General features: G+C 56.3%; 4 protein-coding genes and 1 long non-coding RNA gene across 6 annotated transcripts; 3 read left to right on the top strand and 2 right to left on the bottom strand.

Annotated features, from left to right (window-relative positions):
* The first annotated feature begins 343 nt into the window (after nucleotides 1-343).
* On the top strand, nucleotides 344-3,177 carry LOC130143282 (zinc finger protein 239-like). The gene is made up of 2 exons (XM_056325984.1): nucleotides 344-1,360; nucleotides 1,541-3,177. Exons 1-2 carry the CDS (start codon nucleotides 1,339-1,341, stop codon nucleotides 2,551-2,553), a joined length of 1,035 nt encoding a protein of 344 aa, XP_056181959.1. The 5' UTR covers nucleotides 344-1,338; the 3' UTR covers nucleotides 2,554-3,177.
* Nucleotides 3,178-18,105: 14,928 nt separating this feature from the next.
* LOC130143283 (uncharacterized) lies at nucleotides 18,106-24,249 on the bottom strand. The gene is made up of 3 exons (XR_008819700.1): nucleotides 24,045-24,249; nucleotides 22,334-23,791; nucleotides 18,106-18,185 (listed from the first exon to the last, which is right to left on the bottom strand). It is a non-coding gene; the product is annotated as an uncharacterized LOC130143283 (long non-coding RNA).
* A 1,777-nt stretch (nucleotides 24,250-26,026) lies between these two features.
* On the top strand, nucleotides 26,027-30,001 carry SH3BP5L (SH3 binding domain protein 5 like). Of its 2 annotated transcripts, none has more exons than XM_056325980.1 (6): nucleotides 26,027-26,423; nucleotides 26,554-26,616; nucleotides 28,023-28,154; nucleotides 28,242-28,403; nucleotides 28,481-28,654; nucleotides 29,561-30,001. In XM_056325980.1, the coding sequence occupies exons 1-6, from the start codon at nucleotides 26,112-26,114 to the stop codon at nucleotides 29,975-29,977; spliced, it is 1,260 nt and encodes a 419-aa protein (XP_056181955.1). In that variant the 5' UTR covers nucleotides 26,027-26,111; the 3' UTR covers nucleotides 29,978-30,001. The 2 variants fall into 2 exon arrangements, with proteins under 2 accessions (XP_056181955.1, XP_056181957.1); XM_056325982.1 differs by having other exon boundaries at nucleotides 26,036-26,423; nucleotides 28,026-28,154.
* Nucleotides 30,002-31,527: 1,526 nt separating this feature from the next.
* Nucleotides 31,528-45,387, bottom strand: LOC130143279 (zinc finger protein 850-like). The gene is given in 8 exon segments (XM_056325979.1): nucleotides 31,528-32,411; nucleotides 32,413-32,750; nucleotides 32,753-33,043; nucleotides 34,630-34,798; nucleotides 36,120-36,240; nucleotides 36,377-36,452; nucleotides 42,790-45,121; nucleotides 45,316-45,387. Coding segments are annotated over 7 exon segments (3,951 nt in total). The 5' UTR covers nucleotides 45,101-45,121; nucleotides 45,316-45,387; the 3' UTR covers nucleotides 31,528-31,766.
* A 1,326-nt stretch (nucleotides 45,388-46,713) lies between these two features.
* LOC130143281 (zinc finger protein 572-like) lies at nucleotides 46,714-51,444 on the top strand. Its single transcript, XM_056325983.1, is given in 7 exon segments — nucleotides 46,714-46,832; nucleotides 48,393-48,520; nucleotides 48,789-49,280; nucleotides 49,283-49,573; nucleotides 49,575-49,638; nucleotides 49,641-49,882; nucleotides 49,884-51,444. Coding segments are annotated over 5 exon segments (1,056 nt in total). The 5' UTR covers nucleotides 46,714-46,832; nucleotides 48,393-48,520; nucleotides 48,789-49,028; the 3' UTR covers nucleotides 50,091-51,444.
* Nucleotides 51,445-53,580: the final 2,136 nt, after the last annotated feature.

Below are 53,580 nucleotides of genomic sequence, written 5' to 3'. Positions count from 1 at the left end.
GAAGGGGGGACTTGGAGAGTGAGACCCCCCCCAGGGACGCCCAGAGAGGGGGGAAACCCCCGAGACCCCCAAGAGTGGGACCCCTGAGGCTCCTGAGACCCCAGAGACTGGGACCCCTGAGACCTCCAGGACTCCAGAGCAGGGGGGAGCCTGGAGGGTGGGGGACACCCACGGAGCAGGGGACCCCAGCCCCAGTGCCCCATAGCCCCCCATGGCCCCAGGACAGTGGGGTGAGCAGGAGCATCGCCCCCCCCCCCCCCTCAAACTTTGCCCCCCCAGGTGACGGGGACAGGAGACCCCAGAGCTCTTTCCTTCCCCACCCCTGTGGGACCCCTTTCTGGGGTTGGTGGTCCCTGCCTCAGTTTCCCCCTGTAGAACACAGCGGGGGAAATGCCTTGAGTGGGTGGGTGTTGTCTGGGTGTTGTGTTGGGTGGCTTTTGGGCTGAGAACGAGGGATTTGGGGGCTAAGCCACAGCCAAGGACCTTGCCCTTGCCCTTGTCCTGGTCTGGGGACACGAAGCTGCTCCTTCCCTTCCCGTAACCACGTTCCCCAAGTGGGACAAGCTCCTTCCTTCTCCCCCACCTCCCTTTCGAGGATGCCCCACATCTTGGCTCTGTCTTGATGCTTTGGAGGGTCTTATGGGATCTGTCTTGGGGTTTGGAGGGTCTTATGGGCTGTGTCTTGCGTTTTGGAGGGTTTTGTGGGCTCTGTCTTGGGTTTTGGAGGGTCTTATGGGCTCTGTCTTGGGTTTTGGAGGGTTTTGTGGGCTCTATCTTGGGTTTTGGAGGTTTTATGGGCTCTGTCTTGGGTTTTGGAGGGTTTTGTGGGCTCTATCTCGGGTTTTGGAGGGTTTTATGGGCTCTCTCATGGGTTTTGGAGGGTTTTGTGGGCTATATCTTGGGTTACGGAGTGTTTTGTAGGCTCTGTCTTGGGTTTTGGAGGGTTTTATGGGCTATATCTTGGGTTATGGAGGGTTTTATGGGCTCTGTCTTGGGTTTTGGAGGGTTTTGTGGGCTCTGTCTCGGGTTTTGGAGGGTTTTATGGGATCTGTCTCGGGTTTTGGAGGTTTTATGGGCTCTGTCTTGGGTTTTGGAGCATTTTATGGGCGCTGTCTTAGGTTTTGGAGGTTTTTACAGGCTGTATCTTGAGGGTTTTATGGACACAAGATGGTGCCGGTGTCCTGCCTGTTGATTTCCCGGTAGGGATGGACTCGGGCAGGAGCAACCCACAAGCCGGGAAGGTGCTCACAGCTTGTTTCCCTCCCCCTGCTCCTCAAACCAGGATCTGCCGCTCCCAAACCTTGGCCAGATCACGGAGGAGGCTGCGAGGAAGAGGAGATGCTACGAGATACCCAGGCAGGTGAGGAGGAATTCACTCGACCTTCCATCCTCTCTTCTCCTCCCTCTTCCAGCCGGGCATTGCTCCTGCGTGTAGGACAGCCCCGTTGCTGACGCCGTCCTCCCGGCGACAGATCTGGGAGGATCTCCTTCCCCTTCCCTCTGGCATGGATTCAAATCCCATTCCTGTTCCTTCCTCCAGCCGGCATGGAGGTGGGGATGGAGAACGCGGAGGAGAAACCCCACCGGCAGGACCGTGCGGGAGAAGCCCTTCTGAAGGGCTCCGTGGAGCAGGAGGTCAACGGGGAGGAGAAGCCAAGAAGATGCCCCACGGGAAGAGGTTGCCAACCCACCCCGCGAAGCTCTGAGGAGGAAAGACCCACCATCTGCGAGGAATGCGGCCGGAGCTTCAGCCGGAGCTCGAACCTGGTGGTCCACCAGCGGTTGCACGCAGGCGAGAAGCCCTACAAGTGCTTGGAGTGCGGGAAGAGCTTCAGCCGGAGCTCCCACCTCATCACCCACCAACGTCTACACACCGGGGAGAAACCCTACAAGTGTCCCGAGTGCGGGAAGAGCTTCAGCGACAGCTCCACCCTCATCACCCACCAACGCTTGCACACCGGCGAGAAGCCCTACAAATGCCCCGATTGCGGGAAGGGCTTCAACCAGAGCTCCAACCTCACGTCCCACCAACGCACCCACACCGGGGAAAGACCCTACAAGTGCCCCGAGTGTGGGAAGAGCTTCAGCGTCAGCTCCTACCTGATCCGCCACCAGAAGATCCACACCGGGGAGAGACCCTACAAGTGCGAGGAGTGCGAGAAGACCTTCAGCCAGAGCTCCAGCCTCATCATCCACCAGCGCGTCCACACCGGGGAGAAGCCCTACAGATGCGTTGACTGCGGGAAGTGGTTTCGGAACAGCTCGGACCTCATCAGGCACCAGCGGACACATACGGGGGAGAGACCCTACCGCTGCCCTGACTGTGGCAAGAGCTTCAACCGCAGCTCCAACCTGATGACCCACCAACGCATCCACACCGGGGAGAAGCCCTATGAGTGTCCTGAGTGTGGCAGGAGCTTCACCGTGAGTTCTGCCTTGATTAAACACCAAAGGACCCACCGGGAAGGGAAGCCCTACGAGTGCCCCGACTGCGGGAAGAGCTTTATCCGCTGTTCAAACTTCATCACGCATCGGAGGACCCACGTTGGGTAGAGACTTGGTGACCCACCTTGGGTAAAGACCTGGCGGGTGGTCCCCACATCTTCCCGGCTCCCCACAGGGACCTGGATGGATGCGTTTGCTGGGATGGGCTCTGCTGTGGGATGCAGACCCATGGCAGAAGTTCGGTAGGAGGAGTGGACTCATTGGCTTTAGACTCCAAAAAGTCACGTCGGCTTGGTCCGAGAATTTCTTCTGGTGGCACTGAGCAACACCATACAGACCACAGGCTTCTTCCACTGCCAAATGGTGGATGGATTTGGGCGTAGACCAAGGTTTTAAAGACGCCGCTTGGGACTCAGCATCTTCAGGATGGAAGAAATGGGGTGGAAACGGTCGCACAACCCTGTTGGGACACACCAGGTTGAGTTCTTCCTCGTTTATAGGGTTTTTTTTGGGTTTTTTTTTCGCCTGTGACGTTATTCGGTGGCATCATGCAACCTCTGTCCTGCCCATCTATGGTTCGTCTTTGGAAGATTGAACTCTTGAGTTGGCCAAAGGGCTTCAGAAGAGGCTCCTGCAACATTTTGGGGATGGAGGTGGGCACAGCCCAACTCCGTGTCCTGCTCTCGCTCCCTTCCCGCTGCCAAAAATAAATCAGAATTTCTCCTCCACTCACCTCCGTGGTTGGACCCGAACCCCCTCGTTCTCATCCAGGCTGGGGCTTGGCCATCGCGAGGGTTGAGTTTTCCCAATGGGGCTGGAAGGATGGGACAACTCCAGGAGGGGTGGAGGCGCAGGAGGACACGTGGGATGGTGGCAATCACGTTTTGGAAGGATGCTGCACCCCTACGGCATCACCAGATAAACCTCATCCCTGCTTCGGTTGGTCCTTCATCCTTGTCCGAGCGAAACGGAGGGGGATGGAGAACCTGATCCCAACTCCAGGGTCTCCACCCCAGTCCCACCACCCCTCCAGTTGCTTTCTGGGGGCGGGTTTCACACCCTCCAGGTGCAAAAAATACTCCCAGCCCCCCAAAAGAAGGGATTTTTCCCCAGTTTTCCCCTCCAGAAAAGGTTCTTCCACCCACACAGCCCCTGCTCCGTCACCACCACGGAGATGCTCGCAGGCTGCCAACACGCAGATGATTTTATTTGGGATGTGATTGCCTTCGAATCCGCCTCCACCCTTAAAAAGACCATAAATTGGGGGGAAAATATAAGAAAATGGAACTGGGACATCTGGGAAAAAAAAAATTTTACCAGGAGGCATCACCGGGACGATGTGGGGATGCAGGGATGGACACCCCCCCTGTTGTGGGGGGCTTTGGGGGGGCTCCTCGCTCCTCAGGGGCTGTGAAGGTCTCCCACTGCCCCCCACCAGTGCAGCCTGGATCCGCTCTGGGGGTCCTGGGGGGCTCCCAGGGTCTTGGGGAGCTCCCAGTGGTTGTGGGATTCCCTCTCAGTACAGCCTGGCTGCATTCTGGGGGTCCTGGGGGGCTCCTGGGCATCCTGGGGGGTCGCTAGGGGTCTTGGGGGGCTCCCAGGGGTTGTGGGGTCCCCCCCTCAATGCAGCCTGGCCACAATCTGGGGGTCCTGGGGGGCTCCCAGGGGTTGTGGGGTCCCCTCTCAGTACACCCTGGCTGCATTCTGGGGGTCCTGGGGGGCTCCTGGGCATCCTGGGGGGTCCCTAGGGGCCTTGGGGGGCTTCCAGGGGTTGTGGGGTCCCCCCCTCAATACAGCCTGGCCACACTCTGGGGGTCCGGAGGGACTCCCAGAGGCCTTGGGGGGCTTGCAGGGGTTGTGGGGTCCCCCCCCTCAATGCAGCCTGGCCACACTCTGGGGATCCGGGTGGGCTTCCAGGGGTCTTGGGGGCCTCCCAGGGGTTGTGGGGTCCCCTCTCAGTACAGCCTGGCTGCATTCTGGGGGTCCTGGGGGGCTTCTGGGCATCCTGGGGGGTCCCTAGGGGCCTTGGGGGGCTTCCAGGGGTTGTGGGCTCCCCCCCTCAATGCAGCCTGGCCACACTCTGGGGGTCCGGAGGGGCTCCCAGGGGTCTTGGGGGGCTCCCAGGGGTTGTGGGGTCCCCTCTCAATGCAGCCTGGTTGCATTCTGGGCATCCTGGGGGGTCACTAGGGGTCTTGGGGGGGGCTCCCAGGGGTTGTGGGGTCCCCTCTCAATGCAGCCTGGCTGCATTCTGGGGGTCCTGGGGGGCTCCTGGGCATCCGGGGGGGTCCCTAGGGGCCTTGGGGGCCTCCCAGGGGTTGTGGGGTCCCCTCTCAGTACAGCCTGGCTGCATTCTGGGGCTCCTGGGGGGCTCCTGGGCATCCTGGGGGGGTCTCTAGGGTGCGGCAACTGAAGAGACAGGACGTAGCTTGATGCAAGGAAGATGTCGATTTATCGTACACAATCTCGAGTTTACATATATATATATGTATATATATAAATTAAAAAAAAAATCTATATTTTCAGAAGCCGCGCACTTTAAACAGATGGGTTCTTTAGGCAGGCAATCCCCGATCGGTGGTGAACTACAAAGGACACTTTAAGTAAGTGTTTGAATTAACAGCAAGGTGTTACCTCCCCTTGGCCCATCCGTTCCCCATTCCCTTCTTGGTTTTGAGCCATCGAAATCCCGTTTGTTTTAAACATGCGTTCTCGTTGTAAGCATTGAAGCAAACGAGGAACACGTCGGACGAAACCCAACAATACTTTCAATGCCATCAGTGCTCCTTTGATTACGTTTTGTAACCAGCCCCCTGACCCAAGGCTTGAAAGCGGGGCCGTTAACCCGTTCTCAATCTTTATGGCCTGTACGTTTTTTATTAACTCCACGAGCTGCTTATGAGTAGAGTTGGAGTGATCAGTCACGTTCATAAAACACTTTCTTTAGCGCTGTTCACTACGGGCTGCTCTCTACTGTTCATACCGTTTCCTTATCGTCTAGAGGCGAGATCACGTTCCTCCTTTGTTTCTGTCTCATCCCAGTTCTTCTCATACTCCCTCAAAGTTATTTACCTCTTTGCTGCAGGAGCGCAGCTGCACTTCGTCAAAGCAAGGCCAAAGCTGCACATTATCGATGTCAAAACAACCCACTGTCTCTGTTCCGTACAATTTTACAATTTCCCCTTTTTGTTTTTGAACCGCTAGTACCAGGTTTGCCATGTCCCGCAGGGCCCTTGCAAACACGACGGCAACCAAGGTAACAGCAAACAAACGATACTGCCAACGGAGTGAACGGATGCCAAAAAGGCTGAAATTTTCTCAGATTTTGATAATAAATTGCTGCAATGGGGCGCCTAAAATCCACGCAGCACACACCGTCACAATCCTCACAGCCATGCCCTGGAACCAACAACAAAAAGCAGTGGCAAATTTCGACTCACTTTCTTAACTGCCTACCAAACAAGGTGATTGAACTCTTCAAGGTTTTCCCAAACAAGGTGATTGAACTCTTCAATGTTTTCCCAAACAAGGTGATTTAACTCTTCAATGCTTTCCCAAACAAGGTGATTTAACTCCTCAATGTTTTCCCAAACAAGGTGATTTAACTCTTCAATGCTTTCCCAAACAAGGTGATTTAACTCCTCAATGTTTTCCCAAACAAGGTGATTTAACTCTTCAATGCTTTCCCAAACAAGGTGATTTAACTCCTCAATGTTTTCCCAAACAAGGTGATTTAACTCTTCAATGTTTTCCCAAACAAGGTGATTTAACTCTTCAATGTTTTCCCAAACAAGGTGATTTAACTCTTCAATGTTTTCCCAAACAAGGTGATTTAACTCCTCAATGTTTTCCCAAACAAGGTGATTTAACTCTTCAATGCTTTCCCAAACAAGGTGATTTAACTCCTCAATGTTTTCCCAAACAAGGTGATTTAACTCTTCAATGTTTTCCCAAACAAGGTGATTTAACTCTTCAATGTTTTCCCAAACAAGGTGATTTAACTCTTCAATGTTTTCCCAAACAAGGTGATTTAACTCCTCAATGTTTTCCCAAACAAGGTGATTTAACTCTTCAATGCTTTCCCAAACAAGGTGATTGAACTCTTCAATGCTTTCCCAAACAAGGTGATTGAACTCTTCAATGTTTTCCCAAACAAGGTGATTTAACTCTTCAATGCTTTCCCTTGCTGTCACTCGGATAAGAGAAGAACCGCTGCGTAGCCTCCTACTATGCTAGCGTCTACAGGAAGACAATTACTGACATTCAAAGCGCAAACAATATGGAATTCTTTTGGATTAACATTATACAGAGGTAATCGGTTATCCCAAATATCAAGGCTTTCGGGAAGGTTCTGTCGTTCCCCACAGACATTCACGTTTTTTGCAACAATGTCTGCAAGCCAGTTTCAAGGAAGGGCACGCCAGACCAGGATGGGTTCAGTCAAAAAGTTCAAAACACAGCATGCTTTCTCTGAACGTGCCTCTGGGGTCATTCCCTCTTTTTTTTTTTTTTTTTTTTTTTTTAAATATATATATGCAACCAGAGACACTTTACCGTAACAGAGAAGCCCCTATTTACCCCCCTGAGCCCGCACACAAACCGCAGCTGCATGCACCACCAGGCTCAGGGCAGAAACCATTCAGCAGTTACATGGCTATATATCGCTACACGCATGCAGACACCTCTTCATCACTAGATAACCACGTTTATCTTTCCTACTCTCCTTCACAGTACCCAGCTGTTCTCTCATCTCTTGTCAGGTCAAATGCTCTCCATCTTCCTCTCCTATCTCTCTCTTCAGACATTCTCTGTCCTCCTCTTTTTTGCTTGTTAATTGCGACCAGGCTGTGTGTAGCTGGGTGACCATGACCTGATGTATGTTACAATCAACTAATACAGGAAAAAAAGGCACGGGAGACATAAGGCAAACATCAATAAGGTGGTTAAAGATAATTATAATAAATCCTGTAATACTTTTGAGTCACGGCCCAAAGTTTCCCAGCCGTGAGAAGAGACCAAAGGCATCCCGCCCCTGGCTCTGCTGCAGATCTTTGTTTAAGGCTTTTGAGTTTTATATACTTTTGTAAATTAATTCACAGTGGTCACTCAGATTCCCATAACACATCCTATCAAAGTCTTCACATGCATGTCCCTGTGCTAATAATAAAAATCAATAGCAACTCGGTTCTGTAGCAACATATGACGGACAGAATCAACATCTGTTAATAAGCCAGGAAAAAAAAAAAAATAGTATTTGTAGTATTACTTTGTTTAGCAAGCTAGCAGCCTAATTTACTAAGCGAGTGAAGAGCGCGTACTATTCTTACAGAAGAGATTAGAGAAGCAAAAATAATAAAAAAAAAAGTGTTATGTTGCATTCCAGAACTCGGCCTGAGCGTTAGAGTCGGCTGTGAGTTCTGCGTTACAATCATTTGACGCGTGTCGGGGTGGCGATTGTGAAAGTTGCCCGTTTTACAATTTTCATTGGCATTGTCACAGCCGGTTGTTTTAAAAGCAAACCCTTGAGCTTCCTCATGCTCGACTCGTTGCAAAATATTCTGAAGCCGATCGACAAAGGTAGGATTAAAGCTCGTGACTCTCTAGGACCCTGCAAGACTCATTAAGCCGGATTGCCTTAATAGCCATCTCCTTCATTTGCAAATCGCTGTCCCTGGGATACCTTGCCTGAGTGACGGAATCGGAATCGGCACAATTATTTTCTCCAGCCAACTGCTCATAGTTAAGAGCGATTCCCCGATTAAGGTTTTCAATCAAGGCCGTTACACGTGGCTCACAAAAATCAGATAACCACATCTTAGGCTGTATCGGAGTTAGTACCACACCGAGCAGTGACTTCCAATCGAGCAGTGTGAGCGCATAAAGCTCTGCCATCGCTTCAAGAAAGGGACACAGCAAATGCGTTATGAATCCCCCCTTCCCCCACGGCTTTGCTTAACTCTTTCACAGCCCCATATTGCACAGGCTGCCGCTCTCCAGGTCGATCTGTCTGACAAAATACTGAACATGCCCCAGCGACTCCCAAAACCCATCACTGAAGTGTTTCCCGCTTGCATTCCTGCCACCGATCCCTCAGCCCGCCTTTCACCCTCCCCCAAAATACAGTCAGTGCATCGAGAGAGGCGGGCGGCGGGGACGGGGGAAGGTCTAGCTCCTTTTCCGGATCTATAGGACCTGGATCAAAAGGTTTATCAGGGTCAATGGAATCATTGTCCGAGTTGTCCTGTTCCCGTGCTTGGTCCTGTGCCGTGAGGGTCGCTGCAGTCAGTGACAGGAGCTCTGGGGGGAGAGGTGTGGACAGAATCGCCACGGTGGACGGTGTGTTGAGCAGATCGCGCTGTCGGTGGGATTTACACCCTCCTCTAGTTCAGTGCTTACACTGTCGGCGGAATTTACAGCCTCCCCCTGGTTCAGCACCGTTAGTAGAATTAATCCACACTCGGCAAAGAGTAGTCAGGATTTGCCACCAAGATGGTAAGTGTATTCCCGACACGGAGTCCCCCTCCGCGGCAGCATCATACGATTTTCTACTGACCGCTTTCATTTCTCTCAAAGTCTCTAAATTCTCAACTGCTCGCCTGTCTCAATGAGTACGGGTTTCTACAGCTTCTTAAAACTTCTTCAAATATGTGAAATCTCTAAAGTTTCTTGCCTGCTCGCCTGTCTCGTTGAGCACGGGTTTCTACAGCTTCTTAAAACTTCAAATATTTAAAATTTCTAAAGTTTCTTGCCTGCTCGCCTGTCTCGTTGAGCACGGGTTTCTACAGCTTCTTAAAACTTCTTCAAATATTTGAAATCTCTAAAGTTTTTTGGCTGCTCGCCTGTCTCGATGCACACAGGTGTTAACCTCGGGGTTCAGGTTGTCCGCCTGGTCCAGCAAGACATCTCCTCCGGAACGCAGCCCTCTTCCACGAGCTCTTTTTTATCGACCAGTTCCGTCCTTATTCTTCCAAGGCTTCGGAACACCACCACAGGGGTCTTGGGGGGCTCCCAGGGGTTGTGGGGTCCCCCCCCAGTGCAGCCTGGCCACACTCTGGGGGTCCTGGGGGGCTCCTGGACATCCTGGGGGGTCGCTAGGGGTCTTGAGGGGCTCCCAGGGGTTGTGGGGTCCCCCCCTCAATGCAGCCTGGCCACACTCTGGGGGTCCTGGGGGGTACCTAGGGGTCTTGGGGGGGCTCCCAGCGGTCTTGGGGGGCTCCCAGGGGTCTTGGGGGGGCTCCCAGGGGTCTTGGGGGGCTCCCAGGGGTTGTGGGGTCCCCTCCAATGCAGCCTGGCCACACTCTGGGGGTCCTGGGGGGCTCCTGGACATCCTGGGGGGGCTCCCAGGCGTCTTGGGGGGCTTCCAGGTGTTGTGGGGTTCCCCCCTCAGTGCAGCCTGGCCACAATCTGGGGGTCCTGGGGGGTACCTAGGGGTCTTGGGGGGGCTCCCAGGGGTCTTGGGGGGGCTCCCAGGGGTCTTGGGGGGCTCCCAGGGGTTGTGGGGTCCCCCCCAATGCAGCCTGGCCACACTCTGGGGGTCCTGGGGGGCTCCTGGACATCCTGGGGGGGCTCCCAGGCGTCTTGGGGGGCTTCCAGGTGTTGTGGGGTTCCCCCCTCAGTGCAGCCTGGCCACAATCTGGGGGTCTGGGGGGTACCTAGGGGTCTTGGGGGGGCTCCCAGGGGTCTTGGGGGGCTCCCAGAGGTTGTGGGTTCCCCCCTCAATGCAGCCTGGCCACAATCTGGGGGTCCTGGGGGGCTCCTGGACATCCTGGGGGGGCTCCCAGGTGTCTTGGGGGGCTCCCAGAGGTTGTGGGTTCCCCCCTCAATGCAGCCTGGCCACAATCTGGGGGTCTTGGGGGTCTCCAGGCCTCTCTCAGGGGTTGGGGGGGGGGAGGGGTCCCAGTGGTCTTGGGGTCTCCTGGGAGTTGTGAGGGGCCCCCCCTCAAATGCAGCCTGGCCCAACTCTGGGCTCCCACGGGTTGTGGGGGTCTCCTGGGGGCTGTGGGGGTCTTGGGGGTCTCCTGGGGGCTGTGGGGGTGTCCCAGGGGCTGTGGGTCCCCCCCAGTGCAGCTGCCCCCACTGCTGGGGCTTGACCCCGCCCCTTGTGGGGGCTTCGTGTGTGTGTCCCCCCCCGTGACCTTCACCGGGACCAGGGAACGGGGGAGCCCGAGCCCCCCCCCCAGACCCCCCCCCCCCCCCGGAGCCCCTCCCCCGCGCACCCAAACTGGGGGGGCTGATCCCCCCAAACCCACCGAGAAAACGGGGAGGGGGGGGGGGCATTTATGCCATTTTATTGAGTATATTATTAATATAAAATACCCCGACGTATTCTATATAAATATGTATTATATATTGCATATATATGTTATATACATGTACAAATACATTACATGTATGCGTACAAATATACTACGTATACTGTCACATACATGTACAAATATACTACATATACGCGTACAAATACACTATATATACATACATAAATATTACACATACGCACAAATATATACAATATAAATACATACGCAAATGTACAATACAGAAACACAAATATATATTATATAGAGATATTTATAAAGTTGTATGTTACATATAATGTATAAATACATCATACGTACATATATATCTGTATATTATTTGTATCTAATATACAAATATGCTATATGGTGTGCAAATATATTAAAATATGTACCATATGTAGTACATAAATGCATATAAATATACAATACATAATATATAAAAAATGTAATACATATCATATCATGTACAATATATAATGAATGTTATATAACATATACATATAATATATAATACATAATGTATATTATACCTACATATATAGTGTCTACTTAGATAATACATAATGTATATCGTATCTACATATATACTATATCCACATATGATATATAATACATAATGTATCTCATATCCACATATATAGTATATACGTATAATATATCATTTATGATGTATATCTACATATATTACCATATACATATAATATATGAAATATTATACATGATGTATATTATATCTATGTATATACTATATATGTACAACAGATAATACATAATGTATATTATATTTACAGATATACTACATACATATAATATATGATATATTATACATAATGTATATTTATATCTACACATATACCATATACATATAATCTATGATATACTATACATAATGTATATTATATCTACATACCCACCCCCCCCAAGTCGCTGGGGTCGCCCCAACTGCCTCCCCCCCCCCCCCCCCCCACTTGCGGGGGGTGTCACATTTGGGGGCTGATTTTGGTAAAAAACGGCTTAAAAATGGGCGCATCTATAGGGTGCAGCTATAGGGTCTTGTCCCCCGTATGGACCCGCTGAGCTGCTGCCGAAAGCTTTCCCGCACTCATGGCCATCCATAGGGGAGGCTGTGGGGCGGGGGGACATCCCCCCCCCGGCTTTTGCTTCTGGTGGATACTGGGGTCCCCCTGGGTCTGTAAAAGAAGCTGGAGGGGGCGGGGGGGGGGGATGGTGTCAGGGAAAGGGGAGGGGGGTGTTACCCCCCCTCCCCCCCCAAAACTCACCTGTGGGGGGGTGTCACCCCCTCGCCTCCACGCCCTGGTTTTGGGGGGCTGGGGGGGGTCCCTGCTGGCTCCATCTGTTGGGGGGGGGTGTCACATCAAACCTGCCCTGGGAGGAATTGGGGTGCAAGGTACCCCCTAAAGCTGCGGCCCCCCCCCCCCCCAAGGGTGGGGACTGGGGATTGCCCACCCCCCCAATCATCCTGACCCCAGATTTAGGAGTTGCTCTGGCCCCCCAAAACAGTGGGGTGGGGGGCGCTGGGTGGGATATGGGGGTTACAGGTGGGTGCCGGCGGTCTCGGGGTCCCCCACTGCAGCCCCCCCACCCCCAGGATGAGTTGGGGGGTGTCCGCATTACAGCCCCCCACCCCCAAGATGATTTGGGGGTCCCCCCATCACAACCACCCCCCACCAGGATGATTTTGGGGTCCCCTCCATTGCAGCCCCCCCCCCCCCCCCCCCCCCCCGGGGACGATCTGGGGGTCCCCCCCTCACATTCCCCCCTCCCCCCCCTCCCCCCCCGGGACGATCTGGGGGGTCCCCCCATCGCACCCAGCCCCCGGGACGATTTGGGGTCCCTCCCCCACACCCCCCTCCCCCAACTTGGGGTGCTCGGTGTTACGGGGATAAAGACCCCCCCATCCCCCCCCCCCCCCCGGTACCTGCAGGTGGGGGGGGGGCGATACTCTCACCCACCCCGTGCACCCCGGTCACGCGTGGGGGGGGGCCCGGGAAGGCGGAGCACGATCGTGGGGGGCGGGGGGCAGTGGGGAGGGGGGGGGCGGGGTGGGGAGTTGGGGGGGGGGCGAGTGGGGAGTGGGGGGAGCGGCCGGCTCAGGGAAGGCGGAGCACGATCGCGGAGGGGGCGTGGCGTGGGGTGGCGGGCGTGGCTTCGTGGGCGGGGCCTAGGGGTGGGCGTGGCCGGGTCGGCGGGTTCCGGCGAGGTGATAGACGCGTGTGTCCTGCATAGGTGCAAAGGAGTGTGAGCGCCTATAGGCGGCCATAGGGGTGGCTATAGGCACATATAGGGGCGTCTATAGGCTCATATAGGAGTAGCTATAGGGGTGTCTATATGTGTGTATGGGCGCATCTATAGGGTGCATCTATAGGGTCTCTGCCCCATACGGATGCGGTGGTGCGTCACCAGGTTGGAGCTCTGGCTGAAGCTCCTGCCGCACTGGGTGCATCTATAGGGTGCATCTATAGGGTCTGTCCCCCGTATGGATCCGCCGGTGGGTTAATGAAGCCGAGCTGCTGCCGAAAGCTTTCCCGCACTCATAGCATCCATAGGGGCGGCTGTGGGGCGGGGGAACCCCCACCCCCACCCCCGCTTTGGCTTCTGGTGGATATTGGGGTCCCCCTGGGTCTGTAAAAGAAGCTGGGGGGGGGATGTGTGTGTGTGCATGTATGGGAGTGAATGTATATACGTGTATATAGGTGACTATATATGTGTGTGCATGTATGTGTGCGTATGTATGTGTATGGTGTGAATATAGGTGTATACGTGTGCGCATGTATGTGTGCGTATGTATGTGTATGGTGTGAATATACGTGTACACGTGTATAGGTGAGTATATATGTATGTGCATATGTGTGTGTGCGTGTATGCATGTGAATGTACATATATATATGTGTATAGGTCAGTATATATGGGTGTGCATATGTGTGTGGGGGTGTGCATGTGTATACATGCGTATGGGTGTGTGTACGTGTGCATATGTGGGTGTATATTTGCATATAAAGGTCTATATACGTATATACATGTGTATATATGTGCACATACAGGTCTATATACATATGTAGATATACATGTGTGTGTATATATGCATACATATGTGTATATACAGCTGTATGTATATATATTTGCATATATGTGTGTATGTATACGTATATACACACATAATATATATCCCTGTATGCCCCTATATTCACACCCTTATGGGGTGTATAGATACATATATGTACATACATTTGTGTGTCCATACATGTATATACACACATGTGCACATATACACCCCCCCAAGGGGTGTCTCTGTGTATATGCATGTGCATACATATCTATAGGTGTTTAGATGTATCTCTGTGTGTCTATACATGTGTATATGTGCCTATATGTGTCTATACACACCTATATGTGCATATAGGTGCCTGTATGTATCTATATTTGTATTATACAGGTCTGTATGTATTCATAGATGTGCCTATAGACGTCTGTATGTATCCATAATGTGTTATACGGGTCTATATGCATCCATATATGTGCCTATAGACGTCTGTATGTATCTATGCTGGTTGATACTCATCCATATAAGTGCCTATAGACGTCTGTATGTATCTATGCTCGTTGATACACATCCATATATGTGCCTATAGACGTCTGTAGTATCTATGCTGGTCGATACGCATCCATATAAGTGCCTGTAGACGTCTGTATGTATCTATGCTGGTTGATACGCATCCATATAAGTGCCTATAGACGTCTGTATGTATCTATGCTGGTCGATACGCATCCATATAAGTGCCTATAGACGTCTGTATGTATCTATGCTGGTTGATACGCATCCATATAAGTGCCTATAGACGTCTGTATGTGTCTATGCTGGTCGATACGCATCCATATAAGTGCCTATAGATGTCTGTATGTGTCTATGCTGGCTGATACGCATCCATATAAGTGCCTATAGACGTCTGTATGTGTCTATGCTGGCTGATACGCATCCATATAAGTGCCTATAGACGTCTGTATGTGTCTATGCTGGTTGATACGCATCCATATAAGTGCCTATAGACGTCTGTATGTGTCTATGCTGGTTGATACGCATCCATATAAGTGCCTATAGACGTCTGTATGTATCTATGCTGGTTGATACGCATCCATATAAGTGCCTATAGACGTCTGTATGTGTCTATGCTGGTCGATACGCATCCATATAAGTGCCTATAGACGTCTGTATGTGTCTATGCTGGCTGATACGCATCCATATAAGTGCCTATAGACGTCTGTACGTATCTATGCTGGTTGATACGCATCCATATAAGTGCCTATAGACGTCTGTATGTATCTATGCTGGTCGATACGCATCCATATAAGTGCCTATAGACGTCTGTATGTGTCTATGCTGGCTGATACGCATCCATATAAGTGCCTATAGACGTCTGTATGTATCTATGCTGGCTGATACGCATCCATGTAAGTGCCTATAGACGTCTGTATGTATCTATGCTGGCTGATACGCATCCATGTAAGTGCCTATAGACGTCTGTATGTGTCTATGCTGGCTGATATGCATCCATGTAAGTGCCTATAGACGTCTGTATGTATCTATGCTGGTTGATATGTATCCATATAAGTGCCTACAGACGTCTGTATGTATCTATGCTGGTCGATACGCATCCATATAAGTGCCTACAGACGTCTGTATGTGTCTATGCTGGCTGATACGCATCCATATAAGTGCCTATAGACGTCTGTATGTATCTATGCTGGTCGATACGCATCCATATAAGTGCCTACAGACGTCTGTATGTGTCTATGCTGGCTGATACGCATCCATATAAGTGCCTATAGACGTCTGTATGTGTCTATGCTGTTTGATACGCATCCATATAAGTGCCTATAGACGTCTGTATGTATCTATGCTGGTTGATACGCATCCATATAAGTGCCTATAGACGTCTGTACGTATCTATGCTGGTTGATACGCATCCATATATGTGCCTATAGACGTCTGTATGTATCTATGCTGGCTGATACGCATCCATATAAGTGCCTATAGACGTCTGTATGTATCTATGCTGGCTGATACGCATCCATATAAGTGCCTACAGACGTCTGTATGTGTCTATGCTGGTTGATACGCATCCATATATGTGCCTATATGTTCTAGTTGAATAGAAACCAATCAAGTCCGAAATGGATTCAGTAAATATTTATTAAGGCAGGAAAGCCAGCGCCGCGCTGGCGGCCGGGGAGCCGCCGGTTCCAGCGAGCTGAGCGGCTCTTTTTATCGTCGCCAATGTCGCTCCTGCCACCTCCCGTGACGCGGGACTATCGCGGTGACGCTTCCCTTGTCGAACAGGACGTTCCCGCGTCTGGTGCAGCGAGATAACGCTGTGGGCGTGTCTCCTCTTGTTACACAGGCCCTTCTCAAGACCCCCGCAATGGGTTGTTCCTCTTGCTTAACTGGTTTGATCAGCAAATTGCCCTGAGTTACTTGTTACCATTCCCCCCTTCTTTTAGTTATAAGTGATTCGCTGATCAAACCTAGACGATACCTCACAAGCTGCATCTAGTTCAGGATTTTTATTTGGTCGGATTTTCATCTCCAGTTCCGATTGCTTCATCACCGTTAGCTGCACTTTTCCCAACCTGCTTTTAAAAAGGTTACCAATTTATATTTAAAAATCTATCTTTAATGGCTACGTCCCAGTTTGAAGCTATGGTTCCACATCCCCAATATGCACAGTGACAGTGATTAGGGAAATTGCCATTAGTTTTCCCTGGATTCGAACTGGGGCGGAGATAAAAAGGTTTTATTGCTCTTTCTCGTCGACCGGGTGGGTCTAGTTCATAAAAGATTAAATCTTCCAATTTAACTTGGAATTTTGGAGGTCCGGCTGTCAACGTTATACCGAACTTCTATTGAATCTTCCCATCGACCTAAGGTCCCATTGAAGGGTTGATGTTCATTTTCTAAAGTCGTGGTAATTAATATCATTATCAGGATAACAGCCTTCATCTCCCCACCGTTCAGTACCTCTCTGCCTTTCCTCGTCTACCCTTTTGCAGAGAGCAACGGGATATCGATATCTTCTCGGCAGCAGCAGGTAGTCTTCAGGGGAATTTTGCCGTTACCCTGTCAATAATTTCCAAGGTCTAAAGAGTTAGTTATCTCTCAAATATATTTCCACCTGTTTGCTTGTTGTGCCCGTTTCCAGGCGAATCTTATAGTACACTGTCCTAAATCTCTATACCAGTCTGTTTCATGGACTTCCCAAAGTTCAGGTACTGACAGTTCCCATCCACAAAATAATTTACGAATTTCCACTTGATCCTCTGGTCCCCTGGTACCTATCGAATCATTGCGACATTCCATACAGTAAGGTTGTCTCTTAAATGAAACACAGGACCAATCCCTCTCACAATTTAGACATCGGCAAGCAACCCAACATGAATGTCCGGAAGTGGGGTGTTTTAAGCGGGGTATTCCCCGGAGATCTGCTGTTCCGGGTGATTCGGGTATCTCCGTCTCTGTGTTGTTTTGCGGTCAGCCAGCGATGGTGAGACAGCACAGTCCCCGTAACGTCCTTCACACCGCCCCGTGGCTCAACACTGCTGCTCCGCGGGTGGCATAGATAAGAGAAAAGATTCTGCCAACTATCCAAACGAGGTTAACAACCCTTATCTAAGCATTAAACCCATTTACCGTTATCAATAAACAATAACGGGCAATGACTAAAACCGACTAACAAGAACTATAAATCCCTAACAAACGTTTAGCTAACCATTCAAAACTCAAACATGTCATAAGCTAATTTCAAAACATTCTCATAACCAAACTACATAACAAAACAAAATAAAACATTTCTTGGCATATATAAGGTTTGTTTGTGGGGGTTAAGAATCAAGAGCCAAGAGGTGGGCATTTAAAGGGGTAAATTTTCATGCCCCTTTAAGGTTAGGCTGCGCATGCGTTTTCATTGTGCAGTTTTGGTCAGGGCGTTAGCCTGAATCTTGACCAGGAGGGTCACGGACCAATTTGTTTGTCTTGCCACAAACAATCCTTATCATTTTGGAAAAAAATGGGAGAAGGAGACGGCACGCTCTGTACGGTTTCGCTGTTCGGCCTTTGTCTCATCGTGACTACAGTAACCATCAGCATGTGCTTTTGTGAGCGTGCGAGAGACCGTTATATAAACCAAAGAAAACTGTTGATCACAAGTTACCATGTGACTTGTTACCCGTTTCTGTTCATCTTCGTCACCTCGTGAAGAAAAATACCAAGGGCCAGGCACGGACTATCATGGAGGGAACAGATGGAGCTACCGCCCCGACATTATTCAGGACTGTGCTGGACTCACGAGCGAAGAAGTTCGTTTTCCACGTCACGTGAGACTTTGCCGGACTGTTATTCTGTCATTCGACTTCTAGTTCGCGTTTGTTAATAAACTGTTGTTTGTTGATAAATTGTTATTTGTTGTTTACTGGTTGTCAAACGGTTCATTGAATTTACTTTGCGTCCAACACACCGTTTTCAAAATAACTCCAAAGGGTTGGGTAATACTTATATCAATAACCTACAAAAACCAAAACCTAAAACAACACTTATAGCTATACGTTTCACTTAGGTAATAAATAAAAATCAATATTATTTAAATGAACTATAAACACTATGGTTTCTTAACACAGTCCCTTTTTTTTTTTTTTCATGCATCACCATCATGGCTAGACTATAGGGATTTCTCGTGCGCGGTCTTTCCAGATTTTTCCAACACATTCCGTGGGGCTTTAAAAAATTGCGCATAGGCATACACGGATCATTCGTGTGATAAAAGATGGATGCTGAGTGTCCAGATGAAAGTCCCTGACCCATTTCTTATGGCGCTATGGCCAAACGACAGGTCCTTGCTTTCAGTGCAATGTTTTCTCACCATCAGACCGCCACGTCACCTGCCAGGGAGGAAGGCTCTGAGTGCGCATTTCCCCCTCTGAACATCCCGTAAGGTGAGTGGGTTTTTTTTTTTTTTTTTTTAAAAAGTGTAACCTATACGGTTCATTATAAAGGGGAATCAAAAACATTTTGTTGTTGTTGTTGTTGTTGTTTAGGCAGAGGGTGTGTTTTCCTACTGTTTTTCTACTGTCACACATAAAGAACTTACGGCGGAGGTGGAAAAGTATAAAAGACGTTACCACATCCTCGTCTATGCGTTCCTGGCAGTTGTTTTCTTTGCTATTCTATTTTTATTTTTACGCAGCCGACATTGTTACATGAATTGTTAATAGTCAATTGTTCCCAGGTTCTCGTTTGCTATTAAATTGTTACTGTGTTAACTATATAACCTGTATTGTCGACTGTACATTTTGGCGTACGACTCGAATTTGTTTAACGCCATCGGGTGAAACCGTAGTAACAAATTGCACGTTAGTTCTAACGTTTTGAATTAATCTTATAAAACATGGAACAGCACATGGCAAAAACAATAAGGTGGCTAATCCACATAACAAATAAAATTGACACCCACGGCCAGTCCCTGAATCCTAAAGGACTCCCACATACCAAAAAGTTGAACGGGTTTACGGATGTCGGGTAAACTGAGGACAGGTGCTTCTACCAGATCTCTTTTTATATTTTCCCAACGATTCTCATCTTCAGGGGACCATTTTACCAACCCGTTTTTAGTTAATTTTTCGTACAAGAATTTTACTTTACTGCTGTAATTTTCTATCCACTGTCGACAATACCCTAAATAATCCCAATAACCGTCTTATCTGTCCTTTATTAGTGGGCGCTGTTAGAGACAAAATTCCTTTTACTCTTTCGGGATCTAATTTCTTGTGTCCCTTTGTGAGCCAATGTCCCAAATATTTTACCTCTTCTTCAGTAAACTGTAATTTGGACTTGGAAACCTTTAATCCCTTGAGGCCTAAAAAGTTCAATGATTTGATGCTCTCATTTCTGACTCCTTCTTGAGTTTTTCCAGCCATCAATAAATCATCCACGTATTGTATTAGAATTAGTCCCTGACTTAATTCGTAAGATTCCGGTAACTGTTCCAGAGCTTGTCCAAACAAGTTCGGGGACTCTGTGAATCCCTGGGGCAAAACGGTCCGCCGTAATTGTCCTTTTCTATGGGTCTTGGGGTTCTCCCACTCGAAAGCAAAATAGTCCCTTACGTTTTTCTTCTCAGGGACAAGGCCAAAAAGCATCCTTTAGAACTCTATACCATTTATAATCTGGATTTAACTGATTAAGTATAGCGTGCGGGTTAGCCACCACAGGGAACCGGGAAATGGTTCGTTCATTTACAGCTCTCAGATCTTGTACTAAGCGATAAGACCCATCTGGGGTTTTTACGGGCAATACGGGAGTGTTGTGGGGAGACATACCGGGTTCCAAAAGCCCCTGGGCCAAAAGTCCCTCAATTCCTGGCTGCACCCCTTCTCTCCCCTCTCTAGAGATGGGATAATGTTTTATCCTAATTGGCTGGTCTGGGTCTTTTACGGAGACCGCCATCGGTTTGACATTTAATTTTCCCACCGACCCTGGGCTATACCAAGTTTCTGGATTAATTTTGGCTTCACCTTCCGCGGTTAATAAGCATAATCTTACTTTTAATTCCTCTTGATCTACTTCCAAATCGATTCCTAATTCCACCAGGAGGTCTCGTCCCAGAAGGTTATACTCAGCTTCTGGGACCGATAAAAATGTTCCCACCCCATATTTATTTGGAGCTTCTATTGTTACATTCCTTACCAGGAGCGCTTTGAAAGGTTCTCCCTTAGCACCGATTACTTGGAGTTTATCCCTTGATTCAACACATCCAGATGGTAACTTTTGGATGGTTGATCTTTCGGTGCCCGAGTCCACGAGGAACTCGAACGCTTCACGCTGAGGACCCAATTTTAATTTTATCAAGGGCTCGGTAACCTTAGGGGTCCCCAGCAAACAGAGCCCCTGACCCCCCTAATCTTCCTTAAAAATCTTCTCATCCTGCATCCTTTTCCGACAATTTCTCTGCAAATGTCCCTTCTTGCGACAATAAAAACATTCCATTTCTTGCGAACCAAATCTTCTTCTCAGGTCTACTGGACCCCTCTGGGGACTGTTTCTTCTCCTACCCAGATTTTGCCCTTCTCTTACAGCTGCCATTAGGATTCTGGCTTGTTTCTTCTGATTTTCTTCTTCCCTTCTCACATACACCTTCTGAGCTTCTCGTAATAATTCATCTAACCCCCTTTCTTGCCAGTCTTCTATTTTATTTAACTTTTTTCTTATGTCTGTCCAAGATTTATGTACAAATTGAGTTTTCAGCAGAGCTTGACCCACTTGACTATCGGGATCGAACTCAGAATATAGCTGTAAACTCCTTCTCAATCTTTCTAGCCATTTGGTGGGGGTTTCATCTTTTTTCTGTTTTTCGTTAAAGGCATTATTAATATTTTGTCCTCTAATCCCCTGAATTATCATATCCCGGAGATCTACCATATTATTTCTATGTACGGGGTCTTGGTTGTTCCAACTGGGCCTTTGCAGGGGCCATTTTTCATCTCCGGCGGGACCTTGCTGATGTCTCTGGTCCCAATGCCTCATGCCTGCCGTTCTGATCATTCTTCGTTCTTCGTATGTGAACAAGATCTGTAAAATAGCCTCCATCTCGTCCCAAGTATAAACGTTAGGCCCGAGGAACTGATCAAAACGTTCGGCTACCCCTAACGGGTCCTCTAACAAGCGTCCCATTTCTTTCTTAAATGCCCTCACGTCCCTGGAGCTGAGGGGTACAGATACAAATCCGACTCCGGGTTGTGGCCCCCCCATAGCCACCTCCCTTAATGGATACAATAGATTTTCCTCCCTCCTTTCTCTAGTTTGACTTCTAGTCATTGTTTGATCAGGAGGGGCCTCTTCCTGGGGTTGGGGGGGTGCTGTTGGAGGAGGATCATGCTCAGGACCTTGTGGTAGCGGAGGAGGGGGAATATAGGGTGGGGGAGACGCCGGAGGTTCGTCTACATCCTGCCTTTTCTTCCTGTTGTTTTTCTTTTCTTTTAATGGGAACAAATCAGCGGTCTGGGCCGTTGCCAGGATCCATAAAAAGGCATACTCGCTCTCCTCCTTATTAAATGGTCGTTTGGTGTTAACGTATATGTTTAATTGTTGACATATCCAACCCTCAAAAGATCCATAAACTGGCCAATATAAATCTTTTCTTATTTGTTTTCCTCCCCATACTCCCATACAACAATGGACCATTTTCTCCTTGGACTTCCCCTTTCGAGAAGGGGAATTATCCCAATATCGGATCATTAGGGCTAACGGGCTTTCTTGGGGTATATCGGGGAGCCCACCCCCACCCCGTATCTCCTGCGTGGAACGAGAAGCCTTACTCTCCTTCTGGCCCATCTTCCGAGAGTGCCTTCTTTCACTCAAAATTCACTTCTTTCCCTCCGTTGGTGGCCCACGTCCTCACGGACGATGGGAACCGCGCTACAAGGAGGTCCACACTCGCTTCGCCCGGTGGACTACTAAGCCCGGTGGACGTCTCAGTCACTCGCACCCCGGGTACCCCATCCCCGACCGAACGGAACCGCAATATACTCACTCACTGCCGGGTCTTCGACCGGCTCTTCGTGCACAAAAATGACGGGGAACTGCGGTATCTCCTTCCTCTTTTTTTTTTTTTTTTTTTTGCTTTCTTCTCTCAGTTCGGAGAATCCAGGCAAGCTAAGTCAGAATCTCCTCCGGGACCATCTGAAGATGGGGCACCCTCCCAGGGTTGAATTCCGAGTCGGCTGCCCAGATCCGAGTCACGGCACCAAATCTCTTCTAGTTAAATTGAAAAAGATGGAGCCCAAATCAATTCACTAAATGTTTATGAAGGTAGGAAAGCAAAAGCGGCGCTGGGCGGCTGGGGAGTCGCAGCTCCACCGAGGGCTTGCAAATTCAGGCAAGCTAAACGGCTTTTTTTATCTTCGTGGAGGTCGGTTTCGATATCTTTGGTCCGTCCCTCGGCTTCTTCCATGATTGTGGTTTCTTGCTTAAGGTAGTTTCGATAAAACGTCGGTTACAAAACGCAATCTTTCTCCACACGGCCGTTTGGTACAAAGTTTTAAACAGAACCACAAATTGCCACAGCAGCGTAGCAGTGGGGTTTAACATTTGTCTTTAAGATAATGTAGGACACTCCCATGTCTGGCTCCTCTTACTTAACGTGTTTGATCAGCAAATTACCCCGAGTTACTCATTTCACCCCGGGGACCCATCCCCGACCGAACGGAACCGCAATACACTCACTCACCGCCGAGTCCTTCCGGCTCTTCGTGCACAAAAATGACGGCGAACTGCAGTTTCTTTTCCTAGGATCCTTTTTTTTTTTTTTTTCTTTTTTGCTTTCCTATCTCAGTTCGGAAAATTGACGGCGAACTGCAGTGTCTTTTCCTAGGATCCTTTTTTTTTTTTTTTTCTTTTTTGCTTTCCTATCTCAGTTCGGAAAATTGACGGCGAACTGCAGTGTCTTTTCCTAGGATCCTTTTTTTTTTTTTTTTCTTTTTTGCTTTCCTATCTCAGTTCGGAAAATTGACGGCGAACTGCAGTTTCTTTTCCTAGGATCCTTTTTTTTTTTTTTTTCTTTTTTGCTTTCCTATCTCAGTTCGGAAAATTGACGGCGAACTGCAGTTTCTTTTCCTAGGATCCTTTTTTTTTTTTTTTTTTTTTTTTTTTTTGCTTTCCTATCTGTTTGGAAAATCCAGGCGAGCCGTGATAAGTAACTCAGGGTAATTTGCTGATCAAACGGGGTTTGAACAAAAGGAACGATCCTGCTGCAACAGATTGGAGGAGGTTCTATCTGGCGAGCAAAAACCACGAGGTGACGAGATGTGCCTTCTCAAGGCAAATGTTAAACCACAATCTCATGTTACTATGGCAACCTTGACTTTGTTTAGACCTCAGTGTAAAAATAGATTAGTTTTTGTGATTTACAGCTTCAAAGCGTAACTGTCTGCTGAAACCGGCCTTGAAGCTGGGGATGAAAGGGCTGGGTCACTCGTCCGACATGGCGCGCCTGGATGTATACAAAAAAAATAAAATATTTACTTAGTGAATTTATTTCAGACTCTAGTTATTTCAATTTCAACTATAACAGTATCTATACTTGCTGATATGCATCCATATGTGTCTATACTATACGCCTCTATACGTGCCAATACGTATCTATACGTGCCTATAGGCCCTATGTCGGCCCCCATCAGCCTCAGCACCCCCCCCCCCCCCGAACCGTCCCGAACTCCCAGGGGGACAGACAGCGCTTTACTAACGGGTTCGAGTCGCTTTAACGGGGGCAGCCGCCATCTTGAGGCGCGCCGGCGGCGGCGCCGTAAAACAAGATGGCGGCGGCCCAGCGAGCCCGCCCCGCCGCCGCCATTTGCCCACCCCGCCTGGAGGCAGAGCGGGGCCAGGCGGAGAGCGGCGGATTGTTCCTCACAGTCACTCAACTCCGCGCCTCGTTGGAAGCCGCCGGGACCGGGCGGGTTGTGGAGGGAGCGGGCGGCCGCGCGGCTCTGGGAGCCGCCATGTTGTACGGCGGGAGGAGGCGGGGCGAGGCGCCGGAAGCCGCTTCCGGTTCCGGTGGCGGGTGCGGCGCGCGCCGCGGGGGGGCGGACGTGGAGCCGCTGTGGCGGAGCGGGAGGTAAACACAGGCCGCGGCCCCGCCTTGGGGGGGGGTGGGGGGTGTTAATGGGGGGGGGTGGGGGGGCCAGGAGGGTTGGGGGGGCTTAGGGGGTGTTGGGGGGGGGTGTTGGAGTGGGAGGGGCCATGAGGAGGGGGACGGGGGTGGGGGACACTGAGGGGATATGGGGGACGGTGCGTTCGGGGGGGCGTTAGAGGGATGGGGGGGGCATTGGGGGGATACAGGGGTCGCTGGAGGGGTGGGGGGGCATTGGGGGGATACAGGGGTCACTGGAGGGGTGGGGGGCATTGGGGGGGCTACAGGGGTCATTGGAGGGATGTGGGGGGGGCTACAGGGGTCACTGGAGGATGGGGGGGCATTGGGGGGGCTACAGGGGTCACTGGAGGGATGTGGGGGGGCTACAGGGGTCACTGGAGGGGTGGGGGGCATTGGGGGGGCTACAGGGGTCACTGGAGGGATGTGGGGGGGCTACAGGGGTCATTGGAGGGGTGGGGGCATTGGGGGGGCTACAGGGGTCACTGGAGGGATGGGGGGGGGCTACAGGGGTCACTGGAGGGGTGGGGGGGTATTGGGGGGATACAGGGGTCACTGGAGGGGTGGGGGGGCATTGGGGGGGCTACAGGGGTCATTGGAGGATGTGGGGGGGGCTACAGGGGTCACTGGAGGGGTGGGGGGCATTGGGGGGGCTACAGGGGTCACTGGAGGGATGTGGGGGGGCTACAGGGGTCACTGGAGGATGGGGGGGCATTGGGGGGGCTACAGGGGTCACTGGAGGGATGTGGGGGGGCTACAGGGGTCACTGGAGGATGGGGGGGCATTGGGGGGCTACAGGGGTCACTGGAGGGATGTGGGGGGGCTACAGGGGTCACTGGAGGATGGGGGGGCATTGGGGGGGCTACAGGGGTCACTGGAGGGGTGGGGGGCATTGGGGGGGCTACAGGGGTCACTGGAGGGGTGGGGGGCATTGGGGGGGCTACAGGGGTCACTGGAGGGATGTGGGGGGGCTACAGGGGTCACTGGAGGATGGGGGGGCATTGGGGGGGCTACAGGGGTCACTGGAGGGGTGGGGGGGCATTGGGGGGGCTACAGGGGTCACTGGAGGGGGGGGGCATTGGGGGGGCTACAGGGGTCACTGGAGGATGGGGGTATTGGGGGGCTACAGGGGTCACTGGAGGGGGGTGGGGGGGCATTGGGGGGCTACGGGGGTCACTGGAGGATGGGGGGTATTGGGGGGCTACGGGGGTCACTAGAGGGGTGGGGGGGCTACGGGGGTTACTGGAGGGTTGGGGGGGGCATTGAAGGGCTATTTGGGGGGTGGGGTGGGGGGGCAGTGCCATGGCGGGGGCTGTTTGGGGGGGCTGTTAGAGGAACGGGGGCATTGGAGAAGGGGGGGGATATGTGGGGGGCACTGGAGGGATATGGGGGGGGGTGCACTGGAGGGGTCTAGGGAGAGGGAATTTGCTGGGGGGGGGGCGGGGCTCGTGGGGTTTGGGGGAGGGGCTGACTTTTTCCCGGTTGTTTTCCAGCCCCCCCCCCACCCCGCCCCCATCTTGTTCCGGCCGATCCAGCTCCCAGCTCGTCGTCCCTGGGGGGTGGGGGGGTGTCTCTTCCAGGGGTGGGGGGCATCCCCCCCCCCCTCCCCCCCTCCCCAAATGAACTAGGGCCCCTTGCTGTGCGCGGGGTGGGCTGGCGCTGAATGGCCCCCCCGCTGAGATGCTGCCCCCCCCCCCTGAAGCGAAGCGGACCCCGAGACGTCGCCTGGAGTGGGGGGGGGATCCCGCCATGGGGGACGCGGAGGAGGGGCTGCTTTGGGGGGCAGACGGGGGAGACGGCCGGCAGACCCCTCCCGGGCAGCTGGGGGGCTCCCCGGGGGGGGGAGGGGAGGAGGAGGAGGGGGGGGGCGACCGTAGCGGGGGGGGCGTGCGAGGGGGAGGAGCCCGGGACACCCCCAAAAGTGGTAGGAGAGGAGGAGGAGGAGGAGGAGGAAGAGCTGGACCCCAGGATACAGGTGAGAAGAATCTTTTTCCCAGTTTCCCCCATTTGTATTTTTATTTTTTATTATTTATTATATTTCTTTTTGGGGGGGGGGGCGCGTTTCTCTCCCCTCACCCCCCGTTTGGGTTCTCCCCCCACCCCAGGAGGAGCTGGAGCATCTCAACCAGGCCAACGAGGAGATCAACCGCGTGGAGCTCCAGCTGGATGTGAGCGGCGCCACCAGTCCTGAACTGGTCCCCGGCCCCAGTCCTGAACTGGTCCCCGGCCCCGGTCCTGAACTGGTCCCTGGCCCCAGTCCTGAGCTGGTCCCGCTGGCCCCGGTCCTGAGCTGGTCCCGCCGGCCCCGGCCCTCAACTGGTGTCATCATCCCCCCCCATCCCCGGTCCTCAACTGGTGTCCCCATCCCCCCCCTGTTCCTGAACTGGTGTCTCCCCCCCCAGTCCTGAACTGGTGTCTCCCCGCCCCCCCCCCCCAAGTCCTCAACTGGTGTCCCCATCCCCCTGCCCCCAGTCCTTAACTGGTCTCCCCGTGTGTGTCCCCAGCCCTTAACTGGTCTCCCCGTGTGTGTCCCCAGTCCTTAACTGGTCTCCCCGTGTGTGTCCCCCAGTCCTTAACTGGTCTCCCCGTGTGTGTCCCCAGTCCTTAACTGGTCTCCCCGTGTGTGTCCCCAGTCCTTAACTGGTCTCCCCGTGTGTGTCCCCAGTCCTTAACTGGTCTCCCCGTGTGTGTCCCCAGTCCTTAACTGGTCTCCCCGTGTGTGTCCCCAGTCCTTAACTGGTCTCCCCGTGTGTGTCCCCAGTCCTTAACTGGTCTCCCCGTGTGTGTCCCCAGTCCTTAACTGGTCTCCCCGTGTGTGTCCCCAGTCCTTAACTGGTCTCCCCGTGTGTGTCCCCAGTCCTTAACTGGTCTCCCCGTGTGTGTCCCCAGTCCTTAACTGGTCTCCCCGTGTGTGTCCCCAGTCCTTAACTGGTCTCCCCGTGTGTGTCCCCAGTCCTTAACTGGTCTCCCCGTGTGTGTCCCCAGTCCTTAACTGGTCTCCCCGTGTGTGTCCCCAGCCCTTAACTGGTCTCCCCGTGTGTGTCCCCAGCCCTTAACTGGTCTCCCCGTGCGTGTCCCCAGCCCTTAACTGGTCTCCCCGTGCGTGTCCCCAGCCCTTAACTGGTCTCCCCGTGCGTGTCCCCAGCCCTTAACTGGTCTCCCCGTGCGTGTCCCCAGCCCTTAACTGGTCTCCCCGTGCGTGTCCCCAGCCCTTAACTGGTCTCCCCGTGCGTGTCCCCAGCCCTTAACTGGTCTCCCCGTGCGTGTCCCCAGCCCTTAACTGGTCTCCCCGTGCGTGTCCCCAGCCCTTAACTGGTCTCCCCGTGCGTGTCCCCAGCCCTTAACTGGTCTCCCCGCGTCCCTAACTGGTCCTCTAGCCTTTGTCCCCCGATTCTTGTCCTACCAGCCCCCCTCCCCCTAGCCCCTCCCCTGTTCCTCTCCTGCAGCTCCCCGCTGCTTTTTGGGGCTGGCCGGGGCCGCTTGGTCTCTCTGGGTGCTGTGTGGGGGATGGGTGCTGGGGGGGTGGGGGTGGGGATGGGTGCTGGGCGACCAACCGTTGTGCCCGGTGGCCCAGCAGGAAGCCCGCACCGCCTATCGCCGCATCCTTTCCGAATCCGCCAGGAAACTCAACGCCCAGGGCTCCCAGTTGGGCAACTGCATCGAAAAAGCTCGACCCTACTACGAAGCCCGGCGCCTCGCTAAGGAGGTACCCGTCCCCTCCCCTCCCCCCACCCACTCCCGGGGGCGCTGGGGGTGGGGGGTCTTCCCGTCGCCGTCATCCCATTGTCCCCAGGCTCAGCAGGAGACGCAGCGGGCGGCCCTGCGGTACGAGCGCGCCGTCAGCATGCACAACGCCGCCCGCGAGATGGTTTTCGTGGCCGAGCAGGGCGTGGTGGCCGATAAAAACCGCCTGGATCCCACCTGGCAGGAGATGCTCAACCACGCCACGCGCAAAGTACGTAACGGGGGGGGTGGGGGGTGCGAGGGGGGACCACCCCCCCCTAATTCTGACGGGGTCGGGGGTGCCGGCAGGTGAACGAGGCGGAGGAGGAGCGGCTGCGGAGCGAGCGGGAGCACCAGCGCGTGACGCGGCTGTGCCAGCAGGCCGAGGCCAAGGTGCAGGCGCTGCAGAAATCCCTCAAGCGCGTCATCGTCAAGAGCAAACCCTACTTCGAGCTGAAAGCCCAGTTCAACCAGATCCTGGAGGTACTGGGAAAGCTGGGAGAGGGGGGGGGGGGGAAGGCGGGGCTACGTCCCTTGGCACCCAGCTCAGAACCGGTCCCTACACTGGTCCTTTAACTGGTCCCTCGGTCTTTGTCCCCCAGTCTGTAACCAGTCCTGAACTGGTCCTTTAACTGGTCCCTCGGTCTTTGTCCCCCAGTCTGTAACCAGTCCCAAACTGGTCCTTTAACTGCTCCCTCGGTCTTTGTCCCCCAGTCTGTAACCAGTCCTGAACTGGTCCTTTAACTGGTCCCTCGGTCTTTGTCACCCAATCTGTAACCAGTCCCGAACTGGTCCTTTAACTGGTCCCTCGGTCTTTGTCCCCCAGCACATAACCAGTCCCGAACTGGTCCCCCCAGTCCCTAACTGCTCCCTCGGTCTTTGTCCCCCAGTCTGTAACCAGTCCCTAACTGGTCCCCCCAGTCCCTAACTGCTCCCTCGGTCTTTGTCCCCCAGCACATAACCAGTCCCTAACTGGTCCCCCCAGTCCCTAACTGCTCCCTCGGTCTTTGTCCCCCAGCACATAACCAGTCCCTAACTGGTCCCCCTCGTCCCTAACTGGTCCCCCTCGTCCCTAACTGGTCCCCCTCGTCCCTAACTGGTCCCCCTCGTCCCTAACTGGTCCCCCTCGTCCCTAACTGGTCCCTAGGCTTTGTCCCCCAGCCCATAACCAGTCCCTAACTGGTCCCTCAGTCTTTGTCCCCCAGCCCCCTCAAGCTGGTGAGGGGCGCGGGGATCCCGTTTTGGGGTGGGGGTGGGGGGGATGCAGCTGCTTTCTGCCAGCTTTTGGGGTGAGGGGGGGAGCGGGGAGGAGAAACGGGCGGGTGGGGGGGTCCTCCTCCTCCTCCCCTGGCGTTGGGTGGCCGTGGTGGCCGACGCCGTGTCCCCCAGGAGCACAAGGCCAAGGTGACGGCGCTGGAGCGGTCGGTGTCGCAAGCCAAGACCCGTTACTCGGTGGCCCTGCGCAACCTGGAGCAGATCAGCGAGCAGATCCACGCGCGTCGCCTCCAGCGCCTCGTCCTTCGTCGGGCTTCACCGGTGGGAGCCGAAACCAGTCCCCGACACGCCGGGGTACCGAGGTGGGGGGTGACAGGAGGGACACATCTGGGGGCCGAGTGCCCCCCGGCCGACACTCTCTCGGTGCTCAGCCTGCAAACCATCGCCTCCGACCTGCAGAAGTTCGACTCGGTCGAACATTTGTTGGGTTTGTCGGACGCTACCAGCCTCAACAGCGACGAGCTGGAGGAACGGGAGCAGCGCCGGGGCGCACAGGGTCACTTCAAACATCACCGTAGCATCAGCCTTTAGCCCACCCCCCCCACCCCCCCAAAAGGCTTTTCCCCCTCCCCCGGGGACCCCCGAAAGCCAACGGGCTCGGTGGGTGCTGCCGTTACCTCCCGCAGAGGCCACGGTGGGGAGGCCGGTGCCGCTTGGAGGCCCCTCGTTGACAGAGGTGATGCCCTCGGGGGGGGGACAGGACGGGACGGGTTTTGGTGGGCTTCGCCCCTCTGAACTTGGTGGAGAAGGTGGGGGAAGGGGGGCGGCAGTGGCAGAGCCCCCCCCCCCGTGCCCGGCATTACGCTGCGCGTTGGGTGTTGGCAGCGAGCGGCTGGGTGGGCGACGCTGCTAACGACGCTGCTAACGACGCTGCTCTCGCGGCTCCTGCTCCACCCCTTAAATCTTGGGGCGGGGGGGTGCTCTACCGTGGCCCCCACCCACCAGGACTACCGGGGGGGGGGGGGGGGGGGGGGAGGGGCAACACCCCCCTACCCATCCCCTCCTCCTTCCACCCCTCCTCCCCCCAAATTTCAGACAGTTATTCGGGGATTATTTTCCCCTTTTTTTTCCAGCAAAAAGTGAGGCTGAAGCCGAATTGCACTAACAGGACTCGGAGGGGGGGGAGGGGGATGGGGGGGAGGCCCCCACTGCAGCCGTTTCGGGGTACGGGGAGGGCGGGGGGGACTGCGGCCGTGCCGGGGCTGTGATGAGAACCGCGCTGGTTCGAGGCAGCCCCGGGGTGGGGGGAGGGGGTCGTTTGGAGTGTTATTATTTTTCCGGCGAGTAAAATTTATCCCCCCCCCCTCCCCCTCCACTTCCATGTGGTTTTATTCGCTCCGTTGCACCCGGGGTACCCCTCCCCCCCCCCTCCCCGATATTCTGGGATCTGGGGAAGGGTTGGAAACTTCCAGGCGGGAACAACGGCTTTGGGAACGGGATTGTTGCGGCCCCGTGGCGGCGGTTTTGCTTCCTGAGGTTTTAAAAATCCATCGCAGGGACAGGGTCGAATCACCGAAGCTTGAAAAACGCAGGGAATAGCCCCAAATATTATTAACGTGAATAAAAATCACCGTTATTAGTAATTACGTTCGCATTCCCGCCCTAAATTCTCCTTATTCATGGCTAAAAAAAATTACAGCTTTTAAAAGTATCTCCATTCCCCTCTGAATTCCCCTCTTAATTCCCCAAAGGGTCGATTTTAATGAGTTCAATTTGCCCGTTTACTTGATTTTTTAAAAAAAAAGAATAATAATACAGATTTCCTTTGGAGCAGCGTTGCGTTTTGGGGTAACATCAGGCTGTTTTGGGGGGCACAAAGTGTTGTTCCTGCTCTTTCCCTGGATTTCGCCCGGCATTTCAGAGCCAGCTTGAAGGATTTGCAGGGAAAAAACAGGAATTTGGGGGGAAATAGGGAAAAATGGGGAGGGGGGGGGGGTCAGTGCCTTGATTTTGCTTGGGGAAGGGGCCCAGGAGACCGGGACACACCCCCCACACCCCCCAGAATTGGGGTATCCTGGGGTTTATGGCTGGGAAGGGATGAAGCTGGTGCACCCCCACACCCCCCCCCCCCCCCACAAGGATTTGGGGGTGCTGTTGCTGGCCCCCCACCCCAAAACGCAGCGGGATAGGGCGCCCAGCACCCCAAGGGATTTGGGGGTCCCCTCACCCCAAAACACGGTGGGGGGAGGCGCCCATCGCCCAAACAGATACGGGGGGTCCCCATCTCATGCATCCAGCATGGGGGGGGGGGAACCGGGAATCCCCCACCGAGCCGTTTGCATCTGAAGTGACAAATACATTTTTGGGGTCAGCCCCCACTTTAGGGTGCCCCCCCCCCCCCCCCACACACTTTTTTTTGGGGGGGGGAGCGATCCTCAGGAGAACCTACGGGGGCAATTCCTCCTCCTGCCCTTGTTTTTTCTCGCCTCCCGAGCTCCATCCCGAATTTTTTTCCTCGCCGGGGGGTTGGGGACGCGGGTGGCTGGTGGAGCCGCTGGTGTTTGAGCAAACTGGAGCGGACGCTGAACCTCTTCCCGCAAGCCGGGCAGGGATACGGCTTCTCTCCCGTATGGATCCGTCGATGCCGACGGAGGTTGGAGCTTTGGACGAAGCGTTTCCCGCAAGCCGGACACTCGTAGGGTCGTTCTCCCGTATGGAGCCGCTGATGGATGACGAGGACGGAGCGAGCGCGGAAGCCTTTCCCGCATTCTCCGCATTTATAAGGTTTTTCTCCCGTGTGTAATCCCTGATGTCGGACCAAACTGGAGCTGACCCGAAAAAGTTTCCCGCACTCCGAACACCTATAGGGGGTCTCGCCGGCGTGGGATCGCTTATGGATTAGAAGATCCGAGCTCTGGACGAAGCTTTTCCCGCACTCCGGGCACTTGTAGGGTTTTTCTCCCGTGTGCCGCCCTTGGTGTCGGGTGAGATGGGATCGTTCGTTAAAGGATTTCCCGCAAAAACGAGCAGGAAAAGGGTTTTTCGCCCGTGTGGGTTCGACGGTGTTGGATGAGATCCGAGCTTTGCCCGAAGCTTTTCCCGCATTCCGGACATTTGTAGGGTTTTTCTCCGGTGTGGATACGTTGATGACGGAAAAGATTGGAACGAGCGCTGAAACATTTCCCGCATTCGGAACAGACGTAGGGAATATCATCCGGGCGGCTCCGGGAGCGCGGGATACGATCAGCCTTCAAGCTTTTCCCGTAAGGAATTTCCATCCCGTGCAGGCGCTGATGGCGGAGGAGGTTGGAGCGGCGGCTGAAGCATTTCTGGCATTCGGGACAGCGGTGGGGGTTTTTCCCCCGTGTGGGTTTTTTTGATGGGAATTCAGGTGGGAATTCCAGGTAAAAGTTTTCCCACATTTCAAACAGGGATAAGGACGTTCCCCAGAGTGGATGCGTTGGTGGCGGAGGAGGTAGGCGCTGTGGTTGAAGCTCTTCCCGCACTCGGTGCATAAAAACCTCTTCTCCCTCGGGATTGGGTCCTCCGGGGCGTCAAACCCCTTTCCAGGGGGGGAGGGGATGAGCCGAATCCGTTCCCGGGGGATTTTCCTGGTGGACCGATGTTGCTGGTTCCAGTGCTGGGCTGGTCCCTCACCTGCTGGGAGATCGGGGATGAAGGCAGGGAGGGATGGGGAGGGATTTGGGAGGAGGGAAGAGGGGGAGGGAGGGATTTGGGAGGGGGAAAGGGGGGGATGGGGAGGATTTGGGAGGGGGGAAAGGGGGGGATGGGGAGGGATTTGGGAGGAGGGAAGAGGGGGAGGGGAGGGATTTGGGAGGAGGGAAGAGGGGGATGGGGAGGGGACGGATTTGGGAGGAGGGAAGAGGGGGAGGGGGGGGATTTGGGAGGGGGAAAGGGGGGGATTTGGGAGGCGGAAAGAGGGGGAGGGGGGGGATTTGGGAGGAGGAAAGGGGGGGATTTGGGAGGCGGAAAGAGGGGGAGGTGGGGATTTGGGAGGAGGAAAGAGGGGGGGATGGGGGGGATTTGGGAGGAGGAAAGAGGGGAGGGGGGATTTGGGAGGAGGAAAGAGGGGGATGGGGAGGGATTTGGGAGGAGGAAAGAGGGGGATGGGGAGGGATTTGGGAGGAGGAAAGAGGGGGATTTGGGAGGCGGAAAGAGGGGGATGGGGAGGGATTTGGGAGGAGGAAAGAGGGGGGATGGGGAGGGATTTGGGAGGAGGAAAGGGGGGGAAGATTTGGGAGGCGGAAAGAGGGGAGGGATTTGGGAGGAGGAAAGGGGGGGAATTTGGGAGGCGAAAGAGGGGAGGGATTTGGGAGGGGGAAAGGGGGATTTGGGAGGAGGAAAGAGGGGGATGGGAGGGATTTGGGAGGAGGAAAGGGGGATGGGGAGGGATTTGGGAGGCGGAAAGAGGGGGATGGGGAGGGATTTGGGAGGCGGAAAGAGGGGGATTGGGAGGGATTTGGGAGGAGGAAAGAGGGGGGATGGGGAGGGATTTGGGAGGCGGAAAGAGGGGGATGGGGAGGGATTTGGGAGGCGGAAAGAGGGGGATGGGGAGGGATTTGGGAGGCGGAAAGAGGGGGATGGGGAGGGATTTGGGAGGAGGAAAGAGGGGGGATGGGGAGGGATTTGGGAGGAGGAAAGAGGGGGGATGGGGAGGGATTTGGGAGGAGGAAAGAGGGGGATGGGGAGGGATTTGGGAGGAGGAAAGAGGGGGATGGGGAGGGATTGGGAGGAGGAAAGGGGGAATTTGGGAGGCGGAAAGAGGGGAATTTGGGAGGGGGGAAAGGGGGATTTGGGAGGAGGAAAGAGGGGGATGGGGAGGGATTTGGGAGGAGGAAAGGGGGGAATTTGGGAGGCGGAAAGAGGGGAGGGATTTGGGAGGGGGAAAGGGGGATTTGGGAGGAGGAAAGAGGGGGATGGGGAGGGATTTGGGAGGAGGAAAGGGGGGAATTTGGGAGGCGGAAAGAGGGGGAGGGGGGATTTGGGAGGAGGAAAGAGGGGGATGGGGAGGGATTTGGGAGGAGGAAAGAGGGGAGGGGAGGGATTTGGGAGGGGGAAAGGGGGATTTGGGAGGAGGAAAGAGGGGGAGGGGGGATTTGGGAGGCGGAAAGGGGGGGAGGGGGAGATCTGGGGGGAGGCAGCGAAGGGTTCCCAATGCCTGAGTGCGGCACCGTGGGAATGGGGGAGGTTTTGCGGGGTCGGGGGGATGTGGAGCCACTCACCCGGCGAGGCCGATGCCTCGCGGTTCTGCATGGCTGGTGAAACCCCCTCCTCCTCCAGCCCCCGAAACAGCAAACGCCTCCGTCGGTCCCTGCGATCCCCCAAACCAGGAGGGATCCAGGGATGGGCAGGGGGTTGCGAGGTCCCTCGGGGGGGGTCCCCATTCAGACCCTGGAGGGATAAAGGGGGTTGTGTTAGCTGGTGTGATGGTTAAAGGGGCCCAGCATCCCCCTGGAAGGGCTCGGGAGCCCCTTCACCGGTACCCAACGGAATCCGGGAGAGGAGTGGGAGGGAAATGCCGAGGCTGGGGGGCTCTAGTTGGGGTTCAGAGTTGGGATGGTCCCTGGTATTGGGGGTGAGGGATCAGCTCCCCCATTATGTCCTGACCTGGGCAGGCCTGGGACTGAGCTGAGCATCCCTGGGGTCAGGTGGAGCATCCCTGGGATCCGCTGGGGCATCCAGGGTGGAGCAGAGCATCCCTGGGACCAGGCAGAGCATCCCCCGGGCCAAGCCGAGCCGCTCTGGTACCCAGCACCTTCAGGGCCGTGCAAAGCATCCCCGAGACAGGTGCTGAGCATCCCTGGGATGGCGAAAAGCATCCCTGGGACTGGCCAAGGTGTCCCAGGACCAGGAAAAGCGTTCCCACGACTAAGATGAGCACCACTGGGACCCAGCAGAGCATCCCTGGGAGAGGGAAAAAGCATCTCTGGGACCAGGTAGTGCATCCCCTGGACCAGGAAAAACATCTCTGGACCAGGTATGCATCTCCTGGACTGGGAAAGGCATCCCCCGGGCCGGGTAGGGCATCCCTGAACCGGGAAGAACATTTCTGGACCGGGTAGGGCTTCCCATGGATCGGGAAGAGCATCTCTGAACCGGGAAAAGCATCCCGTGGACCGGGAAAAGCATCCCGTGGACCAGGAAAAGCATCCCCTGGACCAGTTAAAACATCTCCAAACCGGGTAGGGCATCCCCCGGACCGGGAAGAGCATCCCCTGGACCGGGTAGGGCATCCCCGAACCGGGAAAAGCATCCTGTGGACCGGGTAGGGCATCCCGTGGACTGGGAAGGGCATCCCGTGGACCGGGAAGGGCATCTCCGAACCGGGAAATGCATCTCCGAACCGGGAAAAGCATTCCGTGCACTGGGAAATGCATCTCCGAACCGGGAAAAGCATCCCGGGGACCAGGAAGAGCATCCCCTAGACCGGGAAGGGCATCCCGTGGACCGGGGTAAGGCATCTCCGAACAGGGAAAATGCATCTCCGAACCGGGAAAAGCGTCCTGGGACTGGGAAAAGCATCCCGTGGACCGGGTAGGGCATCTCCGAACCGGGAAAAGCATCCCGGGGACCGGGTAGGGCATCTCCGAACCGGGTAAGGCATCTCCGGACCGGGAAAAGCATCCCGGGACCGGGTAAGGCATGTCCGGACCGGGAAAAGCATCCCGGGACCGGGTAGGGCATCTCCGGACCGGGAAAAGCATCCCGGGACCGGGTAGGGCATCTCCGGACCGGGAAAAGCATCCCGGGGACCGGGTAGGGCATCTCTGAACCGGGAAAAGCGGCCCGGGACCGGGAAAAGCATCCCGTGGACCGGGTAGGGCATCTCCGAACTGGGAAAAGCATCCCGGGACCGGGTAGGGCATCTCCGGACCGGGTAAGGCATCTCCGGACCGGGAAAAGCATCCCGGGTCCCCCCCGCGTCCGGCCGGAGCCCCTCCCGAAGCCGCCCCCCGCCTCCCCCGGTACCTGCCGGCTCCGACCTCCCCCTCCGCTTCCTCCGGGAGGGGCGGCCCTTTCCTGTGTCCTCCCACACCGAGCCGGCCTGCAACAGGCGCCGGGGAGCGGGGGGAGGGGGGTTCACGTGGAGGGGGGGGGGGGTCCAGTCATCCGGCTGCCTCCCCCGAGCATCCTCGGGGGCGCTGGGGGGGCAGGCGGGGTGCGGAGGAGGGGGTCGGCGGGGTAGTTCCCCGTTTTTCCGTGGAAATAGCGGATTTCCTACGGGAATCGAGGCAGATTGTTTTGTACGATCGTTAAAATAAAAAAAATAAAGGGGGGGGGGGGTGCGGCGGGGGTTGAAGGGGGTCCCCAAAGCATTGCCCGCCCCCCAAGAATGAAGCCCTGAGCTCCACCAAGCCCCGATGGCAGAAAAAGGTGGGAAATTGGGAAGCTCCTTTTTATTTTCCCCCTTTTCCCTCCGAAATCGGGCACAAATCAGGAAAAAAAACCCAAAAAAAACACCCATTAAATTTAGCTTCATCCTTAAAAAAAAAGCCCCATCTTTTAAAATTTTTTTTTGGGTGCTGCCCTCCTGTGAGAAGTTGGGCACAATGATCCTTACGGATCCCTTCCGACTTGAGATATTCCACGATGGGAGAAGGTGTTGGCCACGATGGGAGAAGGTTGGCCACGGTGGGAGAAGGTTGGCCACGGTGGGAGAAGGTTGGCCACGATGGGAGAAGGTTGGCCACGGTGGGAGAAGGTGTTGGCCACGATGGGAGAAGGTGTTGGCCACGGTGGGAGAAGGTGTTGGCCACGATGGGAGAAGGTGTTGGCCACGGTGGGAGAAGGCTGGCCACGATGGGAGAAGGTTGGCCACGATGGGAGAAGGGGTTGGCCACGATGGGAGAAGGGGTTGGCCACGATGGGAGAAGGGGTTGGCCACAATGGGAGAAGGTTGGCCACGATGGGAGAAGGTTGGAAGAGGCTTCCTGGAGCTGGTCCACCTTTGGAGATGCTGAAGGATATGGACGTGGGTCTAGAAGTCCTTGCTTGAGCTGGTTGGAGTGGATCATCTCCAGGTCTTGGCTCCAAACCTCCATCCACCGGGGATGTGGGGGGGGTTTGGTGGGACACTTTGGGATCCTGCATCAGCACCTCTGTCCTTGCAGGTGACAGGACCGTGGATGGTGAGGAGGATGGAGCCCGAACCCTGATGGAGCCCGAACCCTGATGGAGCCCGAACCCTGATGGAGCCCAACTCTTCTCCGTGATGCCGGAGGAGGCAGGGATGGGGACGCTGCAGGAGCAGCACGGATGTCCTCGTCACACGGATGTTGGGTTCTTTAGAGCCTGTGGTTGTATCTGACTTTCTCGAAGGAACAAAGGAACCAAGCTCACCTCAGCGTCGTGTGGAGAAACCCAAGACAGGAGCCACCTCTGCAGCTGCTCCGGGGCAAGATGCTTCCCCCCGACACGGCTTTTCCTCGCCGGCTATTTTTGGCTTTGCTGGAGTGGTTGGATTTGCCCTTCAGGGAACAACCCGTGTGAAACCTTTGGGTTTGGGAGGACATCACAATCGTTTGATGTTGCTCCCCCATATCCCTCTTCATCCCGGTTTTTTTTCCCCCCAGATTAAGACTTTGGAGGCAGTTTTGTTCCATTTTTATAATTTCCCCGTAGCACAGCCACCACAATTACTCCAGCATTAAAAAAAAAAGAAATTCCTACATCCTTTTTATGCATTTATTAAGACACTTATCCATGGAAACCTTCCCCAAAGAAATGTAGGAATATATACGTGTTCCACGCAGACCCCTTCCCCCCAACCCTGGCAGCAATTTAATTAAGACAACAGAAATTTAATATCAATCTAAAAATAAAGACCCCACCCCGTTCCCCTCCTGGCAGCGTTCCCCCCCGCAGATGTTTCCTCAGAACCTTCTGCTCCAGCAGAGCCAAGTCCAGGACTCTGGGGGGGGAGGTTCTTGGGTTGGACCCCAAAATTGGGTCGTGCCCAGGGGGTCTGTGCCCCATGGCAGAGCTGTGGGGTGGTGATGGGGCTGGCACCGGCTCCTCGTCCCTGGGGTGGGTGCGGGGACAGTGGCTGAGGGAGCAGTGTCCCCTGGGGTTGGGGGGGTTGCACTTGGGGTGCTCAGCCCTTCCCCAATCCATGGGGTGGGAGGGGGTCTGCTCTTCTTCCCCAGTAAGTCCTCCAAGGTGTTGGTGCTGCTCGCTTCTCCCCAGGGACCTGCTTGGGAAGTGATGCTTTGAGCTGTGAACCCCTTTGAGGATGTCCTGAACCCCTTGGAGATGTGCTGAACACCTCTGAGACATGCTGAACCCTTTTGGAGACATCCTGGACCCCTTGGAGATGTCCTGCAGAGCCACCCTAAAAAAAAAAAACATTTTGGAGGCTGAAGGTACCCGGGGGCATTAACTACCCTGACCATGCCCACTTGGGACCCCCACCACCCCCTGCCCACGGCCTAGGGGCTCTATTGAAGCCCAACCCTGGGGATCTTCATCCTTCTGCAGAATTCTTGGTGGAGCATCCATGCGCGACCTGCGCCGTGGGCTGCCATCCTGGCTTGCCCTTGGCTTGGTGGGTTGTGGCCATGGTTGGTGGTGCCCCTTGGAGTCTTGGGGGTGGGTGGGTGGGTTAATTTACTTTCTTCTCCTTGGGGTTCACTGGCAGATGTTTGGAGCATCCCTAGGGACACGGTGGGACCCAATCCTCCCCCACGGCCCGAATGGAGTGGCCTTTTGGGGTTAAAAAGGTGGTTTTGGTGCCACTGCCCTCTTGGCTACCCAAGTGGCCGTGACTGAAGGGCTCAGCTGGTGAAGGCTTGACACTTCCCTCCGCCCCGACACATTTTTACTGGATTTGTGGGCATCTTGCACCGGAAAACGCACATTTTGAACTGCAGGGTTAGTGGCAACTGGGCTTCCACCTGGGGCAACCCAACTGGAAACCCAACCAAAAGGAAAAAGGGGAGAAAAAAACCCTTGGAAAACTGGATCTTGATGTGGTTTGAAGCCCTCCAAAGCCAATGGAAGAGGAACGACCCCGGGAAAAGGACTGCAGCACTGCCGGGGTAGCTAGGCTCTAATTTATTACTACTCATGGAAAGAAAGCGACTCCAAAAAAAAAAAAAAAATATTAAAAATAAAAATAAGACGCGAGCCGTGGTGACGAGGCGAGGCGGTCCCCGAAAGCGGACACGGAGGGGACCGTTGACAAGCAGCACAGCGACACGTCCATGCCGGTTTCGGAAGCACGGACAACACCAGAAAATATATAAATTTCACTTAAATCACAGTTTGGTGTGGGTTCCCACCCCCCTCCCCCCCAGCATATACCCGCTGAAGTTCTTCGTCCTCTTTTCGGGGTGGCTTTTGTCCCTTGTGGCTCCGTTGGGGACCCTGCGCCCCATGGCACGGTCACCGTGTCCTCCTAAAACAATTATTTGAACCTTGGGGGAAGGTTCTAGACTTCATCCCTGCCCCTCCTCTTCCTCCCCCTTCCCCACATTCCATTCATGAGGTCCTGGGCTCTGAAGAGTGGTGGGGAGGGGGTCTCCTCACATCCCCCCCCCTTGGTGACCCCACCCACAGAGCATTGGAGAGGTGACCAAGCCACATCATCTCACCATGCCCTTGATTTTGGGCTAATTTGGCCCAAATTGGCCAGAGAGCCCCAAGGCAGGACAGTGCCTGCGCGGGCAGCGTGTAATTAGCGTGCTCATTAATGCACAATTAGTCCAAGGGCATGGTGAGCACCAACAACATGCTCATTAATGCATAATTAATGCCTGGCTGGGGTGATTTGGAGGTGGGCGCCAAAAGCCACCCCCAACGGCAGCTCCCATTGACTGTTGGCCAAAATTGAGGCAAGAACATGAGACTTTGGGGCTCCTTCTAACGAGTTTCTTCCCCCAAAGTGGGGCTGGTGCTGCCTTCAGGGCAGCTCCCTGGGGGAACGTTGGGGATCTGAACCCGCTGGGGGTCTCTGGAGGGTCCCCCCACAATGCAAAGACAGAATTAACATCCTCGGTGACATCAGGGTTGGGCCAGCAGTGACATCTCAGTTGTGCCATCCCAGTTGTGTCACCGGTGACATCCTGGTTGAGCGACCGTTGACATCATGGTTGTACCATCAAGGACATCCTAGTTGTACCATCAAGGACATCCCGGTTGTGCCACCGGTGACATCCTGGTTGAGCAACCGTTGACATCATGGTTGTACCATCAAGGACATCCTGGTTGTGCCAGCAGAGATGTCCTGGTTCCACCATCAGTGACACCGCGGTGGTGGCATCGGTGACACCCCAGTTTTCAGCAGGGTAGGCCGGGAAGCCAGGCAGGTCCCCAGACACGTTGCATGGAGCCGGGGACAATCCTCAGGCCAGGGGATGGTGCAGCTCCGCATCCCGCTGTGCATCCCTTCTCCTCCATCCATCACACCTCCAAGCTTCACAATCCTTGAGCAAACACCCGGAGTCAATTCCTTCTGCTCTGGGCATTAATTTTTTATTTATTTTTTTTTTAATTCTTATTTTTTTCCACATCCAATGGTCTGGCAGCAATTCCCGGCACTGCCGCATCCGACGCCGGCTTGGCTCCCGCTTCCCGCAGCGCTGCCTGCCATGTACTCCGGTACTTCCTCGGGACGGTTGTTTTTACCCCTTTCTCTATTTTTATCACTGACTTTTTTTCATTCCATACATCCTTTGCTTTCTTTTCCTCCTTTTTCATTTTCTATATTTTTTTTTTCCATATTTTGACATTTTTCCTCTTTTTTTTTGCACCTACGTTACTACCTGGTCTGCTTGCCGATATTTATTTCTTCAATAAACGCGATGAGTCCTTCCCGTAGCATCTCTGCACCTCTTCAATTATTTCGTTTTCAGTCAAAACCTTCCCATTTCCAGCAATTTCAGCAACTTCTTACTTTTCCAAAAGTCTTATTTCACCTTTTTATTCTCTTTCGGGGAAAAAACCAAAGTCATTCTCAGCCTTAATTCTTTTTCTTCTGTATTTCTTTTGATGATTTTACATTTTGTGTGTAACCTTTTCTGGTTTTTTTTAGCAGTTTTTTGGGTTGTTTCTTCTTGAATTTTAAATTCTTCTGCATTTATTTTCCCCCGAGAAGCCCTCGCTCTCCCGGTAATGGGGAGGAATTGGAAAATGGGAGAAATCAGGATTTCAGGCAGCAAAAAAAAGCACTGCCGCCGCCTTTTCCTGATAGTACCGAAATGCGCCAAATCCCGCCCCGAGGGACGGAGCAAAAGCAAACATAAAAATTCAGGAAAACTAGTAATAATAATAATAATAATAATAAAAAAACCAAACCCCACCACAAATGCATGAAAGTTTTTGCAAAGTCCGTGTGGAAAAGGAAAAAAAACCCCAAACCCCACCAAAATATTCCATTAAGTGCCTGATCAAGGACATCACAAAATCGTGTGGTTTTGCCCAAAAGTTATTTTCTTTCTGAATGGAAAAAAATAATAAAAGAAAACCCTGACTGGCTCCGTTTCTGAGGAATGAGGTGGGATAAGACGAGCTCAGGGAGACGCTGCAGGAGACGAGGATGTGGAAATATCCCAGAGTCCCTTGCGGAAGCTCGGGGTGGGCAGAAGGTGATGTGGCAGCGTGGGAAAACCGCCGTTTTTTGCCATTTTTTCTCCCAAAATGCTCCAAGGTGGGACCAGAGGGTGGTATGTGGGTGGGGGGTGATGACGTGGAGCTACATCCGATGAGGAGCAGAGGGGCGAGGTGGGTTGAGCTGGGGGGGCACCGATGGGAGATGCTGGGTTGAGCGGTGGGGTGGGAAGTGGGGTGGCTTGGGTGGAGGTTGGGGTGCTGGTGTGGAGCTGGGGGGGATGCCGGGGGTGGGGGCACCCGGTGCCAGCAGCGCGCTCATTAATTATCCATAAAGGCTGAACGGCTCTGGGTGGGAATAAGCCCCCCAACACCGGGGCTTCGAGGCCGACCCAGGATGGGTGTTGGGCGAGCGGCTGGGGAGGCTGGGAAGAGGATGGAGCCGGGGGCTGTGGTCAGGGTTAGAGCAGCCGCCTCATCCCCTAATTAGATCGTTAATTAGCCACCGAGGCTGAAGGGCTCTGGGCAGGAGCAGCCCCCCCAGGGACGAGTCGTTGAGGCCAACGCCGGTTGGGTGTTGGGCGAGCGGCTGGGGAGGTTTGGGGGAAGGATGGAGCTGGGGCTGCAGCCAGGGTCCCTCGCGCCCCAATTAGCGAGATTATTAATTAGCCCCGAAGGCTGAAAGGCTCCGAGCAAGAACAGGCTCCCCAACAACGGGCCTTGGAGGTCAGCCCCAGCTGGGTGTTGGGCGAGCGGCTGGGGAGGTTGGGAGGAGGATGGAGCCACGGGATGAAGGGGACTCTCCCATCCTCTAATTAGAGAGATCGTTAATTAGCCACCGAGGCTGAAGGGCTCTGGGCAGGAGCAGCCCCCCCAGCGACGAGTCGTTGAGGCCAACGCCGGTTGGGTGTTGGGCGAGCGGCTGGGGAGGCTGGGAGGAGGACGGAGCCATGGCCAGGGCCGGGCACCGCTCAGTTGATCAGGGAGGGGGTCTGGGCCCCCCGAGGCGGGGGCCGAGGGGAACGACGGGTGGGGGAAGGCGCGGGCAGGGAAGGACAGGGCCCACGGCAGGTCCAGCGCGGGGCTGGACAGGGAAGGGGATGGGCAGGGGCGAGGGGGAGGCGGGGAAGGGAGGGCAGCGAGGGGATGGGGGCCACCGAGCCCCCCAACGGCGGCGAGAAGGTGGCGCCGGAGAAGGCGCCGGAGGGGGGCAGAGGGCTGGCGGCGGCGGCGGCGGCGCTGGCAGCGGCGGCTTTGGGCTTGTCCCCGGCGTGGGGTGCGCTGGTGCCGGTTGAGGTGGGAGCTGCGGCTGAAGCACTTGCCGCACTCGGGGCACTTGTAGGGCTTCTCGCCGGTGTGGACGCGCTGGTGGATGGTGAGCTCCGAGCGCTGGATGAAGCTCTTGCCGCACTCGGAGCACTGGTAGGGCTTCTCGCCCAGGTGGATGCGTTGGTGCTTGATGAGGTTGGAGGAGACGCTGAAGCATTTGCCGCAGACGTTGCACTTGTAGGGTTTCTCCCCGGTGTGCATCCGGCGGTGCTTGGTGAGGTCCGACTTCTGGATGAAACCCTTCCCGCAGTCGGGACACTTGTAGGGCTTCTCGCCAAGGTGGGTCCGTTGGTGCTTGATGAGGTTGGAGCGGACGCTGAAGCTCTTCCCGCAGTCCCCGCACTTGTAGGGCTTCTCTCCCGTGTGCATCCGCCGATGCTTCACCAACGCCGAATTTTGCCCAAAGCTCTTCCCGCATTCGGGACAGGTATAGGGTTTCTCCCCGGTCTGCGTCCCTTGGTGCTTGACGTTCTCTGCCCGGTAAGTGAAGCTCTTCCCACACTCGCTGCACTTATGGGTCCTCTCCGGCGCCGGTCGGGCGCGGGCACCCCAAAGAAAGCTCTTGCCGCAATCGGTGCATTTACAGGCTCGTTCGGTGGTGGTGGTCAACAGCCGCCGGCGCTTGTTGGAGGCCAAGAAGCTCTTCCCGCAGTCGGTGCACTGGCAGGGCTGCTCGGCACCGGCGTGGACCCGTTGGTGCCTCTCCAAGTGGGAGCTCTGGGAGAAGCTCTTCCCACAATCGCCGCAGCGGTAGGGCTTCTCACCCATGTGGATACGGCGATGCCGGTCCAGGTGGGAGCTCCAGGCGAAGCTCTTGCCGCAGTCCCCGCACTGGTAGGGTTTGCCGGCGGCATGGCTGCGTTGGTGCTGCAGCAAGGCGGCGTTCAAGCCGAACCCCTTCCCGCACTCCCCGCACTTGTAGGGCTTCTCGCCGGCGTGGGTGCGCCGGTGCTTGGCCAACGCCGCGCTCTTGGTGAAGCCCTTCCCGCACTCGCTGCACTGCAAGGGCTTCTCGGGGCTTTTGGAACCTTCGGCGCCGCGGGGAACCGGGCAGCGCCCGCAGTCGGTGCAACGGCAAGCGGGTTCGCCGGCCACGGCGTGGGTCCGGCGATGCCGGTCGAGGTGGGAGCTCCAACTGAAGCTCTTCCCGCACTCCGGGCAGGCGTAGGGCTTTTCGCCGGTGTGGATCCGGCGATGCCGCTCCAGATGCGAATTCCAGTTGAAGCCCTTCCCGCAATCCCCACATTTGTAGGGTTTTTCCTCCAGGTGTAATTTTTGGTGCTTGACCAAACTGGCACTGGCTGGGAAACTCTTCCCGCAGACGCCGCATTGGCAAGGCGCCGTGCCGGCACCGGCGCCGGCGTGCACCCGTTGATGCTGGATGAACGCTGAGCCCACGCTGAAGGTCTTGCCGCAGTCGGGGCACTTGTAGGGTTTCTCACCGGCGTGCCGGCGTTGGTGGGTGATGAGGGTTGAGCTGAGCCGAAAACATTTGCCGCATTCAGGGCATTTATGGGGGCGTTCGGTGCCTCGCCGGCGTTTGTTGAAGGCTGAAGCGAAAGCCAACGCTTTGCCGCAGTCGTGGCAGCGGCCGTGGCCAAGCAAGCTGCGCGGCGGAAATTTCTTGAAGCCTCGGTGGCCGGATTTTGCCTGTCGCTTGCCCGATGGCTTTCGGGGCTGGTTCTCTGGTTTTTGGGGACCATCGCTGGGCTTCGTCCCCTCCGCGCTGGTGGGGCTGGTCCCCTTGGGCTTCCCCGCTGGCGTCGCCTCGGTGTCGACCTTCTCCAGCTCGCCCGGGTGGTGGATCTTCCTCTTCATTCTCGCTCAACAACCCATCGTCTAGAGGGAAGAAGGGGGGTGAGGATCCGGCCCCGCCACCGGAACACTCCCCAGTTGGCTGCCCGCATCCCCCCGGCATCGCCACGGTTGTATCTGGCTTCTCCCCGACCCCGTCCCACACCGACCACCCCATGGTTTTGGGGCTTCCAAACCACGTTCCCCGGTCATCACCACCGGCACCATGGGTGACTTACCCGACACCAGCCCCCCTCCTCCGGTGGGATTCGGCGAAGGCGGTGATGCGCGGCCAACTGATGGCGATTTCCCTCCGCTGGGGGAGACAGTTGGACACCGGTTTACAGCTCTTCTCCCCCCCCCAAAATTATAACGCCAGGATGGGGGTGGCCAAGGGCACTGGGAATGGGGTCCCGGTTGAAACCCCCACCCCTCTATTTAAGCCCAACCCTGGCGATGGTGGTTGTTTGTACACCAGTAGGAATTCAGCCACTCGTTAAGGCCAATTAATTTAATTTTACTCTCCTTGAAGAATAATAAATGAGGGGAAATTAAGAGCTCACCCAGGGAGATGACGCTCTCGTAGCTCTCCTGCATCTCGTCCCAGTGGTCCAGGCTCGTCCTGGTGCCGGCACGTTGGGGTTGGTTGTTTGTTTTTTTTTTTTTGGGGGGGGGGGGGCGGGGGTCTCACCAGTCCCTGCAACACAAACAGCTCCAGTTCAGGTATCGTGGTTTCACGGGGAGGGGGGGGCGCACCCCCAGACTGGGTCCCCCCTCCACCTCCAGCTGGATGTATGGCTCGTATAGGGGGTCCCCACCTGGGTAGCGATGGGTGCGCCCCCCCCCCCCCCCCCCAGGGTGCTTCACCCCAAAGCCCCCCCCAGTACATACCTTGGGGGAAGGACCCTCCCTCCCCCCCCCTCCCCCCCAGGGTCGGGGAGCACTAAATAACGGGTGGGGGTGTCCCCAGGGAGTGGGGGTGGGGATGGGGGGGTTAAATGCAACCAAGGGGTGGAAATTAAAGGGGGGGGGGGGCGCGGATTAAAATGCAACAGGGCTGGGGGGAAAATGAGAATCGTGGTTGGATGCAAAGAGGGGAGAAACGGGGGGGTCGGTGGGGGCAGGTGGGTGCAGAGGGGGGTCGGTGGGTGCAAGAAGAGGTTTTTTTGGGGGGGGTGATAAAAACAACGCGGCTGGACGCGGGGGCGGGGGGAGGGGAAACGCGAGCGAGGTGAAGGCGGGGAGGGGGGTGTAAAATAGAGGGGGGTGGGCGAGGGGAGGATGGGGAGCACCCCCCCTTCCCCATCTCCGGGGGGGGGGAGGGGGGCGTCGGGGGTGCGGCCGGGCGGGGCCGTGTGTCCGTGTCCGTGCCGCCCCCCCCCTCCCCCCAACCCCGGGGGTCTCCCCCGTTACCTGGTACCGGGGAGCGGAGGGATGCGGAGGCGCTGGAGCACCGGGGGGGGGGGAGGGGGGGGGAAAGGGGGGGGGGAATTGGGGGAGGGGAGGGGGGGAGAAGCGAGGGTGGGGGGGCGACGCCGGGGCTGTTGCACGCCGGCTCGGTGAGCCCGGACACACAGGAAGGGGATGGAGCAACCGGGACCCGGCGGGGGGGGCACAGACAGGAAGGGGGGGGGGGGGACACGGCCTCGAGCTGGAGCCACCGGGACCGAAGGGAACGGACCCCCGGAGTCGCCTTTGTGGTCCTTAGGGGTCGCTGTGGGTCCCCACCCCCTCCCTGCCCGGCCCGGGGGGGCAGGTAACGGGGAGCTCCCCCCCCCCCCCCCCGTAACACGCACGGAGCGGGGGGGAGTGTGTGGGGGGGCGCTCCCGGCGCCGCCCGGCTTTGTCCCTGGGTGGGGGGAGGGAGGATGGAGGGAGGGGGGGTCCCGTCCATCCCCTATAGACCCCGGGGGGGATGGGGATAGGGGGGCGGGGGGGGGCCCGTCCATCCTGTGTAGAGCCAGGGGGGAGCAGGGATGGGGGGCCGGGGGGGTCCCCTCCATCCCCTATAGCCCCAGTGGGGTCCCCTCCATCCCCTATAGAACCAGGGGGGACCAGAGATGGGTCTGGGGGGGTCCTGTCCATGCCTATAGCCCCAGTGGGGTCCCCTCCATCCCCTATAGACCCAGGGGGGAGCAGGGATGGGGTCCGGGGGGGTCCCCTCCATCCCCTATAGACCCGGGGGGGAGCAGGGATGGGTCTGGGGGGGTCCTGTCCATGCCTATAGCCCCAGTGGGGTCCCCTCCATCCCCTATAGACCCGGGGGGGAGCAGGGATGGGTCTGGGGGGGTCCTGTCCATGCCTATAGCCCCAGTGGGGTCCCCTCCATCCCCTATAGACCCAGGGGGGAGCAGGGATGGGGTCCGGGGGGGTCCCCTCCATCCCCTATAGACCCCAGGGGGGAGCAGGGATGGGTCTGGGGGGGGTCCTGTCCATGCCTATAGCCCCAGTGGGGTCCCCTCCGTCCCATATAGACCCAGGGGGGGAGCAGGGATGGGTCTGGGGGGGGTCCTGTCCATGCCTATAGCCCCAGTGGGGTCCCCTCCATCCCCTATAGACCCAGGGGGGGAGCAGGGATGGGGTCCGGGGGGGTCCCCTCCATCCCCTATAGAGCCGGGGGGGAGCAGGGATGGGTCTGGGGGGGTCCTGTCCATGCCCTATAGACCCAGTGGGGTCCCCTCCGTCCCCTATAGACCCCAGGGGGGAGCAGGGATGGGGTCCGGGGGGTCCCCTCCATCCCCTATAGACCCGGGGGGGAGGCAGGGATGGGTCTGGGGGGGTCCTGTCCATGCCCTGTAGTCCCAGTGGGGTCCCCTCCGTCCCCTATAGACCCAGGGGGGAGCAGGGATGGGGTCTGGGGGGGTCCTCTCCATCTCCTATAGAGCCGGGGGGGAGCAGGGATGGGTCTGGGGGGGCCCTGTCCATGCCTATAGCCCCAGTGGGGTCCCCTTTGTCCCCTATAGACCCGGGGGGAGCAGGGATGGGTCTGGGGGGGGTCCTGTCCATGCCCTGTAGTCCCAGTGGGGTCCCCTCCGTCCCCTATAGACCTTATGGGCAGTGGGGATGGGGGACCAGGGCGGTCTCCTCCATCTCACCGGGGGGGCCTGGTCCTGCCACCCCACGCTGGCCTCTGGTTGTCCCCTCCAGTGTCACCCACGGGGCCTGGGGCCACCCCACAAATGGAGACCCCCAAACTTGTCCTCATGCCGGGTGCTGGGACCCCTCCCCTGAACCCCAAGTTTCACCGAGCCGGCGGCGATGCTTTTTGGGGGGGGGGGGGCTGTGGGGTGGTGATGGGGTGGTCTTGGCTTTCCAGGGTCCCCGTGCCACTGGCCGAGGTGTGGGAATGGGCGATGGACCCCTGGGGGGCTGCAGAGCCAGAGCAGAAGGTGCTTTTTGAGGGTGAGGAGGAGGAGGATGCCCGCGACCCCCCAGTGATGCAGAGTAAGTATCGAGGAGGGTCGAGGTGGGGTGGGGTCCTCATTGCGCCCCAGCCTTGGGGAGGGCTTGGAGACCCTCCCTGAGCACCCAGATCCTGCAGCGTCCCCCCAGAATGGAACCCCCCGTCCTCGGTCCCTGCACCGAGAAGCTCAAAGTTCTGGGGTGCACCAGCCCAGCCCCCTTGATGTTCCCATGGGAAGGGGGTCTCCATCCCTGGTAGCCCCCCATCACTGGGACTGACCCCCATCTCCCCCCTCCTCCGCCACCCCAGCGACACCAAGCGACACCGAGAGGGACCCCCCGGCGGTGGGTGACCCTGAGATCGTAGATCTGGATACGGCCACCCTGTTGGGTCACGCCGAGGAGAGCCCACCGGGCGACCGCAGCCCGGCACGGGAGACCCTACGTTGGACCGTGGTCCAGCAGATTGACTCGCCCGGCGCGGCAGGAGGTCGGCGGGACCTGACCGGGGGCGGGAGCTGGTGCCTTCTCCAACTTCAAGAGCATCATCATGTTGCAGAAGAGTTACGAGTGCGGGGAATGCGGCAAGAGCTTCAGCTGCAGCTCCCACTTCAGCAAACACCGGCGGACCCACACCGGGGAGAAACCCTTCCTCTGCCTCCACTGCGGCAAGAGCTTCAACGTCAGCTCCAACCTCTACCGGCATCAACGGGCTCACGCCGCCGAACGGCCGGCTCCACCGGCTCCGCCGGCACGGCCCCGGGGGTTGCCGTATAAATGCGAGGAGTGCGGCAAGAGCTTTCCGCCGTAACAAGGAGCTGGTGACCCCACCAACGGTTGCACACCGGTCGCTTGCCCTTCCAGTGCGGTCACTGCGGTAAGAGCTTCAGTTGGAGCTCCCATTTTGACCGGCACCAGCGCATCCATACTGGGGAGAAGCCCTACCAGTGCCCTGAATGCGGTAAGCGTTTTAGCCGTAGCTCCCACCTCTACCGGCACCAACGCACCCACGCCGGCGGTCGCTCTTACATCTGCACCTACTGCGGGCGTAGTTTTGGTAGCACCCTCCATTTCGACCGGCACCAACGCACCCACCACCGGCCAACGACCCTACAAGTGCACCCTGTGCCGGAAAAGTTTTGGTGATGGGCCGGCGTTGGTCAACACCAACGTCTTCATCTGGGCGACGGTCCTTTCCGTTGCGAAGAGTGCGGTAAAGCCTTCGGCGCCCGCGCCCAATACGCCCGGCATTGGCGCAGCCTCCACGGCGGCGGTGAGAAACCCTACCGTTGCGGTGATTGCGGGAAGAGTTTCTCCTGGAGCTCCCATTGGGAACGACACCAACGTATCCACACCGGTGAACGACCCTACCAATGCGGGGACTGCGGCAAACGTTTCGGCCGGAACCTCCCACCTCTACCGGCATCAACGTACCCACGCCGGCGGGCAACCCCACATCTGTGCCGACTGCGGGAAGAGCTTCAACAGCACCCTACACTTCCATAAGCACCAACGGGCTCACGCCGGTCCCCCGGCACGCCTGTCCCCGATTGCGGCAAGGCGTTCGCCGACGGTTCGGCGTGGCCAAGCACCGCCGGGCGCACGCCGGTGAGAAGCCTTTCCCCTGCCCGCAGTGCGGCCGGCGTTTTGGCGTCAGCTCCCATCTTCACCGTCATCTCCGTAGCCACGGTGAGGAAGAGCCGCCGGAGGAGCCACCGGATGAGCTCACGCCCCGTTAACCGGGGGCGACTGGGGAGAAAGGGGGTGGGGGGGGAACGTAGGGTTGACCCCCCTGGGTGGCTCCCATCCCCCCACCGCTGCTGCGGGGTGCCGTGGGTAGCCCCCGTGCGTGATGGGTGCCACGGGGATGGGCGCTCCCAAGCCGGTGATGTCCCCCGGTGGCACCGACCCCCGGCCCCGAGGACGTAGTTTTCGTAGGGTAGAGTAGGAAGGTAGGGTAGATAGGGGAGGATGGAGATGGGGCTGGGGGGCCGAGTGGGAATTCGGGGGGGGGGGGAGGGTCCCCCTCCAGAAAATCAGACCTATTCCTGCCAGTGGACATCAGGACGTCCCAACCACGCTCCTTCTCCACGCGTAGGCCAGGAGAAACCACCTCCATGGGTGTTGGGGAAACGGTGCTGAGCGGGCTGGGGAGGCGCAGGAGGGAAGAGGATGGGGTTGGGGGCGGGGGAGATCCCACCGGCTCCTCGCCAAACTCGAAGACACCCCAAAATATCTGGGGTGGCTTCATGCCTTGCCCATCCCACCATCCCCATGCTGCCAGCCTTGACCAGCACCCAAAGCCGAGGCCTCCCAGCCGCGCTCGGGGCGTGATGATGCCGTCTACCGAATGACACCTTTTTGGGGCAAAACATCCCGATTTTGTGGCTCTGTGGTTAAGAAACGAGCCTGGGCGTCGGCTCCCAGCCACGCGCTGTGGTTTGGCTGCCGGCGCCGCTTCGGTGCGGACCCCGGCGTTGAGCGGTTTATTTAATGTATTTATTGTATTTATTCAGCGGGAGCCCACCTGGGGTTGGAGGACCCCACCGTGTGGGGGTGAGCTGGAGGCTGTGGGGGACAGGAGCAGGGACGAGGAAGGGGTTTGTCCCCAAGCGGGGATGCTCCCGGCTCCTCTTGGGTTGGCCAATCATTCGCCGTGCAGAGGAGAGCTCGCGGTGGGAATCCATCGGTGACGGGGAGGAGGTAGCACCACCCGTGGTTGGAAAGAAACCGCCAGGAGATCACGGGGAGCATCCCCCGCGGGTAATTCCCAGCTGAAAAGAGATGAACCCCTGGGGTGAACCTCAGGGATGGGAGCAGGACACAAATCCGGGGCATTTCCTGGCGTTTTTGGGGTTGCGGCCGCGCCGGCTGCCTGGTCCATCTCTTCCCAAGATGAGCAGGAGTTGTGTTTGTATTGTTGAATAAAAAATAGATTAGTGTAAAACCCGGCGGGTGGCTTCTGCTTCTCCTTGGAGGAGCTGTGGATCCCAGCTCTTCCCGTGCGGAAAACCAGAGGTTTTGGGGGTCACCTTAGGTAGGACGTCCAAAAATAACCCACCCCCCCCACCCCCCCATCGCGAGAAAACTCAACCAGCCTGGCAGCCTGCACCAGTTTACCGTCTGTGGTGGTGACGGTGAGTCACCTGCGGTTGAGGCTACGTTTGTCCCCCGACCTGTGGTGCCCCTCCCCAGGATGTCCTCCACTTCGGAAGGTCCCCCCCTTTCCCCAGCAATGTCCCCAGCTGACGCAGGCGGGGTTGTCCCAGATATACCCAACCCCAAACACCCCAAACCCTTCTGCCGTCACTGGGGTCCAGGAGGATCTCCATGGAGGAAGATCCTCAGCCGTCACTGGGTCCAGGAGGATCTCCATGGAGGAAGATCCTCAGCCTTCATTGGGTCCAGGAGGATCTCCATGGAGGAAGATCCTCAGCCTTCATTGGGTCCAGGAGGATCTCCATGGAGGAAGATCCTCAGCCCTTCATTGGGTCCAGGAGGATCTCCATGGAGGAAGATCCTCAGCCGTCACTGGGTCCAGGAGGATCTCCATGGAGGAAGATCCTCAGCCGTCACTGGGTCCAGGAGGATCTCCATGGAGGAAGATCCTCAGCCTTCATTGGGTCCAGGAGGATCTCCATGGAGGAAATCCTCTTGCCTCCGTTGGGTCCAGGAGGATCTCCATGGAGGAAGATCCTCTTTCCTTCATTGGGTCTAGAGAGGATCTCCATGGAGGGAGGTTCTCTTCCCACATTGGGTACTGGGCTGATCTCCATGGAGGGAGGTCTGCCTTTTTTGGGGTCCATGAGGATCTCCCATGGAGGAAGATCCTCTGCCTCCATTGGGCACAGGAAAGTTCTCCAAGGAGGAAGATCTGCCTTCACTGGATCCAGAGAGGTTCTGCTCTGAGGGCAACCCCCCCGCAGACCCTCAAGCTTTCAGGGATCGCAGCTGCGTCCTCTGCGCGTGTGGCCAGGGGGCACCACCCCACCCTGCCAGGCTCTGCCTGCTCCTGGTCTCCTGGCGTGGAGTCTTCAGTGTCTACCACTGTGGCTGAGCTTCGAAGGAGAGTCCATCACCTAGTTTCCTTGGAACACGACTCCTGGTTTCCTTGGGATGTGGGCATCGTCTTGGGCAACAGACAGCTTGGGCATCTCCTTGGGCATCTCCTTGGGCAACAGACAGCTTGGGCGTCTCCTTGGCATCTCCTTGGGCAACAGACAGCTTGGGCATCTTCTTGGGTATCTCCTTGGGCATCTCCTTGGGCATCTCCTTGGGCAACAGAGAGCTTGGGCATCTCCTTGGGCAACAGACAGCTTGGGCATCTTCTTGGGCAACAGAGAGCTTGGGCATCTTCTTGGGCATCTCCTTGAGCATCTCCTTGGGCATCTCTTTGGGCAACAGACAGCTTGGGCATCTTCTTGGGTATCTTCTTGGGTATCTCCTTGGGCATCTCCTTGGGCAACAGAGAGCTTGGGCATCTCCTTGGGCATCTCCTTGGGCAACAGACAGCTTGGGCATCTTCTTAGGCATCTCTTTGGGCATCTCCATGGTCAGCTCCTGGGCCATCTCCACGGGCATCTCCTGGGCAGGGGGCTGCAGCGTTAGCCCCCGGGGGTACGTCTGCCCCCACCTCTGAAGGCTGATGGACTTGGGGCTCCGGACCCCCATGTTTGACCCCCGAGCCCCCTTAGAGGGGGCATCCACGGCGCCATGGGACAGAGTGAGGGTGCAGGGGCAGCAGGGCGAGCCCCCCCCTCTAAGCCCCCCCCCCCCCCCCCCCCCTCCGCACCACCCCATCCAACAGCATCCTCCCGTGAGGATTCTCCAGTGTCTAATATAAGGGGTTGAGCTCGCGGGGACACACACACACACACACACACACGACACCCCAGGCTCTGGGGAGGGGTCGGCGCAGCCGGGGCGGGCTCGGGAAGGTGGGGGGGGGGGTGGGGGGGGGGGTGGGGGGGGGGTGTTGGGGGGGGCGGGGGCCGCTAGAGGGCCCTGGGTGGTACGGGAGGAGGAGGAGGAGGGGGAGGAGGAGGAGGGAGGAGGAGGGGGAGGGGGAGGAGGAGGAGGGAGGAGGAGGAGGAGGGAGGAGG

This window comes from Falco biarmicus, assembly GCF_023638135.1.
Source record: "Falco biarmicus isolate bFalBia1 chromosome 21 unlocalized genomic scaffold, bFalBia1.pri SUPER_21_unloc_1, whole genome shotgun sequence".
NCBI lineage: Eukaryota > Metazoa > Chordata > Aves > Falconiformes > Falconidae > Falco > Falco biarmicus.
This window is presented reverse-complemented; position numbering and strand designations above follow the sequence as displayed.

What these genes read in the sequence shown, in the direction of transcription:
- LOC130143282 (XM_056325984.1), top strand. Translation starts at nt 1,339, where the DNA reads ATGCTACGAGATACCCAGGCAG. An exon ending in GCTACGAGATACCCAGGCAG is followed by an intron (nt 1,361 to 1,540) that starts GTGAGGAGGAAT and finishes TCCTTCCTCCAG; the next exon opens with CCGGCATGGAGGTGGGGATG.
- SH3BP5L (XM_056325980.1), top strand. Translation starts at nt 26,112, where the DNA reads ATGGCCCCCCCGCTGAGATGCTGCCCCCCCCCCCTGAAGCGAAGCGGA. An exon ending in AGCTGGACCCCAGGATACAG is followed by an intron (nt 26,424 to 26,553) that starts GTGAGAAGAATC and finishes CCCCCACCCCAG; the next exon opens with GAGGAGCTGGAGCATCTCAA. An exon ending in CCCGGCGCCTCGCTAAGGAG is followed by an intron (nt 28,155 to 28,241) that starts GTACCCGTCCCC and finishes CATTGTCCCCAG; the next exon opens with GCTCAGCAGGAGACGCAGCG.